Genomic DNA, 71276 nt, shown 5'->3' with positions numbered 1-71276 from the left:
TACAGTTTATTTGCTGTATTCCAGCTGAATATATGAGGAACGTAAGACATTTCAGTTCTTTGAAAATCTTTTTTTTTTTTGCTTTAAAATCTCAGTCACATTACAATCAATCACAAGACATTTTTAGGCAAACTTTTCCTTAAAATTTATTATTTCTTATTTTTAAAGTTATATCTACACTCTTAAAAATAAAGGTGCTTTAAAAGGTTCTTCACAGCGATGCTGTAGAAGAACAATTTTTGGCTCCACAAAGAATCATTCAGTCAAAGATTCTTTAAGGAACCAATTATTTTCTTACATTTTTATAATTTGAAGAACAGAAAGGTTCTACAGATGTTAAAGGGGTCATCGGATGCAAACTTCACTTTTTCATGTTGTTTGAACATTAATGTGTGTTGGCAGTGTATGTACAAATCTACCCTATAATGATACAAATCCATGAAGTGTTTTTTAATTAATCTGTAAAAATAATATCCCCTTTTTTAAATCGAGCCGTTCTCAGATCTGACAGCGCACCCACAGAGGCCGCTCCCACGATAGTTGATTGACATGAGCTCTTACCTCAGATCAGCTGTCATAGTCCAGTAACTTTCCTTGTTTCCATGCCGAAGCAAGGATGTAAGTTAGACAAGAATTTCTCAGATTGAGCGATTGAGGTGTTGAGTTGCTGGATGTGGTCGTCACTTACTCCCAAAATCTGAGCCGCTGAAGATGCAGTGGATTACATTCGTTTGTGAATGTAATACGCCTCCCAATCTACATATATTGTCAATGTTCGCGTGAATCATTCGTGATCCAGCTTCACTTACAGCAGAAGTGAGTTTTTTTATGAATCTTTGCAATCGCCTTTCCTTATAATGTGGTAGTTAGGAAGTTTCCACAGAGAGAAGAGAGGGGCGGGGTGAGCAGAGCTCATTTGCATTTAAAGGAACAATCCCTAAGAATGAGATGATTTTTGCAGAGCTCATTTTGGCAAGGTAAAAAGGGCGTTGTTTTACAAAACCATTGAGAATTTTTAATCAAAGTATATTAGAGACTTTTTATTAAGACCCTAAAGAATCATATCAACTTGTGGAAAATGGGCATCCGATGACCCCTTTAAAGGTTCTTTATTGAACTTCTATGGCATCGTGAAGCACCTTCATTTTTTGTGCTTTATCTAACTGCCTTGATGTTGATAGGACAGAGAGACAGTGAATAAATTAAGAGGAACAAGAACGGGAAAGGACCACAAGCCGGGTCTCGAAATTCCGTCATTAAATATATATATATATGTGTGTGTGTGTGTATATATATATATTATCAAAATTAAACAACATTAGCTGGTTAAGGTAAATCCAAAACATCAATTAAAATTTATGTTTGTTTTGAAAAAACAACAACAACAAAAAATAATATCAACGACAAAACCAATATTTTAAGCAGGCAGAAGTGGTATTACAACATGATTTATTGGAATTTTAGCAATTTTTCTTCTGATTGCTGCTTCCTTGACAAGCCAGACCACCATCTTTCGGCGGTGGGTTGTTGCATTCTCGTTTTCGTGTCTTTCTTCCAGACAGACATGAGGACCAGGAGCTCCAGCAGCTCCAGACTCCATGTGCAGGACCTGTCAGATGGAAAAACCTTAGAAACTGTGCTCTGCAAAGGCCTTGTATAACATACATTATCTAGTACATTTAAAGCTGTTGTAAAATACTCTATAAACACGAACTTGTGAAATCATTACACCATTAGTAGGCAATGCTCACATTGTCAGTGTTTGGGAGGCTTGAATACTCTGTAAACATGCAACTGAAGTCAAGCCTGTATTCTATATGTGACTAGTAACAATCACATTTATCACATTTGACACAACAAAAGGTGTGACTGACAGCCTCTGCTTTATTCTAAATAAACACATAAAGATACTATATGTTTATTTATAATTGAGTGTCGCATCCCTTGTCTCGTCTGGCGTACTGGCAATACTCAAACCACATACATTTCTAAAGTAAAAATTATATTTTATTTAAGTACATTACCTTTTCTTTCAGTCTCCTCACAGGCCTGACCCGTGTAACCATTTTTACATATACAGCTGCAGTCTGTCCTGGAGAGCACTTGAATGCCGTTATTCATACAGGCGGCGCAGCGACACGGATTGAAGTTCTGCATGTACTCTTCCCATGCCATCTTCAGATGAGGCAACTTTGTACGAAACTGCTCGGCTGCTGTGCTTAAACGCACCAGCTCGTATATCGGTAGAACCTACGATAGAACCGCAATGACCATTAAAACACAAAGAAATAACAATAAATAGAATATCAGTAGCTGGGTTTTCATGTAAATGTGAAGCAAAAATTAAGTATGCACAATGCCTTTCAATCCGTGTATCATTCATTCACTCGTTTTTTATTTAATATTGAAAGAAATATTGGTAGAAAAATGAATAAAAAGCTTGAATGTTCGATTTCTACAAGTGGGCAGGGATATAAGTCCCTTTCTGCTGATTGGTCAGCCAAAGATCAAACCACATTAACGCATTTATTGCATAGATTTTATCTGTTAATTAATCCATTAATTACTTTTAAATAAAATATTTTAAACACTACAAAAAGGAAAGAGTAAAGCATTACAATCGAGTCATTTTTAACGGGTTTAAGTATACAATACCTCATATTTTGAATCTCTCATCCAAGTACAACACTGCTTACTGTTAATTATCACTCTATCAAAAGTAAAATGGCTAAAGTATGAAACAACATGAACAATTTATTAAGTTAGAAAGGCAAATGCACCTCAAAATCAATTAGCGCAGGGTTATATTTGAGACTCTTTCCCCAGTCCTGGTAACTTTTGGCATCTCTGATACGAAAACTTCCAGCGCTGGAGCCGGTGTGCCCACCCTTCACAAAGCCAAGTATATCCTCAATAGCACTGTTTGACTGAGTGCCAGCTGTTGAAAATGAAATAACAATAAAATGTTTTGTTTAAAAAGTATAAAACCAAAAGAAGAAATGAAAATGCATGGCGCTCCAAGTTACATACTTTCTCCCTTTATGTCAAGTTTTCCACACGATTTCCATTTGTTTGTCAGTTTAGAAGTTTCTGACAAAAACAGTCCAAAAGACGCACCAACACACGTTCCCACCTGGAACCCGCTAATTTCTAGTAAAAAGAATGTGGTAAAAAAAAAAAATGTATATACAGTTACATACAGTTCAGTTTTATTTTTGATACCCTGTCCATTTTATTTTGCTTGTACATGTTACCATAGCATATTACTTACCATTTCTTTCCATGGCATTCTTGTTCACAACAGCAACATATTCCAGGAATCCACCCATGGTTCCCTCTGTGACATAGTGTGTGCCATATTCATTGAAAAACTGGGAATATGCACCAAAGTCATACTGATCAGGCAGATCACCCAGAGCCCAGAGCATGTCCTCGTCCAGAGTCAAGTCTCTGCTTCTCATCTTAAACTGGGCTGTTTGTACTTTTGACGACAGCCTGACAAAGCCCACGTCCTAAACATACAAAGGGGACATGCAAAAAAATTTACATAAATCCTGGATTCATGCAGTTTCCATGTGGTTATCCAGAATATATAGTTTTACAATTACATGGAATACTATAGATCAAACAAAATAGTCATTTAAAAAAATCTGAATCAGTGTCTAGTTGGTTGGGATGATCAAATAAACTGAGAGCAATGTTTTGGATTGTGCCACAGTGTCACAATGTTTACATTTTTCAGGACAATCAATCAAACATACAAATGGCTTACTTAGTTACAACGGACAATTCCCAGACTTGGCAAAACTGTTCATTGGTGACAATAAAGAGAGTTGAGTTAATATATACTAGCAAAATGTATTACTTTACCTTATTAGCATATTGTGATATGTTGGTTAGAAACTTGAAATTGGAACTCATTTGTAGACCACCTTCCACATAAGCGAATCTTGCTGACACACCAACATTCGTGGATCCTTCTACCTGCCTTGCTTTGAGAAAACTAACAGCATCCTCAAAATAATCCGATGCTTCCTCAGTAGTCGCTTGTGCCTGGCAAAGACAAAAGCACAGTTGGTGGGTGCATCTCAACTGGAAGGCTAGTACAGCGGTTCTCAACTCAAAACACATAGGGTTCACTTTCCTGCAGAGTTTAGCTCCAAACCTAGTAGAACAAGCTAATCAAAGTTCTTCCAGATTACTATAAGGTTACAAACTTGTGAGTTTGGTCAAGGTTGGAGCAAAGGATCTTAAGGGCCAGAGCTGACTTGGTCAAGTAAGTCAGTTTGGCTATGTCATGATAGATTCCTCCTCCAAGGTTATGGTGCAAAAAATACAATTTAAACTGATTTTGGTACAAAAGGAAGAATGCAAAACCAAACCTACCTTCCAAAGAATTCTGTAAATTATGATGGCCTTTGATTAGTGATGTCCAGTCCTGCTCCTGGAGGGCCACTATCTTGCAGAGTTTGGCACCAGTCCTAAATAACCACCAGCTAATCAAGGTGTTGGGTCAGGTTGGAGCTCAACTTTGCAAGACATTGGCCCTCCAGTAGCAATATTGGACACCCCTGCCTATGACATTGCTTGAGCAGCCAATATAAGCAGGTTTACTAGGGTACAGACTTCTGAATGAGAAACAGTCAACATTTGACAACAGAGTCAGTGGTAAGAAGAAGAGAGACATTCAGTCTTTTCACTATTAAGTTGTTTGGCACCAAAAAATTCTACATTGTCATTTTCAGCAAACAATGCGATTTATGTGCTATTAACTTACTACTGATAGAATTATGCTACAAAAAATAGGGCATTTCTAGCATGGGAGGTGGGCATGCCAGCAAGGACGCTACAGACCGCAACCTGTGGCATTAGTTGCTAGTGTGCCTTCTGAGATCAATGGAATGAGGGTTACTCGCACAGCTTTTACCAGCTGGCCTCTTACCGACAAGCTCCGCTGCCAATCTGAGATGCGAAATCGTCTGAGAAACAGCTGACAGTATCTGACTAGAGCCAGTGGTACAGAACACACTGAGAAAACTGAGAAAAGTCAACCGACGCTCAAAAACCACCTGACTTTGGCCGACAGCCAACCGTTGACTTGATGTGTGCTGAACTTAAAACTCACTCCCATCCGGGTCACGGCACCAGTGTAACTTCTCAGGTTCTACTCTCCTCAAACCAGCGTTTCAGGCGAGGTGGGCACACTAACAAGGACGCTAAAGGCTGAGGTTTACCTGCACAGCACCTACCAGCTGGCCTCTGTTACACTCACCCCCCCCAAAGGGTTCGGACAAACCAAACCAATGCCAAAGCACTAGCACTGTGGAAAGCAGACTATGGCATTGTCTCTCATCACCTGCGTCAAGGCAAAACAGGCATTCAAACAGGGAAACTGGAAGAGCTAGAACTGTGGATATACAAAGCCCGCAGCACTAGCTTTTTTCAATTATGTCTGCTAAGTTGCAAACTGGCACTAGCATTGTCAGCCCTTGGTCTTCTTCTTGTGGATAATTCACTGATCTGAAAAGCATTCACTGATCTGAAAAGCCAATCGGAATTCTCTTTCTCACCAACGACCTCCACCACATGCTGATGCTGTTCGACTAGAGCCAACACTGTGGAAACACTAAGAAAATGAAAGCTGATCAATGCTCAAAAACCACCTGACACCTCGGCATTCAAACAGGGAAACCGAAGCTAGAACTGTGGATATACAGCAAGCAGCACTTTTTTAATCATGTCTGCTAAGCTGCAAATGGCATTGGCATTGTCAGCCCTTGGTCTTCTTCTTGTGGAAAAAGAAAGAAAATAAAAGTAACAAGAATGACAACAAGTGTCTGTGCATTCCCTCTTTAGGCTACGTCTACATTAATCTGGATACATTTGAAAATGGAGTTTTCATTTTAAAACGCTCTCTGTCCACACTAGCGTTTTCAAGCGTTTTCCAAACGTTAAATTCACCATACTGCGCACGCATAAAAACTCACAGAGACGATACAGACAGAACAGACATAATACGTTTTCACGCAATTCCTGGCAGGATCATTTTATTTACGGAAATATCTTATCATTCACTGATGCGTTTATGTCGCGCCCTCAGTTTAATTTAAAAAGCAGCTGCCCTCACGTTTAGCTGCAGGAGTCAGGACAGCAACTGTGAGTACATTTTCTGTCATTTTTTTTTAGGACTGTAATATGAAGAGTGTACAAATATATCTTTAGAAGCTTTGTGAAAGTGAATAGCACATAACAGCCACAATTACCGGCATAAACATAGATATCTATTGGTACAATATGCGTCACATGACTAAACATGCGTCATCGTTTTCAAAAGCCTTCGTTTTCACAGTCCACACTGCAATACGAAAACGGTGTTTTCAAATTTATCCACTTTGGAGAGCATTTTCAAAAAGCTCAGTTTTCCTTGACCAAAAACGCAGCCTCAGTGTGGACGGAAGGCCAAAACGGAGAGAAAAAGATGCGTTTTCAAACGAAAACGTGTTAGTGTGGACATGGCCTTAGTCTGCTGTTGGTTTGCGTTTACCAGTTCTGTTTTTCTTGTGTGCTCATTCACTCATTCAGAGTTCTCTTTCTTGCTGACGTGCTCTGCCACTGACTCAACATGCAAGATCTGACAGCACACAATGAGAAAGCTAAAGCCAACAGACACTCAAAAACCACCCAACGGCCAACCGTCAACTTGGTGTGTCCCAGGCTTAAACCTCACTCCTATCCGGGTCACGGCACTAATGTAACCCCTCTGGGTCTCTTCTATTCGAACTGGCGTTTCTGGCATGGGAGGCGGGCACACTAACAGGATGCCAAAGACTGCAGCCTCTAGCATCAGTCACTAGTGCGCCTCTTGAGATCAGGGGAGTAAGGGTTACTTGCACAGCACCTGCCTAAGGGTAGGGACACACCAAATCGACGACTAGGGAACTAGCGCAGAGCAAAAAATAGTTGCATTAGAACACACCGGACAGACTACTGTCAGTGGCCAACTTTCGTGTCCGCTCTGCACTTGCGTGAGAGGAGAGAGTTTTCCTTCTTGCCAACGACCTCCGCCGGCGATTCGACATGCAGAATCAGCTGAAAAACTGCTGACGCTGTCAGACTAGAGCCAATGGTGCAGAACATGAGAAAAGTAAAGCCAACCAACACTCAAAAACCACCTGACATTGCCTGACCGTCAGCTTGGTGTATCCTGGTCTTAAATCTCACTCCCATTCAGGTCATGGCATCAATGTAATCCCTCTGGTTCTACTCCCCTAGAACCTAAGGACCGCAGCCTCTGGCATCAGTAGCTAGTGTGCCTCTTGAGATCAGGGGAGTGAGGTTTGGCCACCGTTACACTCGCACACCAAACATGTTGTTAGGGACACGCCAAAACAATGCCAAAGAGCTAGCACTGAGGAAAGTCAACTGTTTTGTTGGACTAGATCAAACCGGACAGACTACAGCTGACGGCCATCTAGTGTGTACGCTCTGCTCTTGTGTGAGGGAACATATCTCTCCTATATACAAATATGTGGGATACACAAAGCAGTTCCATTTTTTTCTTGTGCGCTCATTTGCTAAGCTGAATAACCAATCGGAGTTCTCTTTCTCGCGCCCAACTCTGCTGCTGATTCAACATGCAGAATCAGCTGAAAAATAGCTAATGGCATCTGACTAGAGCCAATGGTGTGGAACACCTACCAATACTCAAAAACCATCTGACATTGTCCGATATTGGACCGTCAGCTTTGTTGTATCCCTGGCTTAAATCTCACTCCCGGGTCACGGCACCAATGTAATCCCTCTGGTTCTACTCTCCTTGACGGGCATTTCCGGCATGGGAGGTAGGTGTGCTAACAAGAACACTAGTGCGCCTCTTGAGATCACAGGAGTGAGTTGGCCTCCATTACACAGGAAATTACACTGTCCTTAAATTACAAATTGTTCCTAAAGGAACAGTACTGATCACACTTTTCTTTTAAACCCTAGGAACCACCTGGCAAGTAGTCCATACTCTTCATGCCCTGTATTGTAAGCCTTCTGAAGCCATAAAATAGACATGCAATATGAGGAACAGGTCCACTTGTAAGTGATTAATCGCTTAAATTCAAAGTCAGGTGAATGTACTCTAAGAGACTGCATTATGGAAAATATGATTTTCTAATACTTGCACCACAAAAGCACAGCGCCTCATATAACATAACTAGCACCATCTCCTCTGAAAAATCCTTGGGATAATATAAAACAAATAAAACACACATATGTATGGAACGGAAGCAGCAAGTAAGTTCTTTTCTTGTGATATTAAAGTACCAGAGATATGAGAGCATACCACTATTTGATATGAGAGGAAGTTGTGAGGTTTCCGGTAATATTTTTCAGCATCATCATAACTGAGGTGTTCGCAGAAAGGATCATATGTGAGCTTCCGCCACTCTCCATTATAGATGTATTCACAAAAGCCTCCAAAGTATGTTGGGTCCAGAACACGATTCATAAAATCGCCAGATAATGCATTATATCTGAGGGAATAAAACTCAAGATTCAAGATTTGTATATTTATAGTACATGTTGTACTTGTTAAAGTAATTTTTCTGGATATGAAACCAATACATTTGGTCAGTTAGTGATTTCATTCGTTTGTTATTATAAGCACTCAAAAAAGAGAATTAAATATATTTCTGTATCAGTCTGTTACATCTTACCCTTGAGTGGCTTTTTCAGCTCCTGGTATAGTCAACATGCCACTACATTTGGTTTCTCTCCTGTTTAGCACTTCACAGTCAATCTCATCATTCTGATTTAAACAGTCTATTTCGTCATTGCATCGGAGCTGCTGTCCAATACAGCGTCCTGTGAGAACAATACAGTATGCAATCCATTAAAAATACATACAGACAAACATGTAGAAAGAAAGGCAGGCAGGCAGAAATACTAACCTTTGGGCCCACATGCAAACATGTCCCCACAGTGGTTTTCTTGTGGTTGACACTCGCCCTCTTCTGGACATAGTTTTTGATCCCACTGACTGTGCACACATTTCTCACCACCAAACTGAGACGCTCGTTCCAAGTACTGGAAACGAGTCTATGAAACATCATAAACATGAAGAAGGCTATCTTACACATTTTTTTTTCAAGATTTTCTTTCCAGAATTAACAAATGCACCATTACAACAGACAAAAACAGAGACTTTCATTTCTATATCTGTTGGATTCTTTTTTTGATTTTATGTGACTATAACCAAGTTTTAAAGAGTTTTTACCGTCCTGTCTCGACATGAATCACAAGATGACCACGGTGTCCAGCTCTTGAGTTTACAGTCAATGGGAGGAGGGGTATTGACTCCTCTGGTGTGTCTTGAAGATGCATTAGCCCTGGCGAAACAAAATATGGTTACATGGTACAACATGAAAAGCTCCTAAAATTAAGTTTATATTACCTGTTGATTGATGACTGTAGTACGTCATCAGTAAATCTGGCAGAAATATGCTGACTGAAACATGATAAAAGAATTCCAAACGTACAAATAGAAAACACAAATCTGCACATAGCTGAAATAGTTGGTTTGAGATTGATCTAAGACTTAGGTTCAGTCTACAAACTGTTTGTCAGCTTTATCAATGATTGACAGGGTTTTTTGGGGGAAAAAAGTCTTGGTTACTTTTGCCCAGATTGCTCCACCTCCAAACAAATACATGACTTACACGAAAATGAATAGGCTTTTTTTTTTTGTGAAGTAAGGTTGATGACTGGCACCGAATCAAAATAAATGATTGTGTCACTTTTTACACACTGCATAGGGGAAAAAAGTGCATAACGTCTTGGGAGAAAATTAATACAACATTTGCTTCAATCATAAAACACAACACAATTCATTGTGTAGTTCAAAGGAGGACAAGAAATATATTTCTTACAGTATATGCAAAATGGCATGTTAACTTAAAAATCTCTTTCTGATTCTTATGTCCTAAGTGGTTCTGGCACTGGTTTTAATAAATAAATAAATAATGTACAAAATACATATTTACCTGTCAGTGTCTGTCATTTAGCAAATCAGGTAAAAGACTGGTCAAACCAGTGTTGCTGACTAATTTTCAGGGAAAGTTGCTGAAGGCAGGACAATTTGTTGCTAAAAGTTGCTAAATGACATTGTGATGTCATTGTGCGGTGACGTAATCCCAATGCAAAACTGCATAAAATACACATGTATATCACTCAAATCTGACTTAAAAAAAAAAAAAAAAGATTTGAAACGTTACTTTAGATTTGTTAGTAAAACAAAAAATAAATATAATAATGTTAAAGTATAAATATACATTTATATTTAAATACAACATTGAATTTTTTAACATTTACACATTTTTGAAAATTATAAAACTAGTAAAATTCTGAAAAAATAGTAGTAGTAATTCTGAAAAAATATTTTTTTAAGCGGTGTCACTTTAAGAAAAGGCTTTAAATAAGACACAATGTATGCTACTGTGTTAATTTGAAGGAATTTTCTGTACTGATTTTTTTTTTTTTTTTTAATTATGCATTATATTTTGTGTTTTCAGTTTACAACTTAACAGATAATGTCCTGGCAGAAAATAACCAATACTGTTTCCATTTTTCTACATATTGTGGTTTTTTTTTTTTTTTTTAACTGATCAACAAGTGCATGTGCAAACTAATAACAAGGTGTTATCATAAATGAACAATTATTAATGAACAACTGCAACTAGCAACTTAATTCTCGTTATATGTGCACTGCCAGACACCTTTCGTCGAGTGGGAAAATGTGCGCCTTTTTATAATTTAAGTCACGGTTGCTAAAAGTTGCAAAATAAATTTGAAAAATAACTAAATTTTTGAGGAAAAGCACCATAGTTGCTAAGTTCGTAACACTGGGTCAAGGGTCAAACGCACGAACTTGCAAATCCTTGGTTCATGAATATTAATTAGTTGCATAATAAGTTGTCCTGATTGGATAAAACAAAGTGCGGGCGCCAGAGCACACAAATACAAGCCTCATGATATATGTAACGTACTATGTATGTCTCAGATGGTTTCATTTGTCAGCTACTGGCGCCCACTCTTTCAACGTCTTTATTTTATCCAATCAGATCGGTCGACGTACACGCGACGTAATTAATATTCACGAGCCAAACCTTTAGCAGCTTGGAATGGGCAAATTTGTGCCCGGTTTAATCGCTTGATACAATGGTGCGCTGCTTAGACGCGTTTTATGAAGATACTACGTAATATTTATGTAACTCGCGCTTGGCCAAGGAGAATTTAAACGAACATGGAAGAGGTAAACAAATTATTTTGGATAAACAACAAAAGTGCTACTTAAAAAATGCCAAACATTTCTTATTTAGTCAAATAGATGTTGTTGAGCAGATGTTGGCTACGTTTTATACGTGCATTTTGTTTATATGTACTTGTTTTATGTTTTTTTTGCATTTAAATACATGTTTTTTAACGATAATCCTGTATGTAGATGTATACCTGTTTAATATTACACTGTCCTATGAGCTTAAATGTATATTTGTCAATGAACTGATGAAATTGTTTACTTTATATTTTGACTACAGGACGCATGCACCAATTTCAAATCCATAAGGGCAAAGTTTCAGGAAGAGATCCAGGTGAGGTACAGGCCTATGGTTCCTGAGAAACCCAAACGCCTCCCAACATCTGCCATAGGCCGCTCTGGTCTGATAACCATGAGCTCTTGTTCAGTTGTGGAAACCAAGACTACTAGTCAACCCCAGGTCATTTTAAGAGAAGACCTGAAAACAAACTCAGGAAAGCGGCCTGTGTCATTTCCAAGCTTTCCTATTGGAACATATGAAGTCGGTAGGTCGGGAGATGGGCATAACAGGCAGTCACTTAAAGTCCGGCATTTGCCCCTCGTGTTGCCGCTTTCGAACGACCCCAAGTACGAGTCTTCTGCTCCTCCTTCAAAGGGAATCACCTCACCTCTTAAATGCATCATGAAACCAATTCCTACACCTTTCAGCTTGACCAGAGTTTCAGTGTGTGGCAAAGAAATTGGTAAAAATGGTCTGGGGCTTTTGAAAAACAGTGGCACTTTCAATGTTCAGGCAGAAGAGTCCACCCTGAAGACCGAAGGTACAGAAGCTGTGGAGGTTGTGTCAAATCCTGTATTGCCGTGTCCTGGTCAAGATCATTCGGCTTCACCTTCACCAAATGATTCACTGACGGATTCATCTCCAGGAAGTGTTACTCATTTCTTTGACCAGCATGTCCTGAGCACGCTAGAGAAAGCCAAGAGGAAGCTCTGCCACAAGAACCTACTGGTGTGTGGCAGACCAAAGGGCTTCTACTCCAGTAAAGCACAAGTGCTTCCCACCGAAAGTCCTCCATCGCCTACTGAATCTGAAAGTTGTCACCAAGAGACTTCTCCATTTAAGATTAATGGCACATCAAACAGTAAGTTGCGAAATTGTGAAGTATTTTATGTGCATTTTCACATTTTGTTCACAAGTTCACCTTGCAAGACTGTATTTGTCTTGCACTGATTTTCTTAAACCTGTTCTTGTGCCTTAGCCACTATTTCTTTTATGGAGCTCAGTGGAGTCATGCAGACTGAAAAAGCACACAAACCACTTCCTGATCTGGCATCCCTAGGGCCTGCACCTTCAAAGCCACTTAGACCCCCACACGTGGATCTGAGCAAATATAAGACTGGATTTCATATCAGTGACCCAAGTGAAGCACTTACTATTGGTTTGTAGAAGTTCATTTACCTACCTCTCTTCTCTTTTGAGTTACTTTTCCTTAATTTTTACTTGTATATTAATTTACCTCAGATACTGTGTCTGTGAGGTTAATTACCTGTATTCACAGCCATTAAAAGGTTAAAGCATAAGCGATAACAAATAATATTAATAGGCATTAATATTCATCACATGAAATTGTTTGCCTAAGAAAACCTCACATATGGGTTAATTTTTTTTGTTTTATTTTGCTTTTTGAAAACCAAGGCTGCGCTTAAGTAATCAATGCAATAAAGCTGTAATATTGTGTAATATTATTACAATTTAAAATGAATGCTTTCTGTTTTAATATATTTTAAATGTAACTTGTTTATCCAATGGCAAAGTTGAATTTCAGCAGCCATGAGTCACATGAAATCTGTCTCCAAAAATTTTAATATGCTGATTTGCTTCTCAAGAAACATTTTTTCTTATTATCAGTATTAAACACCGCTTTTGTTACTTAATACTGAGATATTCTACTGCTCAAAAGTTTGGGGTAAGCAGTATTTAAAAAAGAAAGAAAGAAATTAATACTCAAAATTTAATAAGAATGCATTAAATTTATCAAAAGTGATAGTAAAGACATTTATGTTACAAAAGATTAAAATTTCAAATGCATTTATTTGTTGTTTGTTTCTATTCATCAAAGATTTCCTAAAAAATCATTATTACATGTTCACAAAAATATTAATATAAAACATTGATAATAAGAACTATTATTAAAAATGGATCACCTGATTTCATTTTTTCTTTCCTTCTTTACTCACTAACTTGGCTTTTTTTTTTTTTTTTTTTTGTTCTTCTCCAGAATCTGTACCTGAGTCTGAGATTTTGGCCACTGGTAATCCATCACTTGAGGACGCGAGTGTACCTCCCCCTGAATTCCCAGATTTTGACCTTTCTGTGCCAGAAGCCACAGACAGTAACGGCATAAATCTGGCGGCCCTGGATTTAGAGGCCACAGAATTTCCAGGGTTCGATTCATTGCCTCCACCACCACTGCCATATGAAGACAATGGTCTGGATTTACAGGCTGTGTTGGCTCAGCATTGTCCAAGTCATTTTGGTCCAAAGAGCATGCAGTCAGAAGATGCTCCCTGTCAGTCTTTAGAGGAGATGAGAAATGTAGGAAACTTGACGTCTACTACAGAATCCGTGGCTTCTGACCTGAGAATTAATGGATCACACACTGCCTTCAACCAAAGCAGTGAACACCAACTTCCAGCAGAAACCATGTAAAAGCAAAACGTTTTAAATATTTCTTAAATGGTTATTTAAAAATTCTAAACCGTTTGACTTTGTTTCGAACTCGCATCCTCAGTATTGTTGTGTACTTGTCATTTTAATGATATCAAGACTAATCTGACTTGCCAACAGATATGTTCTTTTTTTTTTCCTTTCAGTTCTTCTCAGCAAAGGCATTTTCATCAAACCTGTGATAATGTTTATGAGGATGTGGAAACAGTCCCCAGGTTTTCCTTTGCTCAAAGCTCTTACAAGTGTAAAGGAGCTCCTAAAAGTGAGTATTGTTTTAGCAATAATGTTTAATTTACAGAAAATTAATGGTTTGTAGAAAATTTGATTTATGTGTTTTCACTTTCAGATCCATATGCTGATAATGGCCATGTGGTGAGAGATTATCTTCCATTATTTATTAATTTATTGAACTACAGATATAGTTTAGTTTACAGTATTTAATATATAGAGTAGTTTACAGATCAATATTATGTTTTATATATTATGTAAGATGTCTTCATGACACCATGTGTGCTGGGAATTGATTTTAATAGGTGCTTAATATGAAATGGATGGTACTTAAATTTTGTTCAGAAAAGTGCAAAACTGGTTTTGGTAATCACTTTTTGATAATGGTCAAAATGTATTGCTCTAATGTGTCTTAACCAGCAAGGCTAATAGTCTTAACACAGTGTATATTGGTATTCTTTATCTCTTAATTTGTTTGACAGAAAGAAGAAACGTGGAGGAATATATGGCATGTCACTCAATGGTTTGTCAACATTTATTTCACTACAGTCTTGTCTAAAAACTGATTAATTTGTTTTCAGATGCAGTTTATTGTTTAAGAAATGAGTAAATATGTATTTTATTACCTTTTGTGTGTTCTTTTTTTTTTTTTTTTTTTTTTAATTGAAGGTCTAGTGCAGCTGAAGATCAAAATGGCCAGCATGATAGGTATTATGTTTTGTTATGATTATGGCTCTATAATGTCATTGCATATATATGCATATATATTCATATATATATATATATATATATATATATATATATATATATATATATATATATATGAATGAATGAACTATATGAAACTTCCAGCTTGTTGGAAATGCTCTTTTAATAAAAGATAATATGTATGTTAACATTTTTGTAAAAAATAAATAAAAATGAAAAATGTAAGTATTTTAGCAAATCTATATAAAATAAAATTTGCCATTATCCTTATGTAACTCGTAATGTATCTAACTGTTCAAATGCACACAAAAAAAGACAAATCTTATTCGCCAGTATAGATATATAAATTCAGAACAATGAAGATGAGTGAACTGAGTCATTCCCCATCAAAGCTTATCTATGTGTGGGAAATATGTGATTCTTTCAGAAAGAAGCAGCTGAGCCCTGAACATCATGAGGATAAAGAGCAGAAGAAGAAAGAGAAGCAGCGTTTGGAGAAAGAGAAGAAAGAACAGAAAGAGAAGGATAAAAAGAGAAATGAGATGCACAAGAAGTTTAAAGTGAGTATATGAATACTATGAATGTCAGCACAATAGATGCAGTTTCAGACTATCTGGCTTTAATTTAAAAAAGATGAGTTCACTTTTCCAGATGCCACTTGCTCTGATATCTAATGTTGTTACATTAAGTGAATGTCATTCCATTACCTTTTAGGCAGCCTATATGTCCTGACATATTTCCCATGTTTCTCAATAGATCACTGGCCTGGAAGAGCCCATGTATCACGCCAAAGTGCTGGCAGACAGCAAACTCCGAAAGTACGACCTGTCCGTCAAAAGTGGGGATCTCATCAGCATCATCCGAACGGTCAACTGCCCTAAGGGCAAATGGCTAGCCAGAGACAGCAACAACAAATGTGAGAGACTCCTGAAACACCCTTAGTCATGCAGAAACTGTATGTATGTCTTTTTCCCTCTCCACTTATTCTGTGTTCGGTTTATAGATGGCTACATATCCGTGATGAATGTGGAGCTGAACATAAAGGAGATGCTTGAGCTTGGAAAAAAGGTATCGCAGGCCGCCGGACGAGGCCAAACCGATGGAGATACCCTTAGTGTCAGCAGCAGGTAAAGAACAAAATGAACCAACAATGGACAACATGCATTATATGTCCTAACTACCAAGTTAGACCATGGATTGGCTACCTATTGTTATGTAAGTGCTATAGTCAAATTGTTCTCTTTGTTAACTGAAGACCTTACAATTGCTTATAACTTTTGACTAGTGACAAGTCAACTATCCCTGGGATATGCACATCATGTATAGTTTTTATTTCTTAACTTGGTTATGGATAATCACTATAGTGACTAAAAATACTAGCTTCCAGAAGGAATTCACTCTATTAAATAATACTGTAAGTGTTATTAATTACATCTCATGATTAAGTGGAAGACTCAGAGGTTAAAAATCAAGTAACATCCAGTAATGTCCTCTATAGTTACTAGATGTAAACTCAGACAATTTATAAATAATAGACTTCAGTCAGACACTGCACTGCAGTCCATAGCAATAGCATTAATCAGTTAGGCTCCTATATCATATAACAGAATTTGCACAGGACATCATGCCAAAAAAATGCCTGCCACTGAGTGCAAAGATGACCTGTGGGTCTAAATCGTTTAAAATGTTTTGATCTTTGCAGGTCCTCTCATCAGAATCCGGTGCTTACAAGTAGCTGTAAGTTTTTTTCTTATTTTTTTTTCTTTATACAGACAAGGTAAAAAATATTGGCACCCTTGCACTTTATTTAATTACACTATTTTCTCGAAAAATGAATTGAAATTAAAATATTGGATCACCATGATTCTTTATTTCACTGTTAATGTTACAGAGATTAGTGAATTCATGTAAATCGGAAAATAAACTAAAATTGCATTGACAAAATTTAATTAGATTCATTTGAGGGCCAGGTTATCGAACTGAAAATTTGAAGGGGGCCAAGGGGGTAGGGGCCATCCCCGATCACTTTCTGGGGAGGCCTATAAAATTATAAATTAAATTGAAATGCATATTTAGCAGTAAGATAAAGTAATATTACCAACACCAACATCTATGAAAGTTTAACATTAGTGCTACCTATCAATCAATTAAAAAAAATCTGCATCTAATCATGGTTAATCGCATATTTATATGTTGATATTGTCATCATTTCACATTGAACCTCCAAATGACTGTAGAAACAACATAAACATAGTATATTTTAAATATGTGTTTAATGGCATCTTTTTACCAAGTAGCCTATTATTAATGAAGTATTGATTCCAATACTGCTAGCGTCTTAATTATTTAATTATAGCCATTCAACATCACAGTATAATTAAATTATTTGTCATAATTGTGTGTGTTTTTGTCCGTTGAGGCGCTACTGGAGCTCTGTCCACCGAGCACGCAGCCTTTCAACTTAATTTGATAATACTTTTCGTCCAGTGTTTGCGCAGTTTCTTGCCAGAAGTTATGACCGATAACAGCGTCTTTATATTCTATTAAACTAGAGTTGTGGATATCTCATAACTCCCTCATACAAGCACTTGTCAATGCTGCTGGTCTCTGGTAGATTGTTGTTGTTCTTGCATCTCTTTCTTTTCTTTTTCGACTGGCCTGGGCCAGAGTTGCCACCTTGTGGACATTATTTAGTGCATAATTAGTGCAATAGCAATTCAAGCCATTTGTGCGACCTGCGCGTACTACTTCCTCTTGCGGATGAAGATGATTGGCAGGCCACATTGAGCCTGCGGGCCGCCAATTGAATAGCCCTGCTCTAGAGTTAATATTTGGTATAACTATCAATGATCTTCCTGTACTGGCAGTTTGTTTAACTTCTCTTGTGCTCTTAGATGGGTATCTGCTCATAATGTGTGCTTTCAGATCTCTGCAGAAGTTTTGATGGGATTTAAATTTGGAATCATTGCTGGCCACTTCAGAACAGTGCAGTGTTTTGACTTGAAAAAATTGCATTTTATAAGGGAAATCATAGAGTTTTGACACCCTTTTTTTTAACTACTACTACTAGACAGTGCCTGTAAAATTGTCTGGGCCATTTTAGGATTTTATGTCAAATGAATATTTGAAAGATTTTTTTTCTTTGTTCAGCTGCACACTCTAGTCATAAATGTGTGGATATCAAAATATGTATTAATTTTAGTTTCTGGAAGAAATTGTGACTATTTGGAGAAAAGAAAAAAAAAAAAGTACAAGGGTGCCAGTATTTTGGGCCGCAATTATAAATGTCCTGATGCATGTTAGTACTTGATCAAAAATTCAAATTCAAATTCAAATTCAAATTTATTTGTATAGCGCTTTTCACGATACATATCGTTGCAAAGCAGCTTTACACCAAATTGACATTTTTACAATATATGTAGTAGTAGCTTGATGTACATATGGTAGAGATGTGTGGTAAAGATCAATTAATGATGTAATCAAACAGACAAAGAACACTATAAATTAGTAGCAGAATACGGTAGTGCTGTATGTTTTCAGGGTTGGCATCATCTGAAGTCCTCTGTGGGGTTGGCATCATCTTTTCTTAAGTGTTCTGGATCCAGACTGGAGCTTGTGAATTCCTAGTTACCATGGGATGTCAATCAGAGAACAAATAGGAACATAATTAGCGTAGCTGCTGTTCAAACTAAGAAAAGGAAGGTTTGTTAACCAGAGCTAAAAGATTGATAATGAACATTTGATCAGATATAGCTGCAGAAAAAGTTTATGAGATGCATTATTTGAATGCTTGGCTAAAAAGATGAGTCTTTAATCTAGATTTAAACAGAGAGAGTGTGTCTGAACCCCGAACATTATCAGGAAGGCTGTTCCAGAGTTTAGGAGCCAAATGTGAAAAAGCTCTACCTCCTTTAGTGGACTTTGCTATCCTAGGTACTACCAACAGTCCAGAGTTTTGTGACCTTAGGGAGCGTGATGGATTGTAGCGTGGCAGAAGACTAGTTAGGTACGCAGGAGCTAAACCGTTAAGTGCCTTATAGGTAAGAAGTGCTATTTTGTAGCTGATGCGGAACCTAATAGGTAGCCAGTGCAGAGACTTTAAAATTGGGGTAATATGATCATATTTTCTTGACCTGGTAAGGACTCTAGCAGCTGCATTTTGGACTGTAGCTTGTTTATTGAAGATGCAGGACAACCACCTAGTAGTGCATTACAATAGTCCAGTCTAGAGGTCATGAATGTGTGAACTAGCTTTTCTGCATCAGAAACAGGTAACATGTTTCGCAGCTTGGCAATGTTTCTAAGATGGAAGAAAGCTGTTTTTGTAATTTGTAATTTGTTTTTGTAAAAAGCTGTTTTTCTGTTTTAGCTGTTTTTCTGTTTTTATGATTTTCAAAAGACAAGTTGCTGTCTAATATAACACCCAGGCTTTTGACTGTAGTGGAAGTAACAGTACATCCGTCTAGTTGTAAATTGTAAGTCAAAAGATTCTGTGTATTGTTTTTAGGTCCAATAAGTAATATCTCTGTCTTATCTGAATTTAATAGCAGAAAATTGTTGGTCATCCAATCTTTTACATTTTTAACGCACTCTGTTAACTTTGATAATTCAGAAGTTTCATCTGGTCTTGTTGAGATATATAGTTGAGTATCATCAGCATAACAATGGAAACTAATCCCGTGTTTTCTAATAATATTACCAAGGGGCAGCATGTATATTGAAAATAGTAGAGGACCTAGAACAGATCCTTGTGGCACTCCATACTTTACTGGTGATAACTGAGATGACTCCCCATTTAAATAAACAAATTGGTAGCGATCAGACAGGTAGGATCTAAACCATTTTAAAGCCTGCCCTTGGATACCTGCATAATTTTGTAGTCGATCTATTAGTATGTCATGATCTATAGTGTCGAACGCAGCATTAAGATCAAGTAAAACTAGCAGTGAGATGCAGCCTTGGTCTGACGCAAGAAGCAAGTCATTAGTGATTTTAACAAGTGCAGTTTCTGTGCTGTGATGGGGCCTGAAGCCTGACTGAAATTCTTCATAGATATCATTTTTTTGCAAGAATGAGCACAGTTGAACAGATATAACTTTCTCTAAAATTTTAGACATAAATGGAAGATTAGAAATGGGTCTATAATTTGCCAGTTCACTAGGGTCTAGTTGTGGTTTCTTAATAAGAGGCTTAATAACCGCCAGCTTGAATGGTTTAGGGACGTGACCTAAAGATAACGATGAGTTGATAATATTGAGAAGCGGTTCTTCTGCCACAGGTAACAATTCTTTTAGTAATTTAGTGGGTACGGGATCTAATAGGCATGTTGTTGGTTTAGACACAGTGATGAGTTTATTTAACTCTTCCTGTCCTATAGCGGTAAAGTACTGCAGTTTTTCTTTGGGTGCGACGAAAGAAGTTGACATATTAGATGCAGTATAATCTACATTGGTTATTGCATTTCTGATGTTATCTATTTTATCAGTGAAGAAATTCATAAAGTCATTGCTATTAAACTGTAAAGGAATATTTAGATCAGGTGGCGTCTGGTTATTTGTTAATCTAGCCACTGTGCTAAATAAAAACCTAGGATTGTTTTGGTTATTTTCTATGAGTTTGCGGAAATGCTCAGCCCTAGCAGCTTTTAAAGCCTGTCTATATCTGGACATACCGTTTTTTTTCATGCAATTCTAAAAACTTCCAAGTTAGTTTTTCTCCATTTGCGCTCAAGATTGCGAGTTTCTTTTTTGAGGGAATGGGTATTACTGTTGTACCATGGCGCAATACGTTTTTCTCTAACTTTTTTCAATTTGATGGGGGCAACAGCTTCTAACGTATCGGAGAAGATGGTGCCCATATTGCTAGTCATTTTGTCTAGATCCTGTGTATTAAGGGGTACACAGAGCAGTTGAGATAAATCAGGCAGGTTATTTGTAAATCTATCTTTGGTGGCTGGAACAATAGTTCTGCCAAGACGATAACGCGGAGCCATACAGTTAATATCAGTGATACGCAGCATGCACGATACAAGGAAATGGTCAGAAACATCATCACTTTGAGGTACGATATCTATATCAGTAAGATCAATTCCATGCGATATAATTAAATCTAGCGTATGATCAAAATGATGAGTGGGCCCAGTGACATTTTGCTTGACTCCAAAAGAGTTTATTAGGTCAGTAAACGCAAGTCCAAACGCATCATTTGTATTATCAACGTGAATGTTAAAATCTCCGACAATTAGCACTTTATCAAAATTAACCAATAGTTCTGAAAGGAATTCTGCAAATTCTTTTAGGAAATCTGTATACGGCCCTGGCGGTCTATACACAGTAGCTAAAACAAGAGATAGGAGAGATTTCTTTTGCATATCTGGCAGAGTAACATTAAGCAAAAGTATTTCAAATGAAGTAAACCTGTATCCTGTTTTCTGAGTAACACTGAAAATATCACTATATATTGTTGCAACACCACCACCACGACCACTCTGACGGGGCTCATGCTTATAATAGTAGTTTGGTGGAGTAGACCCATTTAGACCAATATAATCATTAGGTTTTAGCCAGGTTTCGGTTAAGCAGAGTACATCAAAACTATTATCTCTGATCATTTCATTCACAATAACTGCTTTGGGTGCAAGTGATCTAATGTTTAGGAGCCCAAGCTTTAAAAATGGTTTCTGTTCGTGTATTTTGCTTTTTTCTGGTTTAATTACGATCAGATTTTTTCTAGATCCTGCATTAAATTTATGTTTTGACCTCACTATTCGAGGAACAGACATAGTCTTTATAGATTGGACAGTGCAACTACTATCATTTAAGCGTTCAGAACAAAAGCCATCGTAGCAATCATTTGAGAATGTACTTATGTGAATATGGTGAATTTATTTATTTATTTTTTCCTCTGTTCTGTTCATCCAGTCTCTGATGACAGTGAAGAATGGACGTATGAAGATGACACGTTGTCGCTATCTGCTGAAAATTTGTGAGCCTGAATTTTGTTTCATAAAATTGCTTTAAACTGTGTATCTGAACTGTACACCGATCTCTAGAGTTGTATTTCTCTTTTTTTCACTTTCTAGGAGTCAGATCAAAGCTGTCTCTATGCCTGAGATGTGTAAGTGTGCGTTTTTACTTTCTCAGTGATGAGTATTGTTTGATAAGCATTTATGTTTAATCTTGGTTGCCTCTCTCTCCTCAGTTGATAGCAACTCTTCTGCTCATCATCCTTTCAATGACTGGAGTATTGAAGACGTTCAGACACAGTGAGTAGTTTGAAACTATTACTTAACTAAAACTACTTAAACACATATTATTGAATATTTGAAGACAATTCAAAGAAATATTCTATAGTAATCAAGACCAGTATATTCCCCTATGCCATATGGAAACAAATTATTATTATTATTATTATTATTATTATTATTATTATTATTTTAGATAAGGCCACTTTTCGTTATGTCTATTCAAGCAAATCCTGCATTGTATGATAATGTCTGGCCTTTAATTATGTCTCTTCATTAACTATCCCTGTGTTTGAGACAGAGAGGCAGAAAACTTCCAGTTTGCAGACATTGATCTTCTTCCTCCTCCAGCACTTTATGCTGACTCTCTGTGAGCCTATGGCATGTTTCACTGTATCGTTTGATGTTTGCAAGATCAGAATGTTTATTTCAATCACTGAAAGAAACTGGAACCAGCAATACTTGAGAGGAAAAAAAATGTGTAAGACTTACTCTTACTTTTTTTTTTTCCCTCCACAGGATGATTGCCTTCCTCTATCATTACCAACGAAATTCACATTTTTTCATGAAATGTCATTTAAACATTTAAACACTGGCCTTTAGTCTTTGAACTCATCAAATCTGATTTATACTCAAATACAAAGAGAAAAAATGCTTGTTAGATGACAACTGTAGCATTTTGGTGAAAGTTTGAAACGTGTTTCCATTGTGAGCAAGCAGTGGTAGATTGAGGATGAATAACAGACGGTGCCAGCTTAGGGGTTTTAATGAGATGGAGGTTTGGCTCTTTTTCATATGAACTATTAAAAAAGCTGAAGTCATCTATAAGGAGTTGAGTGTTTTGTACAGATAACATGCAAAACTGAAATAACCAATTTTGCATGTTGTCGATAGAAAACACCTTTAAGTTGCTTTTGTCTTTGTGTGTCTCATTGTGTGGGAATGTTGGAAGTTGGTGGTTTGATTACATGTTTGTTTATTAGTGAAAACACAACTTGTAAATGTTGGCATGGAATAAACGGATCTGTATACAGCAGTGAGTCTGACCATCTTTTTCTATTAAATGACAGCTGTAATCAACCTCTGATTAAATTTGTGAGTTAGGTCTACATTGCTGACAGTTTTATCATGTATCTGTGCTGCCACATAAAGGATATGAATATGTACATTTAAATAATCCATATATCTATGTAAATATAAAAAAAAAAAATTCTAAATAAACATACTAATTCTAATAAACATAGAAATAAATTTATGGATGAATACTTGTATACAATTTGCTATTTGGAAGTTTATTTACAAATTATAGATAATAGATTTTGTCATTGTTGGAAAAAAAAAAAAACTCGCCAAGTCCCGCCCGTCTAGATTCGCTCACAGGAAGTTGGTCCGCTCTGAATTACTTCCGACCGAAACACGGAACAACAGTGTGAACTGTGAATAAATGAATGTCCTGCAGCTGCAAATGAAACTACATTTTAACGTTTGCTGTTTCAGGGTAAGTAAACCATATACTGAGACGTTTACATACTTTAGTTTATCCGAATGTCATCACGTATTTTGCAGTTATTCTGAAATCTCCTAAAATGTGTTTTGTTCGTCGCAGGTGATGAGGAGCTAGTGTCTGCCTTCACAGGACAGTTCAGCTAAAACGCTGAATAAATCAGACTGATACTTTAGGTAATTCATCTTAATAATGGTACAGTTCTTGTTATTTTAATCGTAGTAATATCTTTTCATTTACTGATTTGCCGTAGAAGATGATTGGTGTGTTACATTTTGTGCAGACATTTCCTTTTCACTAGTAGCTTGCATTCAGTTTGACATTTCATTCAATAGATCTGATAATACGGTATAGTAATTTTCAATGAATTTACCTTTAGTTATTGCAAGCATTTTTAAAAATCTGTGCATTTTATGTCCTGGGCAATAACTATGGAATATAATGCATTTTGTACAATATATTATACAATGATAAAAGGTATGTGCCTATCCAGAAATAGACTTAAAAAAAAAAAACTGATCCTGAAAAATATTTACTGCCTGGTTGTTGAAGACTTCAACACTGATGTTCAAATGTTGAAAGTCCTTATAGAGTGTTTTTCTGTATTTTTAAGATGTAAAATATATATATATATATATATATATAATTTTTTTTTTTTTTTTTTTTCTTTCATTTATTAGGTCTATTGACGCAGAGCAGTAAGTTATCATCATGGGTCTGTTGTCTGACCCGAATCGCAGAAAAGCCCTGACCAACCTCCTGACCCGCCTCAACACACCCATATGGTAGGCGTTTCACCTTTAAAATCGCAACTTCATCAACCTTGTGTTAACCTGGCACACTGCGGCATCTTCTTATGTTCCTTATTTGTTCCTCTGCTTGTTTTTAATTCCTGTCATTCAGTACGGTGTGCTACCTGGCGGCCATCGTGTGGTTCATGGGTCTGGCGTTTGAGCCCTTCACCCTACGCACGTACATGTCAGAGAATGCCATGGGTTCCACCATGGTGGAGGAGCGCTTCTCCGCTGGGGAACGAGCGCTGTCCATCGCAAAGGAGTTTGATGCTCACAAAAGAAAGGCGGGGTGAGCAGAACATAGAAGCCGTTGCAGTCTCTGAGCGCTTGAAGTATAATTAAAGCAGGTTTCTTGATGAAGTCAGAAATGATCCTGATTTGTCTCTCCAGTGGGATGCCGGTGGAGTGGTTAGTTAAGAGCATGCAGGCCAGAGGACTGGAAGTGTTCACTCAGAGTTTCTCCCGTAAGCTGCCCTTCCCTGATGAGAACAAAGAAAGATATGTGAGTTTCTGTGCTGCCTTTCTGTGTTATTGCAATCACTTTTCAACCTTACATAATGCATAACAGCTGTATTGACTGTGAGCTGTTTTTTTGCAGTAGTGTGCATGATCTGATTTTGTTACTTTTTTGGGGGTGGGGGGAAAGAAAGAAATTGATATGTAGACATTTAGCAGAATTCAAGACGGAAGTCGTTTGCATGCTTTAATGTATTAGGAGTGAAATAAAACTAAAGAAAGAACAAGAACAAAGTATATATGTTTTGGCCTGTTTTATTCAGATGGTTCATGGTACGAATGTGTACGGGATCTTGCGAGCTCCTCGCGCTCCTCGGACAGAGGCTCTCGTCATCACGGCTCCCTGCAGTCCTGGAAACAGCAACAACCAAGCGGTCGGTCTGCTGCTGGCTCTCGCACAGTATTTCAGGAGTAAGACACTTTATAAGCACATCCTGTCAACATACTCAACACTTATTTCAATCTGTGTTGCATGGGGACGTTACAAAACTACCTTTTGCATTTAAAGTTTTGATCTGGCAAATTCAGGAATTTTTCCATGTCATATTTTGAAAATTCCTTGTGTTTTGCAAATTCCCAGTCATTGCATTAAGATTTATTTCAATGAATGTCTGATGGCTGAATGTACATGTGTCCGTTATGCAATGAGAAGCTTTCAGTTTTAGACTCAGACTAGTCTAAAAAATAGGTCTGGTAATCCATTTGAAGTCTGCCTAAAATCCTGGATATTACCTAATTATAATAATAATAATACTTATTATTATTATTATTATTATTATTATTGTTATTAAAAAATAATAGTAATACAAATAAAATGTAAAATTTAAATTAAATTATTTTTTAAATTAAATTTAAGTTTTTATATAAAATATTCACATTAGTGTAATGCACTAAAATGTATGTAAATTTCACAACAACTTTTTAAAGTATTAAGAAGTGTTCTGTGTTGGTTTTTTTTGTTTTTGTTTTTTTTATAGCACCACCTGGTGTTTAATTGGCACCAGTTTGTACATGCATGTGTCCTTTCATATTATTAAGTTTTGAGAAAATTGGACTTTTGTTTTTTTTTGTTTTTTTTTCCCAAGAACCTTTTTAAAAATTTAATAATTGTAACTAAATGGAATAATAAATCTATATGCAGAAATTATGTCATTTTCATAACTATTTATTAATTATCTTGGGAACACTTTTTTTTTTCCCCATTTATGCATTTATTTATTTATTTATTTATTTTTGACCAAAAAATACTCCTGCACTAAATCTGGGAGGAAAAAAGTCATGAACAAATGGTTAAAATTAATTAATAAAATAAAATAAATAAATCTAGCTGTTTATGTAAAAGAAGGCACTCTGACTACTTAAATTATAGATGGATTCATTATGGAGTCATTATGATAATTGTAATACATTGATAATAGTACTTGATTAAGATTTTGCTGAATGCTTCAGTTGGATAAACCGCCTATGACTAGTTCACAAATCAAATACTGTGGATTTGTCCTAGATGGAAGTAAATTCAGAGTGATAGATTTTGTTTGCCTCGATGCAAGGACTCCAGTTATGTAAGACATTTGAGTCTGAACCTTACCGTTGAGGAGTTTTGTTTTAGTTATAGGAGTTTTGTCCACTTCTTCCCCACAGATCAGATTTACTGGGCCAAAGACATCATATTCTTAGTGAATGAGCACGATCTGATCGGCATGCAGGCCTGGCTGGAAGGCTACCACCACACTAACATTACAGGTGAAACATACTGCTTTATTGTGGAATCAGAAAATGAAAAATTACCTAATAACCCAATTTCCTAATTTTCACTCATTCTATCCCTTTTCTAGAGTAAATTGCCAGTTCTGTCTGTTGTTATGTTTTCGGTTCTCTCTTTTATTCAGGAATGGATTACTCGCCACTGCAGGGTCGTGCAGGGTCAATTCAAGCTGCCCTCTCATTGGAGCTCAGCAGTGATGTCATTACCAGCCTGGACCTGATTTTAGAAGGACTTAACGGTCAGCTGCCCAACCTGGACCTGGCCAATCTCTTCTATGCTTTCTGTCAGAAGTTAGGAGTCCTGTGCACCATTCAGGGAAAGGTAGGCCTGTCAGATAAAATGATCAATCACACATTACAAAACAGTCAGCCACAAAAGCATGCAACATATACACATATCTGAGAATGCAAATTATCTCAGGAGGGACTTGAGTTAAATGTTAGATGCTTTTCAGTTTTTCAGTTTTGTGATGGCAATTTTCTAGCCCAAAAGCTGTCCAAAACCCATTTATTCTAAGAAAACAACACCCAAAACATTCACTGCCAAAATAATGTGATTTAGAATGTGATTAGAAAAATACAAAAGAAAGGGAAAAAATGATCAGTAGCAAAAACAGTAGAATTAGCAAATATGTTTCTACCCAAATAGGTAGAAAAGTATGTCAAATATTTACAAACGGCAGTCAAGAAATTAACAGACCTTAACCTTAACATGCATAGTTTTCAATGTCAACAGCCAAACAAGCAAATTCAAGTGTAGACAGTAAAACCCAGCATAAGTTATAGAACAAGCAAACATTTTGGTTTGATAGTAGTAAGCTGATGCACACAGCGTAACAGCTGAAAATCAAAAGAATGACAATAGCAATAGCAATCTTACCTTCAGAACAAGCCACAGTTTAAGAGTTTCCCACTCACTTTCCCACTCTCTACTGTAGCTACTGTTCATATTTATGCCACTTACATAGCAATCACTTTAAAATACATCTGCAAATTCAAAATCTGATCCTTTATCGTGATGATAACCTGTCACTCATGAATCATCACGTCTTGCTATTACTCTGAATTGGCTGAAAGTGTCTCTCTTCGTACGTGTGTTTAGTAATGTCATCATGACTGATTGAATAGAGTTCATGCACACTTTGGTTTTGTTTGTTAACCAGTTAGCCTATAAAATGTAAATGTTGAGAACCACTATATTAATCCTAAACAAGCCCAAATTTGGTCCTCAGGCCAAACTGATTCTGACCCGCACAATCAAAATCAAAACGACACACTTGTTAATCGTTTCATCATTGCCGTTGCTTGTGTTTTAGCTCCAGAGGAATGACTGGGACACCGCTGAGGGCTACACTCACGCGGCGCAGACCATGATGCTGATGGTGTTGAAACAAGCTTGCGGACGGTCCTGGGGTGATCACGGCCTCTTCCTCCGGTATCACATCGAAGCCGCTTCTATTCGAGGCATCAACAGTTTTAGACACTACAAGATGGACGCCACCACCATTGGCAGGTTGGTTTTGTGTTACACAAGAAATCAGCTGTGATATTGAAATCAGCACATGGGGGAAAATACACATCCATTTTACTTTAAAGAGCCATGATCAGTGCTTTTATAAGTCAAACAAGTTTTGAACTTTTTATGATCATGCATTCTTTTAATTCAGCCCTTCTTTTATTTCATTGTTTGGCAGGTTGCTGGAGGGAATGGTCCGTAAACTCAACAATCTCCTGGAGCGTCTTCATCAGTCATATTTCTTCTACCTCTTGCCTTCTCTCTCTCGGTTTGTCTCCATTGGCTACTATATGCCGGCGTTTGGCCTCCTAGCTGTCATCTTACTGCTTCGAGTATCCTTTTCACTCATGGGTTGCTTCAAATTGTTTAATGCAATGAAGTAAAAGTCATATTTAAAAACAAATCAAGGCCAGATTTTTTTTTTTTTTTTTTTTTTTTTTTTACAGACTTTAAGTATGAGAAAGACAAAACTCTTATTAATGCATAGTAATATTTACCTACATTGTAAGAAATGTGTTTTTTGGACATGGAGTATTAAATGAATCATTGATTCACTGATGAATCAATCATTGAATCAAATGCTAATGTGTTTGTTAGAATCCTTAATTCGACTGCAGGCGCTGGATCTCTGGGTTCATCTGGGAACATCTGCTCTGACAGCAGTGGATGGAGTTGGTGAAGCAGAGCAAGTAAGTTATATGTTGTGTAATGATGGTATTTGATTAATGTTTTAAACAGGAGAGTAAATTATATTTCAGGATGTTTGAAATAAAGTAAAGCATCTGTATCTTTGTCTGCATTACATCATTTGTATTTATTACATACGCTGCCCTTCTAAAAGGTTACCAAGAATGAAAACAATCAATAAATTTACGGCAAGAAATGATTTTCTTACTTAAAACTTTTGTCTTGTTTTCCTGTATAAATATCTAAACATTCCTGAATCAAGATGCATTTACTTGAGAAGCAAAGAGTTGTTTTCTAAAATATTTATAAAAATTATGAATACAAGACAAAAATACTTACAATAAAATATTTTTTTTTTGCAGTGTTCCCGTTAATGTTCATACAATACAAGTTAGCAAATGATAGAATAACCTGAAAACCCACTGCAAACTCGCACCGAGGTCTTGCTCCGTTCTGCTTAGAAATTCCCACTTTTCATGATCCAATCAGTTGCCCATGAATAAAATCATGCCCTGCCTATTTTTATTATTATTATTCATTTCTTTTTTTATGTTTCACTATAAAATGCCACATGATGAAAGTAAAATTGTTGCTTGCTGACTTTAATGCTTGTGCTGTGTTGAAAATCCTTATACCTAGTTTGGTCAAAAATGACAGCCCTTTAAAAATTGCAATTTTAAATCTCTTATTATGCTATATTATCACCAGATCTTAGATCCAGTCTTTTTGTCAACATGCTTTCTTTTATTTAGCACAGGTTTTGTATTTGTTTTTTAAACTGATTTATCATAGACCTCACTAATCTGAGTTTATGCACCTCAGTTTTTGAGTGAACATTGCCAAAATAATCCACAAATAATGCTTGTTTTACTCAAAAACTGAAGCACATAAGCTCAGATCAGTGAGGCCTATGATCAGTCAGGTACAAAAAGAAATACAAAACTTGTGCTAATTGGGAAAAACTTAAACCCATAAAAGAGTGTCAAAAATCCTTATAAGTGTACAAAAAATGTAATTATACCCTGTGTGAGAAAAGCCAATTAAGTTTTAGTCCAATGTGACAGCATTAACTTGTATTTTTTGGAAGAAGAAAATCCTGGAACACAGCATAAGGGTTAATTATGTTTATTTTTATTAAAACAAATGAAGAAATATAATTAAGATCTGATTCAGTAATAGAAGCCCAGTTTCTCATTGCATATGTTCCTGCATAACATTTGTTTTCTCCATTTCTCTGCAGCCGTCCAGTCCGGGTGTGTTGACGGTGTTGACCCCAGTGGTGATTAGTCACCTGACCGGTGTGGCGCTGTATCTGCTACCTGTTCATCTGCAGGAAATGGCTGTGGAGCACTTCCCTGTGTCTGAAACCGAAGCTGTGGTGCTCACTGCTATTGCCATCTATACTGCCGGCCTAGCCCTGCCGCACAACACACAACGGTACACACACAAACTCGTTCTAATGTGGTTTATATTGTGTCAAATGTTTATTTGCTAACATGAATCATTTGTCTGTGGCAGGTTGTTGTCTGGAGAGGGAACAGAGCAGGGCTGGAAAGTGCTGAAACTGACAGCTTTGCTGTATCTAGCGGTGTTGTTGGGCTGCACAGCCCTCATTAACTTCTCTCTGGGATTCATCCTGGCGGTTACACTGGTGCCGATCACCGCCAGCATCACGCCGCACATGCCCAAGTATGCACATTTAAACCAATAACAATTTGTTTTATCTCAATATTAGCAAATCGGTAACATTTTACAGTAAAATTGTATTTATTAACCTTAATTAACTACATTAGTTACCATGAACAATAAGCATCAAGGCCAATTCAAGGCTCGTTGCAAACAATTTTTTTCCAAAAAAAATCCTCTGTTGTATGGTGTCATTACGATTATTTAACTGCTCCCAATCAAGACGAAGCATCCCCAGACTGTTTGATATTTAGGATTCTTGATCGGGCTGCCTCTAACGTAAAACCTGCGATAACCAGTGAGGGCAAGCAAGCGTCATTTACCCGGACGTTGCGTGGTTTTAGCTGTTTTTTCAGTAGGGGGACTTGTTAGGTTTGCTATAGCAATAGACAGCTTAAAAACACTGCAAGTCTCATTGTATAAAGTTTTCAACCCCCCAATGAAAGTCTATGGGATTTTTAATGGTTTTGATAGTCTGGTTTATGAAAACCATAAGTCGGATCAGTTAGAAAAGAGATGGCAACCTGAGTAAGACGGATCTGAAGGTCTGACCCAAGTTTGGTGGTTATAGCTTTAAAATTCTGATACACTTTAAAAAAAATATTCTAAAGATACACTTTTGTCTCTGAAGAAGTAGTAGTTTAAGTAGGATTTCAGTTGGCTTTCTCAACTCAAAAAACAAAACAAAAAAATGGCTAAAACCAGCCTAGGCTTATCGGCTGGTCTTAGCTGGTTTAAGATGGAAGTAGCTGGTTTTAGCTGGCCTCCCCCATAGATGTGTATAGATGCCTCATTTGACTGCTCGAAACATGTTGGTGCATCTACCATCTTGGAACGGTCAACTTGACATTATTCACCATACTATAGGTTCACAGACCAATGGCTGTGCACGATCGTGGCATTTGGAATATGGGGGATGGCTTATATATAGCAGCCCATACAAACGGTCGCTAATGAGGCATCTACGTGTATATATCTATGGGTCTCCCAGCCTGACCAGCAAAGGAAGTGGGCAAAACCCTCTAAAACCAGCCGGCTGACCTGCTAAGACCAGGCTGGATGACCAGGCTTGGCTTCCCTGCTGAAAAAAAAAAACAGCTAAAACCAGCCTCAGCAGAGAAGCCAAGCTACATATTGTTTAGTACAGTCAATTTTCTTAAGCGTAAACTTCTAAAACTTTTTTTTTTACAGTTTAATTTTTTTAAATGCTTTCACTTCAGCAATAATCTGCTGGGTGTCTTTAATAAAAAAAAAAAAAAGAGATCAAGCATTCGTAAATTCAGAAAGGGGGGGTGACAATTGACAAGTTAAGGATTGATCATTTGTGAGAAACAGTCTCAGTGTCCTTACTGTAGGACAAAGTGCTATTGATTCTATATATAATAAAATACTGAGTACATTGACTCATATGAGCATAGTGTTTGTCACACACATTCTGCCGTACTCATGTTACATCTCGATTTGATTGCGGTCTGTGGTCAGTGATATCACAGTGTGAAACTCTGCCTGTGGTCTCATGTTTATATTATCCTCTAATATCTCTTCCTGTGTGTTCGTTCTCTCTGTTAGATCTCTGTGCGCTCTGGCCATGGTGCTGCTCAGTCCCGCCTTCACCATCCTCTACTGCGTCTTCATCTACCAGGAGCTCATCGAAGTGCCCGTCAGCATCAGCGAAGGCTGGATGCTCTTCCTGTCGGTCATCTCGCAGGGCATTCTCGATCACACTCTCTACGGATCGCTCGTGTATCCGCTCTTAGCCCTGTTCATTTATCCCTGCTGGCTAATGTTCTGGAACATTCTTTTCTGGAACTAACATTTCTCAAGTGTCTCAAGTAGCTTCTGATGGAGCTGTTTCTGAATTGAATCCCACTTTGTGCCAATCATAGAGTTACTGTCCATCCGTGGACGTTGTCTGCTGTTAGGGGTTGGCGTAAGGAAGATCTATGAGGACGTCAGGCCCAAAGAGAAATAAAGAGGATTTAATGGTGTGGCTTCAACGGTAAGAGTACTTTGGTCCAAGTATTGAGTGTTTCAGGGGGTTTGGGAATGGGTTTGCATGAAGACATACATAAGACACAAATAATGAATTATTATAAGAAAGCAGAAATGTTCAAATTCATTAGAAAAGAAATTCAATATCATTTCCAGATGTGTGGGTCATGGTTCATTTTTATGTTATTTAACAAAAAAGGCTTTGCGTAGTTTGGCATTCTGAACACGGGAACTAGAAGCTTATATTTGATATTGTTTAAAACTAAAAATTGCACAAAAGGATTGTTTGTTTAATTCAAAATGAAGCCCTTGCAATTTAATTCTTTGTGGACATTACAAAAGGTGGAAATGAGAACGTTCAACCTTAAAGAGCAAGTTTCCAAGACTTATTTTCATTTTTTTTTTCAGGCAACACTGTATTCATATATTCTGATGAATTGTGCACAAATGTTTTTGATTGTTAAATGTGATTAAAATAACTTAAAATTATAAGCAAAGTGTCAGATTTACTGCCGCTTAATTATTTGTGTGCATTTATATTAAATCAAACCTTCCCACATCTTAAGTGTTAATGAATTAATAATATTAATAAAGCTTTCATAAAATATCAGTTTGAATTCTAATACAAAAATGTATAACATCCACATTTAATATTACATTGCTATATATTATTGACTCAGGTATTAATGAATTAATAATAATAATAATAATAATAATAATAATAATAATAATAATAAAACCTTTATAACATTATAAAAACAAGAGTTTGAACATTAATACAAAATAAATGTAACATCCAAATTTAATATTATATCACTATATGTTATTGTCTAGCATCTATTTTATTTATATATATATATATATATATATATTAGTATATTATCTGTAATTTCAGCTGCAGTTATGAAGAGCTTTGTAAATATGATATGAAAAAAGAAAAAAGTTTTAATGTATGATATTATGGTCTTTTCGTAGGTCATAAACAAGAACTGTCCATGTTATGAGATGTAAGGGAGCAAAATAAGCCCAAAAGGGAAATGTTTATAATTATGATCAATAAAAAATGTTTGGATCAAGTAACTGATTTGGGGAATTCTTTACAGACTTGTTGTCAGAGATCCACCGAATGTTTAGTGAGAACATCTGTAGATCATAGAGGGAGATTATTTTTCTGGCCATACAGTGCATGTTATTAGGCATGTTGATATTCTGGTCATTTTTCTTTTTCAGTCACATTTTACCAATTCCAAACTAAATCAATCTTAATAATTACTATACATTTTTTCATTTAATCATTTACAAGTGATGATATATAATTGTCCATGAAGGCTGGAAGTGAAAAACTCCTTATATTCAGGTGTGCACAATTATTAGGTATGTTTTCTTTTACAGATAAAATGAGCCAAAAGAGAAAATTAACTCAGACTGAAAAGTCAAATATTATTAAATGCCCATGAGAAGGATGCAATACTAGAATTTGCAAAGTTAAAGAAGAAGTCCACTTCCAAAACTAAGATTCCCATGCAATTTACTCACCCCCTTGTCTTCTAAGGTGTTTGTCTTTTTTTTTTTTCTTCAGTTGTAAAGAAATTGTTTTTTGGAAATTGGAAAACATTTCTGCAATTTTCTCCATATAATGGACTGATTTTTGAACTTCCAAAATGCAGTTTAAATGCAGATTCAAACGGTCCCAGCTGAGGAAGGGTCTTATCTAGTGAAATGTTCGGTTATATTCATTAAAAAAATACAATTTATATACTTTTTAATGTCAAACCCTCATCTTGTCTTGCTCTGTGTATTCTGACTCAGGACAGTTAGGGTATGTTGAAAAACTCCAATCGTATTTTTCTCACTCAACTTCAAAAATCATTTCAAAATCACCCTACATCGCTGCAGAAGTACCGACACAGTCTTTGCAAAGTGAACATGCAAAGAATATCAAACACCCTTAACAAAAAAGGTAAAACGGCGAAATAGGACTATTTTGAAGTTGAGGGAGAACATGAGCATGGCATACACTAACTGTCATGAACCGGAACAAAAACAGTCCAGGCAGAGTAAGACAAGACGAGAGTTTGACATTAAAAAGTATATAAATTGTATTATTTTTATGAAAATAAACAATTGTTTCGCTAGATAAGACTCTTCTTCTTTGGCTGGGATCGTTTACAACCACATTTGGGATCGTTTGAAGCCGCATTTAAACTGCATTTTGGAAGTTCAAACTTGGGGCACCATATCAGTCCACTATATGGAGAAAAATCCTGAAATGTTTTCTTCAAAAAACATAATTTCTTTACGACTGAAGAAAGAAAGACATGAATATCTTGGATGACAAGGGGGTGAGTTCATTAAATGTGAATCTTTGTTTTGGAAGTGGACTTCTCCTTTAAGGCATGACCTTAAAAAATGCGAAATGCTCATTGGATCAGCACAGTCAAAAACAAACAAACAAAACAAAACAAAAAAAAACAGGTGGAGAAGAAAAGATACATTAACTGCAAAAGAATTAAGAATTAAGGGAAAGAATTAGGTGTGACACCATCAGGAACCATTTATTATCCAGCGCCACCATTTTCCAGAACTGCAGCTTACCTGGAGTCTTCAGAAGTGCAATGTGTCAGGTTCTCAGAGACTTTGCTTGGGTAAAAAATACTAAAAATGACCCCCACTTAATAAGAATAACATGCTGAAGTGTTGTGAAGTGTGTTTTTTTTTTTTTTTTAAATAGGCTTTATAGACAGATAAGTTGAGCGTGACTCTTGAAGGACCAGCATCACATCCTCTTAAACTACTCTTTCAAGAATTTATCTTCCAGAATATGGCAGTAAGTTTTGGGAGTTCATTTTTAGTCTTATCTCCTATCCTGAAAAGTCTGTCTTGCAGAGACTAAAAATGAACTCCCAAAACAGTTCATGTGTGTCTTTTCTTCTCCAGTTGTTTTTTTCTGACTGTGCTGACCCAATGAGCATTTAGCTGTCCAATGGTCATGCCTTAATTTTGCATGTTCTTGTATTGCATTAGTATTGCATCCCTCTCATGGGCATTTCATAATTTTTGACTTTTCAGTCTGAGTTAAATCTTTTTTTGGCCCATTTATTGGTCAAATGTGCTTGGGGGGGAAAAAGAAAAAAATGACCAGAATATCTGCGTGCCTAATAATTATGCATGAACTGTAGATAATATCTTAATACTGATCCAACAAAGCATTCAAACTATTTTTACGCACACACACATACACACTGTGTAGCATTGGACAAAGTGCACAACGTTATGGCAGTATTTGAAATTCAGCAGACCGGCAGCGTTTAACTAACTTTTAGTTTCTTAATTCTAACATGCTTTAGTGAAAAGTGATGGCTGATACATTATATACCTGTAGTATTCATGTACTTCTCTGTTATTTCATGTTAGGGTGCACATACAGGGAAGAACAGGACAAAAAGGTGTTTTTAAATATTTTTATACTTTCTGGCACTCTTAAAAACAGCCCGTCTGAGCCGTAATGCCACAAACCTAATATTTAGTGCACAAGCACCAAATTAATTGCATGCACCAGTCTATCCACTGCCAAACTCATCAGAATCCAAAGCGGTTCAAATTCATGGCCCCAAAGCATCCATTGGGGCTGACAAGGAGAGACTGTCAAAAGCAACCAATCATGAAAAATGAATGTTTGGTAGCATAAAGCATCAAATCTATTGCATGCACTTGTCTGCATATACAAGCCAAAAGTGGTTTGCATAGGGAGCTTCTGGACTTTAACACGACTCCTCACGTGCCACTCCAACCAGTGAAAGCGCTGCACATGCAGAGAGAACACAAGCCTAAGGCTCACATATTCTGCTTGTTTTCTTAAGTAGAAGCAAGTCTAGAGTGAGATAATTATTCTAAACACGTGTAAATACAGATTAAGCCACAGAAATAGCCTCCCATGGCATAGAATGTTTTAAATGCTCACATGCAAATTTAAGCAATCACTGATGAGATGTAAAATTGTTGTAAGTTTATACACTATAGGGCATTACTTCGAAGCTGATAATAATGATGACGCTGATGAAATGATGACGCTGTTCTTGCTGTTAACTAGTTTCAGGATAAAAACAAGTAACTGCAAGTTTCTTCTGCTTTTCTTGTCTGTTTTCTTTTCCATCCACCTTTTTCTGAACGTGGAAGTTTGGCCCGACTGGAGCCGTGCTTTACATTTCTGGTCTCTGATGTTTCAAGTCAAATGAACATTTTCTGAGCTGATAATATAACGTTAAACCTGCACACATTGTTATATTTAAATGTAATAAAGTTTCAATTCAGACGTTTTTTTTTTTTTTTTAACACCATTTTAACATGGATTTCTATGGAGCACTCAAGTGAAAGTTAGAAGAACTGTTTGGTTACCAACATTCTTCAGAATATCTTCTTTTGTGTTCAACAGAAGAAGCTCGTACAGGTTTGGAACAACTTGAGGATGAGTAAATGATCACAGATTTTTATATATATATTTTTTAATTTTCTACAAGTGGTGACTTTTCCATTAAAAAGGATGCACACTTCTCACATGCTGTTCTTTTTCAATTATTGATCAATTGTAAGCATGCAGAAAACTGGAGATTTAAAAAAAATGACACTGGGTTAACAAGTGTAATTAAAAAAAAAAAAAGTTAAAGTAAAGTGCTTTTTATAAATATGTATTTAATGGACACAATATTGGGTTATATATTATAATGTTTTTGGACAATCTCTGAACATCCCTCTCATTTATGAGAGGTACTTGTTCAGAATAAAACAATATAAATTCACTATTCTTTGGCAATATGTGCCTGTTTAGTTTGGCTGTGCTGCTAAAACAAACGTGTTCTTCAGGGTTAATGCAAATCCGCTCAGGAATGTCATAAAAACAGAAAGCCCTTCATTTGTGCTGCAGCAACAAAACCCTTTATGCTTGTGTGACCTCACAGGTTATAAAACCTACAAAAACAAAATAAGCAGCACTGGCTTAAAATAGGCATAAAAATAGATTTATTTAATACATGAGACCTTTTTTTCTCATTCCGAGAGGGAAGAAAACTTGCCCTTGAAAGACTTAGAATGGGACGTTTGTTAACATTTTTATTGTAGTCATTTGTCAAATCACATGAAGACTGACAGATCTCACACGTGTGATGCAGTCAACATGAGATCTCATGTTTAAAGCATTAGTTTTGGCTGCTAGACTGATTTATTGTGGCTGTGTGAATTTCATTCATTTTTTTTTTCCGACTGGCCAAACAGTGTGCTGGTTGTCCTGCCATAATATGGCTGGATTACACAGCATCTCTTCATCAAAGGGTATTTGGAGACAAAACACAGAGTAGGGTTTAATTTAACATTTTAATTTTCCTACCACCGACAAATTTGGCAGACTTTTGTTAGTGTTAAATACAGAAAGAGAATATACAGACTTTTGTCATGCAATCCATTTTTACTGTGCCTTTTCATTATTATGCATGAAAGTATTTACATTATATATTTATTTTTTTTTTATTTTTTTAACTCTCTTGAATGCTTTAAAAGCCATGTGGAAATATTCAAAACCTCAGCAACACGTGTGTGAATTTCAATGTTACTATTTGCTGAATGAAGTCTTTGTTTGGGGTTTTATCAGCTGACTTCAACCCTGTTTCTTACGTCGTACAATCACATTTTGTACACCTGATTGCATCACAGCTTTCAGCTGCGTGAAAATCTCAAATCCTATTTGAAGGAATGGCCATTGTAATGGCATCTCAGTCTCTTGTACAATGGGCTTGTTGTTTAGTAAATGCTGCCATTGGCTGTAAGGGGTCAGAGTTGGTCAGAGTAAACCTGTGTAAGAGGATAGAGTATAAAAACCCATAAACTCAAGTCTCTGCTGACAAACCAGCAAGAACAAGCCGAGTCACAGACGCGACTGTCCCAGCAGCAATCATGGTTAGCCGGTAAGAGACCTTCGTTTTATTTTTTCCTGTACTGTATATCACAAGTTTTTGGATTTATGCTGTCACTGGAAAACATTTATGTAGTGATGTTGTAAATTGGCAGAATCTGTGCATTTATTCTGAGATTTTCCACGCTTTGTATTTTTTTTTTTATTAAATAAAAGATTTACTTCACTTCACTTTTCAGTTTTGAGCATCCTGCTGGAGGCTATAAGAAAATCTTTGAGACTGTGGAGGAGCTAAATGAACCTCTTCCAGCAACCGTCACTGGTATTTTCCTCTTTTTTTCATTACTTTTTGCCATATTTATTGATTTCAAATATTCTGGAAAAAATTACATTCCTTTGTAAGTGTATTTTAAGATCCATTACTCAAATGCCTCCTATAAACAGGGTTCCCACGGGTCCTTGAAATCCTTGAAAGTTTGTGATTCTGAAAAAAAGTTTTTGAAAATGAGCATACATAGAAACAGGTCCTTGAAAGTGCTTTTAAGTTTTCTGGAAAAAAAAATCCATTATTGTGTTATTAATGTTATTTCGCCAACACTTAATACCATATGCATACTAGCTTGCTTTATTTACGTTAGTAAGGGTGACCATACTTTCACTCTTTACACTCTTTTCCCCGGACATTTCCTCTTTTTGGACCTTAAAAAAAATGCGTCCGGCCAGGATTTCTAAATCACCCGAAGTGTCTGGGATTCGGATTTTGCTTTCTACAGTTGCCATTCGTTGTGTGCGTTTTTGTATTAAACAATCCATTATTTTGGACAGTTTTATTGATCCCGCTCCCACTGAATTTTGGGTCAATACCGCCTGCTCGGAATCATTCTAACATTGAGTATAATTATTGTATGCAAAGTATTTAAATCTCTTTTGAATGAGCAGCTATTCCCTTTCACTTTCAATTTCGCGATCACACGCACTGCTGAGCAGCAAATCCTCCAGCATGATTTGTCAGTCATCTCTTCTTACTCGTCTTGACCCATGATCAGTTAAATCTGATTCCTGCAGCTTGTGTTGAATGCAGGGTTGCCAAATCTGCATTTTTTGCACAGATTTGGTTTGATTTTAAACTGTTGCGAAGGGCTGATTTTCTGCTGTGGGTTAAATGTTTGACATATTGCATAAATTACACTTGACTGAAATGCTTGTATTGAAACATTTTGCATTCTACCTGTGATAAAACTGTGCAAGATATTAAGTTTTGTGATGGCCACTGGTAGGAAGCCTTTTAGCTGTGTTTATGATCAGTCTGCACAAGGGTGACTATATATACATATTAGTTATGGAAATGGAATATTTTGAGTTTTGATATGAGGTACTTTGGGGGCTTTTTAACCTCTCTCAAATACCCCCAACACATCCTCACTTGAAATTTGTCCCAACATTAAGTCCTTGAATTTGAGGGTTTTGGACCTGGAATGTTGAAAGGAATTTGAAGTTGACCACCTTGTGAAGTTGACCAAGGTGTGGGACCAAGGTCCTAAAAAGCTTTAGGAGGAAAAGATGATATGCTTGTTTAACCTGACAAAAAAACATTTCTTGATTGAAATGTTGCAGGCGAATTTAAATTTTAGATTTTTACCCTCAATATTATATTATATTATGTTATAATATACTATATAGTCAAATAGTAATATAATATAAAATGTAGTATGTAGTAACTTTAAGATCAGAGTATGGAAACATATCAACATATGTGTGTTACGTCCTTGCATTGTGCTTTTTTTCTGTTTTTTTTTTTTTTTTTTTTTTTTTTTTGTTGTTGTTTTTTTGTTTGTTTTTTTTGTTTTTTGTTTTTTTCTCAGATTCCCCTGTGTGTGGTTAATCACTTGTGCCTAATGTGCATTTTCTAGGTCGCATTCCCTCATTTATAAAAGGCAGTCTGCTCCGTCTGGGTCCCGGTTTGTTTGAGGTCGGAGCAGAGCCCTTTTACCATCTTTTCGATGGCCAGGCCCTCATGCACAAGTTTGATTTCAGCAATGGACAGGTCACGTATTTCCGCAAGTAAGTCAAATAATCTTTACATTATTGTATTGATTCCTTCTCCAGTTAACACTTGAAAAGAAAATAATACAAAACTTATCAGTTATATTTTAGTATAATTTACATCATTTCATTTTTTTTTTTTTTAGTCAAAGTTTTATTTTGTTGTTTTGTCTTTTTGTTATTTTTAGTAGTTTTGTTGTAAAGTTATTCATATAGTTTCATTTTTTGTAGTTTTTAATGTTTTATAGTTTTTTTAGGGCTGTTATAATTATTCTGATGATTAATCGAGTAGTCTGATCTTTTTCTATTTCTTTTTTTTTTTTGTGGTAAATGAAGATAGACCTATATGTTAAAACATATATAATAGGAATGAGGCAATAATAATTGTTTAATAAAACATCAAAAGCAAGTAATCATATGGTTTTATTGAACAAAACAGTTAACATACATAATGTAATAATCATGTATAATCATAACTTATGTACATTATGTATTGCATAGTCTGCAGAGGGAGCCAATGGCAGCATGATCGTTTTTACACTTTACAGCACGATCTAATCCCTGTTTAATATTGAATAAACAACATTTAATTTTTCATTTCGAAGTGGCGATTAACAGTTAACATATTTAGAGAAATAATGTAAATAATAAATAAAGTGGGTGTAGGTTCATAAATGATTTGCCTTATAAATCTGATAGAATGGTGCACATTGCACAGATTAACATTACACATGTAAATGATAATTGTTTGTGTGGAGCAGCATTTACTGCATTAGAGCCGCTCTTATTAGTAAACATAACCTAAATGCATGTAAATAAAAAAAGCATGTTAAACTCGCAGCGCATATATTTATTTAAATGAACCACATCCTTTGTGATTTCACAATAGCACTATGCTTTATTTAGATTTTCATAATAATATTTAATGGTCTAATAATGTGTTTCATGGATGCTGGATCCATGGATCCAAGAAATGTGCCACTTCCAGCATTTTGCTGGTTAATTGAGATGGGCAAAATGCAGTCGTTTTTTTTTTTTTTTTTTTTTTTTTTCTCGAGTACTCAAATTTAATCAAGGAATTGTGACAGCCCTCTAATTTGCATTAATTTTGTTTCAGTTTTAGCTATTTTATTACATCGTAAAAATTTGTTCCAAAAATAAACTACTACTATATTAATCCTGTTCTTTGTGGCATTTTTCCGACAGGTTTGTCAAAACAGATGCTTACGTTCGTGCTATGACAGAGAAACGTGTTGTAATTACTGAGTTTGGCACCTGTGCTTATCCAGATCCCTGCAAGAACATCTTCTCCAGGTTTGACTGAATTTCTCTAATTCACAGAATTGAAACCTTTAACATGCAGGCCATAATGCATACAGGTTTGGTGTGTCAGCATTTTTACGTTTTGTTCATTTTTGGCAGGTTCTTCTCGTATTTCAAAGGCGTTGAGGTGACAGACAACTGCCTGGTGAACGTTTATCCTATTGGAGAGGATTTTTATGCTGTCACTGAGACTAATTACATCACCAAAGTCAATGTGGAAACTCTGGAAACCTTGAAAAAGGTGAGACAAATTGTGATTTATTGTGCATTGATTTAAATATTCCGTAGTCCTTTTCAGCATTTAAGAAATATTACTTAATCGTTCCAAAAGGTTGACCTGTGTGACTATGTGAATATAAATGGAGTAACGGCCCATCCGCACATCGAGAAAGACGGTACAGTCTACAACATTGGAAACTGCATGGGGAAGGGAGCCTCGCTGGCCTACAATATTGTCCGAATCCCACCAAAACAAAAAGGTAAGTGTTCTTACAGCCAATGATTAAGAGTTAAATAATGTTGGTTAAATGATGCTTTGGTTAGATGCTCACTACACTCATCTGGTTAAATGGAAACAAACTTTTTTCAGACAAATCAGACCCCATTGAGAAATCCAAGGTGGTTGTGCAGTTCCCAAGTGCTGAAAGGTTCAAGCCATCCTATGTGCACAGGTAAGCACAGCTAAACTGAGGGGGAAACAACAACAACAACAACAAAAAAATACTATTTCAGTCTGTCTACTTCAAAATTTCATGGTTAATTCAATGCTTCAATGCAAATTGCTTGATGTTTCTTTTACATTCTTAAAGAAATTAATTAGCAGTGCCTTTTTATAGTGTAATAATCATTATAGAGTCAAATTAATGATCAATGCATTGGTTCACTGATTGTAAACGCTGTAGGTAAAAATGTTTAGAATTAATTATTTTGTTGTATTTCAAATGTATTACAGTTAATAATAATAATGTTAACATAAAATGTAGATACAGTACTTTTGCCAAAAAAAATATTGTGTAGATTATATAAGTAAGAGATTATATTTTCAGCTAATAAACAACGATCACAATACAGAGAAAATTATTTTATTTTATTTTATTTTATTTGGAATATAGCCTATTTCTGATTCTTTTTATAATTCTATTATTATTATTATTATTATATATACAGTTTGTTTAAACTGAACCTAGATTTCTTACAATTCACCAGAAATCACAATATGAAAAAATGGAAAAATAGTACTACTATTATAATAAAGAAGATCAAAACAATATTATAACAAACTTATTACTTCACAAAAACACAAAAAAAATAAAAGGCATATATGTGAAATGAAACTATTTAACAGTTTTTTTTTGTTTTGTTTTTTTTTTCATTTTCTAACTGTATTAAACATTTTCATGTCCACAAACTGTCAGTATACAGCAATCATAACCTTTAAAATGTTATTTTATGTTTTTGCTGTTGGAAATATTAACAATAATAGTGTTTAAATACTTTAGCCAATGAAACATTACTGTGTCAGTCATATAAATATGGGATAATCATCTGGTCATTATTACAAAATAAGCATGCAATTACACACTAATGTATGTTGCTTCATTTGGAACTTTTTCCATTGGCACAGAAAGAATGTTGGAAATATAGTGTTTAAAAACAGAAGTTACTTAATATCTTTATGTTGATTAAACGTCTGTGTTTTATTGCTTGAATGCAGTATATGCAATATTTAGAGCCAGTGACAGAATGATTAATAAATTCATTCTAATCAACAGTTTCCTTAATATGTCTTTCCCTTCCTAGTTTTGGCATGACAGAAAACTACTTTGTCTTCGTTGAGACACCAATAAAAATCGACCTTTTGAAATTCCTGAGCGCCTGGAGTATTCGAGGATCCAACTACATGGACTGCTTTGAATCTGATGAGGAGAAAGGCGTATGTTACTGTTTCTTCATCACTTGACAGTGCATGAGTTGGATGACTCTGATGCCGCTAATGTTTCATGAATAGTACAGTGAATGCTGTCTGCCAGTATGACACAACTTTAAATGGCTTTTGACCCTAAGATGTGTTGTGTTCCTTTATACAGACTTGGATACACATTGCGAGGAAGCATCCAGGAGAATACATTGACTATAAATTCAGGACCGCTGCGATGGGTCTTTTCCATCACATCAACTGCTATGAGGACTCGGGCTTCATTGTTGTTGACCTGTGTGCTTGGAAAGGGTAAGTGCAACAATTTACTTACATTAAAGCAACAGTTTTTCTTTAATTTAATTATTATTATTATTTGTTTTACTTTGAAGCCCCCTACAGTTAAGCGAGTGTAATTAGGGGTTCAAGCATATAGCGCTGAAACCCTTTTGTAATTGTTAGACTGGCCAAGGATCAGCAATTGTCACGTAAAACTGATCGTGCAGACCAAACCGTAAGTCATAGACACTTGAAACTTGGAGGGATGGTAGTACTCACACCACCTACAACATCACCAAGCCTCGCCCCAATCAGCCTCACGGGGGCGCTACAGCGATCAAAAGTACAAAATCAGTCATAACTCCTAAACCGTTTATCGCAGACTCAAGTGTCTTATGTTGTCGGAATCCTTGTTACGCCAGACAGAATGATTACAATTTTCGGGTATTTTGCATTTTTTGAAAAAACTACTTTTGCAAATTAGTCCTAGGTTTTCTGCCCAATCAGAACCAAACAAGTGCAGGAAGTTCCTCTGGAAAGTGAATATTAATAATTATCAAAAAAGTTGAACTTTCGACTCAAAGTTCATCACAAAGGGACACCAAAACGTTAGAAAGGGGCAATGCTGCCTTTACTAAAATGGCTATAACTTTTGAACAGATTAAGGTATCTTTGCCAAACTTACAATGCCTATTAAGAGCTCAATCTGAGGTGACATGGAAAAAAGACAATTGGTGGCGCTATAAGGGGGTAAAAAACATAAAAACTGCCATAACTACGCAACCGTTTGTTCTATCAACATGAAAATCGGTACACACGGTCTTGGTCCAAAAAGCCACAAGTGTCTATAAGGACATTTGCATATCTCAAAAAAACATGGCCACCATAGGCCAATGAATTTTAAGCACCTATTAGACAAAGTTAACAGAGGCCAACTGGAACGAAACTTAGTGGACCTGTTTGACTCACGACCCTAAAGGTCTGTGAAAAATTTGAAAGAAATTGGCCATTTGTTAAATGATTGAGAAGATGTAAAAAACCTACTTTTGTGAACTAGTCCTTTTACTTTTGTGAACTAATCCAATTTTGCTCAAACTGGGAAAAAAATCACTGCAGTACAATTCTCTGGACTCTTTAGGTCAATAATTATCAAAACAAATGTTGAAATGTATAATGTGTGATGTCTTTTTTCACATGTGTGCTTAAATGCCTCAAAGCGCTAAATTTCATTGTTGTTATTACAGTAGATAGCATAAGGTGACGAGAATTCTGAAATGGAAACCAGGAATATTTTCTAGTTCAGTGGTCAATATATAATTAAAATCTCATTGTGATTACCTTATTGTGAAACCGAGGACCGTATATTTTTGTTTTGTTTTTCATTCTTGTGGGTTCCATTTACTAATATTATAAGTAATAATTATAATGCTGTTTGCGGTCAAGCTGAACATAGTTTTAATACAATTCTCCAAAAATCACAATATGAAAAATAGTAAATAGTAACTTAAGCAAATAGCAAACAGATCAAAACAGTATTACAGTATAACAAAATGATGACTTCACAAAAATGCATACAAAATCAATATGAAGACATCTGCAAAATAAAAATATATATTTAACAAATATGTTTTCCAAATTTCTGACTCAACTCTATTTATCAGTGTTATTTTCAAAAACTGTGAGAATACAGTAATTACAACTTCTCAAATGTATTTTATGTTTATGCTTCTGGAAATGGATCTCCACTAGTCCTATTTAGGCTTATTACTTGACATTTTAAGCTTGTTATGAGCACAAAATATGCTTTCTGCAAATGTAATTGTTTTGTTGTAAAAGTTCTTATATTCATTCTGGTGGAAAAGAAAAAAAGCCATACAGCTTATTAGAAGTCAGTGTACCATCAAAATGATTTTGGAACTGATATTTTAGGTTAAAGGTTAAAAACTTGCATTCAATTGCTTTAAGGTTCAAGTTTCAAAGCCAGTTAGCCACTGTAATTTCTGATTATTTGTATTACAAACATTTAATAAGCATGTGTTTGCACATTTATTTTTATTTATCAGCACTATTTTCATTCACATGTAACAAGTGGTTTCAGTTAAGCTTCATTTTTTTTTTAGTAAGGAATTATTTTTCCTCTTCAGCTTTGAATTTGTCTACAACTATCTGTGGCTGGCAAACCTCCGTGCCAACTGGGAAGAGGTGAAAAGAAATGCCATGATTGCCCCTCAGCCAGAAGTCAGGCGATACGTCCTTCCTCTGGATCCCTACAGGGTAAATTAAAAAATGCTTAATGTTTATATTTTTATCTGAGGAGAATTCTGATGCTTCAAAGTTGATCATTAACACTAATTTCTTCTAGGAGGAGCAGGGCAAAAATCTGGTCTCTCTGCCGTACACCACCGCCACAGCTACAATGCGGACTGATGGGACCATTTGGCTTGAACCTGAGGTGCTTTTCTCTGGTCCACGTCAAGGTATGACAACTTTATATATATACTTTTCTGTGTAATGACAACTTTTGGTCATTGAAACATAAAAGGTCTCAACGGTGACGTTTATCATATGTTTCAAATCCCAAAGCTTTCGAGTTTCCTCAGATCAACTACAAAATGAACAATGGAAAGAATTACACATACGCCTATGCACTGGGCCTCAACCACTTTATCCCTGACAGGGTATGAATAATCAGCTGGTCAGTATTTCATAAGTGTTGAAGAATGCTTTTTTAAGTCTGTTTTTGATGATTCATAGATTTGCAAGCTGAATGTGAAGACTAAGGAGACCTGGGTTTGGCAGGAGCCGGACTCGTACCCTTCAGAACCGCTGTTTGTGCAGAACCCTGATGGAGTGGATGAGGATGATGGTGGGTGATCCTAGCCATATTCAGAAATATTATGTGTTGTTTAGCTTGTATTTCAGGTAACATGTCACCTTATTCTACTAACCCTAACCTGACAGTCTATTAATACTCTAATGAGAGTTAGTTGACATGTAGTTGCAAAGTTACATATAGCTTAATGTCTTTAATGGACTATCTAAATAAAGTGTAATGGTATTTGGTAATGCTTCACTTAACAGGCATCATAATGACAATTGTGGTGTCACCTGGAGCCCAGAGACCTACGTTCTGCCTGATCCTGAATGCCAAGGACCTGTCTGAGGTTGCAAGAGCAGAAGTTGACATCATATCTCCAGTCACCTTCCATGGAATGTATAAGCCGTAGAGCGGCTGGAACTACTGAACATAGAGTCCTGAAACACTGATAAACACTGTTACTGTATACACCATGACACTGTAAAGTAATAATAATAAAACTATGGTATTGCACAATTCTAATTTAGTTTGTTCCAAATGCATAAATTATTTTGCCACTGTATTAGCTTAAAAAAAAAAAAATAGAGCACCCAAAAATGAAAGTTTGCTGTTAATTTACTCACCCTTATGCCACCCAAGATGCAGGTGAATTGTTTTCTTCAGTAGAACAGTAAAGACGTTTTACTGAAACCTTGGTCCTTGGTGATTTATAAAATGCAAGTCAACACTTTGAGAGTCAAAAACATTCATTTACAGGCAAGACAAAAATAATACTCATGGCCGAGGCTCCTGATGTTATATTGAGGTCTTGTGAAGTAGAGCCCTACATTTCAGCCAGAGCCCGACGGGCCCCAACTTTTTACGCCAGTTTTCACATCATAGTTCTGACGCGGGACGGGCTTCGGGTCTGTTTTAGGCTTCTCCATTTTTTTTTTATTTTATTTTAGGCATCCACCAATTATGATGACAGAAAAAAAAATCCACCCTGGTGGAAACAACACAAGGCTTTACTTTCACTTTCACTTACATAATGAAAGAGCTTTGTTTTTGATTTATTTCTTTAAGTAATCATTTAAAACTTTCTATAGATATATTTATCATGTCTGTCATTCGCTGAGTTTCGGTTCATTTTTGTAAAGCACTCCTGTTGAGATGACAGAAAGCGCATCATGTTTGTTTTCTTTATTTTATAAAAGCACCGTCTGCAACGTTTTGATTGTTATTGTGAGTGCACACACATAAAAGTAGACCCTTTACAGTTCTGAATTATGTATTACTCTTACCTTTATGGGCAAAAATAACGGAATATTTTAAAGTGTTTCCAATTAAATAATGATAGTGATGGCGCTGGCGCCTCCATGTCCTGCAAATGATTGGAGATGCGCCTAATAGCGCACATTTATCTAACGTTTGAACTAACATTGTTTTAGACCTGAACTGTTGTAGTCGTGATGATTTAAGAAGGCAAAATTGATCTAACAGATTATTATCAGTCTTCCACTGGCCGTTTGGTCGTTACTTTAAAAAACAAAAACTTACATTTAACGAACAAAAAATGCTTCAAGTGTTTTTCTAAATTAACTTAACAAAAAAACCAAACAAAATATAGACACTTTGCCATTACATACAAAACTGAACTATTTTAACAGCTGAAACAGTAGTATAAGCTGTTTTGGGAGAAGGGGGGGGGATTCTGATAAACTGTTGGACAAGGGCCGGGCTAGGGCTTATATTTAAGGCCCATGCAGGGCTCTGTTATAAAGCAAAATGATCAGTCCTGCAAGAGCTTGAACATTATTTACAGCATTATTACCTAAAATCTAAATCCAACTATTTTACAACACATTTAGATTTGAGAAAATAATCGACTAGTTACAAATTTACATTTTCAGATTTTATTAAGAGGAATTTTCATACATTTTGGTCTCTCCATTTAACAGAAACAATTAAGTGAGTAATAGTAAATTAAGTGAGTACTTTGTTCCATTTTCTTAGCATGCAATGACTGCTTGAACCCATGGACTTCAACCAGAGTTTTATGCTCTGCCAGGCCTGTACTGCAGACATCTTTAGCTCTGGCTTCTTCTAAGGGTATATATTTTCACCTGTGCTGTTGTATTCATTTACCTGTTACCTTTCATTATCTGAAGCATGCAAGCCTTTACATCCCTCTTGAATTATGTAATTTATTTATTCTGTTTTGTAAACTCAACCTAGGTGTCAACCACATTCTTTCATGTCCAATGTGTGCAAGCTGCGTATATAACTGGAGATGAAAATGAGGCCACAATTTGTTTTTATTACCTTGGTACCATTTCGTATGCAAGGTATACATTTTTCAGACTCCAAACACTTGTAACATGATCACATTTGTAACAGACAGTCACATTATTATTATGATGACATGTAAACATACTTTTGGTTTAACCACCATAACATTAAATTGATTTTTCTTTTAGTTTAGTGTTTTTAACTATCATTTAAGTCAGTAGCAAACACTGCAACATGTTTCAATATCATGTCATATACAGCCACTGATTCATCTTCTACAGTATATCTGCTTTGTTTTCTGCAATAATGACTACCAATCCTGAAACTGAAGTACCCATTTTGTATGTCACCTAATCAAAACACCTAAATCAACTTTTCAGTTTGATAGTAGAAACTTAAAGACCTGAAAAGGTTTTCTCAGATGACAGACATTTAAATGCAGACAATGGGGTAAATCAAGGATAAACACTGACAGTTTTCACCAGTTTGAAATTAAAAACTTTCAGCAGCTGCCTTAAAATTTTTAAGATAAATCAACTTAAAAATGCAAGTCATTTCAACTCATAAGCTAAATCAACTTAAAATTATGAGTAATTTTAACTCATTTTATTGTAATGAGTTCTTAAGTTGATTTATCTTAAAATATTAAGGCTGAACTTAGGTTTTTAAGTTGAAACTGGTGAGAACTTTTTTACAGTGAACATGGAGAAATTTGATAGAATGTTGTGGTTTTAATCGATACGACAAATTTTTCTTCTCGACAGGTAAGCTAAAGTTCAGTTTGTGCGCTCCTTCTTTAGTTGTTTTGATAAAATATTGTTACTGTATGACTAAACTGATAGATGACCTTTTCAGATTAGCATTAACTAATTTAGCCATGGTAATGTCTCTGTTTATCACACCGTAAATGGTAAATGTATGGCCTGGACTTCATTTGACAGAACAGTTCCCTGACCTCTGTGTTCTACCTGACATGATGAAACTGCTTTGAGGTAGTATTACTGTAATAATTTTGAAGTAATAAGTGATTTTTAATGTCAGTCATGCAGCAATGTTTCTTCATGTGTTTTGGGGAAAATCATCTTAAGGTGCAGTTGCTTGAGCACAACATACAAATAAAATCTCAGTGAAATTTGCACATAAAGTAACTAAAATACACAAGACTAATAATAAATAAAATATAAATAAATAACTTGGAAGTCTTGTTTTGTTCCACATCTGTCCATTTACTAAAATAATTATTTTGTTGATAAATGTTACTTATCTGTACACACACATAAGATACATGCACTGCATTGTAATCACATTTCTTCCAAATGCATTTACTGAAAATAATCTCAGCATTCATGTTGAATGGACATAACTCCAAAGTCCAGCAGAGGAAGTTTAAAATGTTACATATTTATTATGCTACATATCAGCAGTTAGTATTTGGTTATAACTGACATTTGAAAATAAATAAATAAAATAAAGGAAACGCTACATAACTAACTGTTAGAAATGCAGCTACAAAAGTGAGTCACATGTAGTTTAGACACTTTGACATTTACAAACGTTTACACTTAGACAGTTAATGCTCTCTTTTTTTCTTATTTTTTCCCCCATAAAGTCAGATGAAAATGCAACTGTGATTTAATGAGATTAAAGCACATGGGGTGTGAACACTAACAACTGTGTTGCGGCTTTTCGAAATCCCAGGGGTAAAAGCTTGTGGTGTTGGGTTCAGAGCCGAATAACATCTCAGCGACACTCTGTTGAACAGAATCAGATGAACTTGAGGATACCATCTTACTGAGCTCAGAGCAGAAATAGTCAATTTCAGCAAGGTCAGCATTTTTCACTACTTTTCCAGCACAATGTGTATCCTCTTCAGCTTCCTGGCTTACGTTGGGTTCAAATAAGCCAAAATCTGTTGTGTCAAAATCAAAAACGTTGTTTTTCATTGGGTCGAGCACTTCGGGGTTGGGAAAGCTCATCTCAGAGTTTCCCCACACAGAGTGGAATACTTGAGAAGAATCACTAGCATCTGACACTATAGAGCTCGGTTTGGATTCTCCAAAAGCATCAGATACTTCCCGGATTGGTTCAATAAGTTTTTCTCCACTACTATAAGCGTAGCTCTCTTCATTAGATGGGCAAGAACCAAAGGGGTAGGAATCATCATGTTCGGACCCACTGAGATGATCACTTAGCACGTCGCAGGATATCTGCTTCTCCTCCAGATTGTTTAAATCTGTGCAAACTGGTTGAGGACTTAAGAGCTGGCAAGTAGTTATCATATAACCAGACTCACAGTTTTCTGTTTCCGAGTCAAATATCCCTGTATCGACTGATTCGGGACTAAATGGATCAGGGACGTGGATTTCAGAGTTGCTCTGCTTCCTGGTTTCTAGACCTGGGCCTTGAAGATCAATGCTGCACTTGGTTCTGTCAGCAGGTTCTGGACTAAAAGGGGTTGGAGTACCAACTTCATGATAACCAGAATCTAGTCTTGGAGCTTCATGACAAAATGTGTTAACAGTATTCAATTCTTCTAATTCAGATACACCTTTGACCGGCTCAGTAGGTATGGGACAAAATGGGTCAAAATACTGGAGTTCAAGTTTACTCATGGCTGAGCCTTCAGAGCAAGAAGGTTTGTGTTGGGAACTGCCAGATTCAGGGCTGAGCTGCTCATTAGGATAAAACTGGTCAGTAGTTGATGTTTCTGTGTCACTGAAAAGACAAAAGAGGTCTTGAGTTGTAGAATTTGGTGGGTTGCTTTCTGTGTCATGGATGAATGGATCAGGAACAGGTTCGGCTACATCTTGAATTGCCATCCATTGGTCTTTCCATTCTGAATCAAGCACACTTTGGCAAGCATTTGAATCCTCAAATGTGACACTTGGAATTTGCAAAACCACCTTTTCAGAATCAGGTACTAATATTTCATCATGTTTGGGAGAGTCAATGTTTGTCGCAATCTCGTTCAGGTCGTTGGTGATGTGGCTGTGTTGTTCTGTGTCTTCAGGCTTTGGACTGGCACATTCAAGTTCATCTACGTTATTGAATTCAGGGCTCAAAGAGGCATCACTGGACTCATCTTTCTTTGCATCATTTGGCTCAGGACAAACTGGACTTTGATTGTGTAGTTCAGGGCTACCGGGATCTAATCTCACAGTGAAGAAGAACATATCTCCATATTTATAGTCGTACACGTCTAAAGCAGAAGGTTGAGAAGGAGAAACGCAAGGAGAGCTGGAGGGATTACTATTTTTATCATGCAACTGTTCACCCAGAGGACCTGGACTATTATCTGGCGACGAACTCTCAGTTTTTTCGAGTTCTTTGTCATTGGCGGCATTTTGTTCAGAAGCGATAATATGTTGTTCAAAGGTTTTCTGGAACTCGCCTGGAAGTGGATCACATGGACTCAGAGGAAACCCAGTGTAGGAGCCTGCAATGATGCTCTGTAGACCACACAGTGAGTTCACTCTTAAACCAGATCCAGCCTGAATGTCAACCCTGTCCTCCTCCTCTTCAGCGAATACATTGGAATCAGCATCGATGGAATTAAACACTGTAGAACTGTGACTCGAGTCTGAATCGTGGACACACTCTTCATTGAACTGAGGGCTGGCAGCTTCGTTTGATTGATCTGGTAGCATGTCATCACAATTTTGGTCTTGTGTGTCATTCGCATCAAACTCATAATCTACATCGCTGCCTGATTTGAGACTCCTACTTTCATTGGACATGGACACACCACTATCACGCTTTCCAGTGGACTGTGTGCAATCAGCATCTGGCGGCATGTTGACGGGAGTGTTAAAGGTACCGTAGTCTTTAACGACGGATTGACGAGGGTAGTGTATAGCTTCTGGAAGACTGTCCTCCGCAGGGATGAGTTCATCCTGATAGTGCTCTTCTTCTGGCATGTTGACCAAGAGAGCATCAGAGGCAAATGGGTCTGTGCCTTTAAATGGGTCCCTGGGTAATTGCTCTGAGAGAAAACAGCAACACATTAGTAACTGTTTTACAATAGATTGACTCACTCTTTTCCACTGTATCGAATGCATGTGTTGGGTATGGCTAACCAAAGGTAGCAGTGCTACAAACTTATATGCATTTATCAGCAGCTACACTGTAAAAAATAAAAAACACAATTTGTTGAAATAATTTGTTACCCTGCTGCCTAAGTTCAGTCAACTAAAATAAGTTTAGTTAACTTGCAGTCTTATACCATGCAGAACTGACACGCTACATGTAAACAATATTCTTTGTTGTATTTTCTTCTCAAAATAAGTTCCTTTGGAGTTCTTCAGCTTTCCAGAACTGGCGGTTTCTCCGGTAGTAGGCAGAACTAATGTGCAAATGGCAGTCTCACTGGCTGGCGCTCACCTTTTATCGTCCCTGTTCTGATTTCAGCAAATCAGTTCAATGACAGACAACATGATTAATATTCATGAACCCTGCATCTCATTAATCCTTAGGGCATTTTATATTGTTATTAAGAATTCATAGAATTCATAGTAGTTTTGTTATCTTATCAGTATAATTTTTAGTGTTTTCCCCCCTTTTTTTATAGAAACACTAAATTACAAACAATATCTTAAGCACCACCACCAGTCCTAAATTCAGCCAACATGACAAATATGCATTCATACACGGTTATTCTAATTACCTAAGTTCTAATTGCAAAATTTTAATTTTAATGATAAATTGTTATAATGTAATATTATAATGCTTGACTAACTAATGCTAAATGTACTTTCAGAAATATATAGTATATCAGATATTTAATATTAGTCTGGTGAGTAAACTAAAAATGCAATTCGTTTAATTTAAATTTGATTCATTTAACATATTTAATAGTTTGATATATTTAAACATTTTTTAAAAAAGGCAACACAATAGTTACTTTCCCTGGTAATTAGTTACTTTTATAATGATGTAACTCAGTTACTACTTGTGAGAAGTAACTAGCATCTGTAACTAATTCCCAACACTGGTGTCTACCTACATTGTCATTCACTCCTGACAACCACTGTAGAGCAACAAATATATTTAATCATGGAAGTATATGCAGTCTTCCTAGGACAGACACATGCAGAGATTTTTAGAGAGAGTATATGAAAGGTTTGGTTGGCATGGTCTGTAGCAGACTTTTTTTCATGTTAGGGCAACAGTTCAATGAACAAAAAATAAATATTGAGTGATATAAACTGTAGAGACAATATTGTCTTTTTTTGCTCTATTTCGCTAAAGAAAATGGTTCTAAACAAAGCCATGTCGTACGTCTCTGCAGCAACACACAGCTGTTTCCATAACCAAATGATTTGGCTTTTTGAACAAATCCGGTGAGTCAATGATTCCCTGATACATTCATAAAAACTGTTTCTTAATTTGTTCCTGAATGAATCATTCGTTTTGAAAGAATCGACTAAATAAATGACTCAATGACTCGCTTATTAACTTGTTTACTGTTAGGCCTAATTTTAGTTTCATATTTACAAGCATGTAAAAGTATTCTATTTGTCTCTATCATTTCATATTTCTATATGCCAGTTTTTATATTTAAACCATTAATCTCATAACATCTATTCAATTTGTAGGTGTGTAAATGCCCATGGCCTTTTTTGTTGTTGTTTTTGTTTTTTGTTATGTATTATTAAGTTATGAATGGCCGGTAGCTTAAACATTTTGTAGCCAAATTGGCTGGTGAGAGAAAAGGTTAATTTCAAACCCTGACTGTAGTGTAACTATATTAGTAACTGGGAGCACCGAAAGCTAGTAAGATTCACCAACACTGATGTTTTTTGGTTATAGTGCACTTTGGAAAAAAAAAGAAAATGTAAGTTTCAAGAATGTTTTTTACACTATTACAGGCAAAATAGGTTAAGGTTTTAAACAGAAAGTTACCAACCTGTCACATCAACTTTTGGAAAATGGTCATCTCCAAATACATCACCTGAAAATTAGTGAAAAAAATAAGATGAGTCACATGTAAATGTATAATCCAAACACAATCATGCCATAACAGTCACTCACCATCAGTGAAGGGGTTTGGATGGAAGAAGTCGAACTGTCTGTTTGTCACCTGACAAGGTTGAATAATCTCAAAGTCTTCCTTCTCTATGTCAGAAGAGTCAGACTGTTTGAAGAAAGAAAACATAAGCTATTAAGCTATTACAATTGATTTAATTATGAAAGTATTCAAAGTTTGTTTTTAGTGTGGATTTATAGCTACTACAGTTTTTTTGACTTAATCTTGTTTTCCTTTAATTTGTGCATATTCATACTGCAGTTTGATTAAACAAGCAATAAACTAAATTAAGCAAGCAATGCACTCCCTAGGCAGTCAAATGCATAACAACAGATACATTCTCAGTCACATAGTAACACTGTGTATGTGTGTCCTACCTGTGGAGTGGTTGATCTGAACATAACATCCTCTTCTTTGACCTCTGTCAGTGTGATCTCAGTGAAAGACGATGAGCCACTGCTCTTCTGTAATCAATAACACATCATGAGCTCAACAAACTAGCAACTAGCAGCCAATGACACATTCATATGAATGCTAATGGACATACCAAGTTCTCCATTGAATACTGCATTTTATGAAGCTCTTCTACAGTGTTCTCCTGCTCAACATCGTTCACTTCCTCTCCTTCTGGTTTGGATGTATTCTTCTCAATGTAGACATGATTACACTCGCTTTCTACAACATCCATGCTTGCTTCCAACTCCTGCTCCAAAACTGCACAAGGATCTTCTGTCATCTCATTCATTGAACTTTCACCGGCTATGAGTCCAGCAACCAGCTCAGCCAGCTTCTTTTTAACCTAGTCAAAAAAGGGGAAAAAAAAAAAATAATAAAAATAAATCACATTACATTTAAACAGTTTAAACAAGAAACTGCACATGGAGAATCATGAGCGATATCAATGATGAGTTAATCAATTACAAGTGATCAAACAGAAGTTGACCATTTTTAATTTCTTATTTCTCTGAGCGATTACTTTGATGTATTTATAATTGATGTATTTATAATGTATTTTTGGAACAAAAACTGATCTCTAGAGCACATTATGAGCTACACATAGGGTTCATTCAGGATAATTAATTACTCTTACATTCTCACAGGACCACAAATATTACAAAACATTTTGGGAGAACTGCTACCAAAAATATGCAAGGAGAAAAAGACGAAGGTGACTGAACTGTGACCTGTATAATCTCCTCGAATAAGTCCTGCAGCGGAGTGATCCGTAGATGCAGGCTTTCTGCATGTGCTTTGGCGTAAGCCACTTCCCGCTGGAGCTGCAGGAGATCTTCAGCCGCGGCACACAGCTCCATATCATATTGCTGCACCGTCTGCTCCAGCTCCTGCTGCTCCTCCTGCAGTGACTGCAACTGCACAGGAACATGTACTTCAGATACACACACAGATGGCATCACACAAACATTATGCTATATGCTTTTTGCACACTGATGCACATAGTGATATATATATACAATTTATACCTCAAACATTATGTAATTAGTGGCAGATGGTATTTGTATCCCAATTTAAATACTAACATACAGTACAAGGCTATTACTGTTTGCATGTACATATTATGTTGAGGGTCCAATAGAAAACACTACATCAAACCCTAAACCTAACCAGTGTTGTGGAAAGTTACTTTTAAGAGTAATGCATTACAATATTGCATTACTCCCTAAAAAAGTCACATTACTTGCAATGCATTAACGCAACACTGAGCCTAACCTACAAAAAATAACAATATTAACTGTGTGCTTCTTCCCAGCAGTCCATTATCTAATATAGGATCGAAAGTGTAGACAATATTATGCTTTTGACTCCACAACTTTGAATGCAACTATTAGTTTCCTCTCTGAGCTGCTGATTGAAAGAAATCATGGCAATCTGAGCCACAGACTGATCCTCTACAGTCCAGTATCCAGGGAAGCTTTAAACTCCTTTAGTTTTGCATCTGCAGTAGATACAACAATATTGTTAATCTGTTCAAAAGACAGTATCTCCTTTCTTTTACGACTCTGTCAATACTTTCTTCAGCTTCAAAGACCAAGCAACTGCAGCTCTCATCTACTTCCAACCTGAGAAGTAATTTAAATGCTGACTAATAGCAATCTGGGGAATATGTGTCAGCTTCCACACATACTACTCAAGACATAAAGCTCTTTCACCTGGCAATTATCTTACAGTGCATACAGTTGCTTTATGATGAACATGATGCAGGACAACTGGCAAATAGATAATGAAGCCTATAGAATGCAGTTTTATACTCCTAAAATTCAAGATATAAAGGCAAAAAAGCCCCTTTATGTGTTTTTGTTTTATATTTAATATCAAATTATATACTTTAGCAACATTATACGAGCGCAAGTTCTCTCTCCTGAATATCTGCACGATTGCAAATGTGATACTCATTCATCTAAGTTAATATTGTGTAACATTTTGGACTCAATATTGTCAGTATTGTCTGTTTTTGCTCGATTTTGCCAAAGAAAATAGTTCCAATCAAAGCCACAGCAGAACCGTCGTGCATCTCCGTGCAACACACAGTGGTATTTCATTAATAAATGAATCCATGGTTTTAAGTGAATCAATTGAGTCAGCGATTCAGTGACTCACTCATTAAGACAGTGACTTGTTGCCACCTACTGGCAGATTCAGTTTCATATTTAAACCCATTAAACCGCATTTAAAACCCATTATTACGCAGCTCTGTGGAATACTCAGTTCTGATTGAGATATATTATTTCCTGATAACAACTGGCAAAAACTAAAAACACAGGCTCATCCTGGTAACTGTCTGCAGTCAGCGCAGTTCACTTGCTGGGAATATTTTTCCTTTGTGGAAGTTTTGGGTTTGGTTGGAGAATAACATATTAAAACTCAATTCAATATTACGAGTACAGTTATTTAATTACGTCATCCTGGTATCACGGACTTGCTCTCTTACTTCATACAAACGCAGCTGCAGCCATTTTGCAACGACTGTTTTGTACACGGCAATGGATTATAAGATAACTAACAAACTGGTAAGATTTTGAAACATTTTTATCTCAAATCAATATCTTTTATCGGCATAATTATTTATGTGGTAAAATGTTGTGTAATAAGTGGCATGACTGTACCGTATTCCTTACATGTCTGTCTAGTTTGAACTCGCCACATGCTAGCAACAGCTTTCTTCACGGAAGCTTTGCATTGAAATATCTCAACTCAGATAAATGTTTTATGTCTAATTATTAACGTAAGCAGCTGTGCAATAAACAGGATAATGTACATCCAGCTGGTTGTTATCGCAAAATAAATCCTTTCAGTCTTATAGAACAGCCCTACGCTTGGCTTTGGGCTGCTGATAAGCCTGTTGGGCTTTATTGATAACAACTGGCTAGATGTGCATTATCCCTTACTTAATGTCATGGCATTATTCACGCAATCTAATGTCAGTGTAAATGCCACCTAAGCACAGTCTGTGTAAATAAGCGGCACGTTAAATACAGCTTTGGAAAACAGTGTTATAGCCACATTTTATATTAAAAAAATGTATGTGTAACAAGTTTTTTTGCCACAAAATATTTCTTTCTTTAAACTTGTTTTAACCTACGTTTAATGTCTATTCAGTGTGTGTGTGTGTGTGTGTTTTCATTTTACATAATAATGACTTCAAATTATCTTTCGCAGGATCATTTCTCAGCCCAAATTGATGTATGACTAATTTGTGATTAATCTGATTAATCAATTGGCATATTAGGTAATTGTTTAGATAAAACATTTTAATCATTTGACATCTCTACTTTTAAAGCATAAAAATCACAGATGTGCTCTCCAAATATTAACAAAGAAAAGGAGGGAATACCATTGATTCAGTTTTTCTCCTGCTGAGCATGAGACTGACTATTGATCACTGTTTGTTGCTGCCAATGCATCCAGCCAATGAATTAGACACTTAAGTAATATCTAATTACCCGACTTGCTACTTATCCCTTATACTCATCCCTATAGTGCCACCCAATAGTCAATAACAACACTGCAACAAAGAAATATGGTTCACCAAAAAAGTCACACAATATACAGTCACATATACTATGATGTATTACTATAGTAAAAATATGGTTAATTTCTTTTAGGGTTTTTAATGAGTGATGCAGTATAGAAAAGGCTGATGCTGATTCACAGCATAAAGAACTTCTGTGTTTCCAACAATAACTGAGTCCAAATAGTTTGAGCCTGGTTCTCCCAAGGTTTTTTTTTCTCCATTTCTGTCACAGATGTCGCCTTTGGCTTGCTTAGTTCATTTCTGGCACAGTTAATTTCTGGCATCATTGTCTACTTCATTGCACAGACGCTATTAGTAGAGAACTGAACTGAGCTGGACAATGACATGACTGAATCAGTGATGAAATGACTTTGAAATGCAGACTCTTTAACTATTGTCCTCTTTTTAGAGCTGTTTTACAGCAGAATGTAATTTAGTTTGCATTACTGACACTATTTTTCTGTTTAACACTGTAAAGCCGCTTTGACACAATCTGTACTGTTATAAAGCACAGTGCTATAATGCTGTTTGTAAGCAATTAGAGACCCACCACATTTAGAAAAGTGTATCAACTGTATAATCAATTATCGGTCAGTCTCTAATTGTTTAAATTCATTATCTCTGGATCTCTGTAATAGAGGACACATTAACATAAAAGGCACAGACTGAGCGGCTCTTTCAACTAATTTCTTGGCATTTCAAGTCTAGACTGCTGCAGTGCTCTTTTGGCTGGTCGTTCCGCCAGCATGACTTTGCCGATGATTGAGAACGCAGCAGCACGCCTTGTTTTCAATCAACCAAAGAGAGCTGGCAACCTGTAGCAACCCGCATTAAATTCAAGGCTTTGCCACTGGCAATGTACCACCATTTAATTAACCTGCAATAACAGCAAAAGTCCTGTTGCAGAAATCTTTGGCATCTTAAGCATTTGCTTACCACTTCTTTCTCCTGTTTCTGGAGGTTATAGATCATCTTCAATTCTTCTTTCAGCTGCGTCTTCCTCTCTTCCAGCATCTCCACAGTCTCCTGTGTGTTACGGCACAAAGCCTTGACTGTCTGAAGAGTCTCCTGTTCCATGTGCACCTCATCCTGCAGACCCTGAGGATACGTTCATAAGTATGTTAACCTGATGTCCTTGCAAACTCACATGTTCCTAAAACTTGGATGCACCCAGAGTCTTGTGCAAAACAAGCTGATATTTTGCATCAGTCCTGGCTGAAAAGTGCTGTGCAAACCAGTTTGAGTTGGCGTGCAACCCATTTGAATTTGTATTACAATTGGAGTATTTTTAAACAGAGATGCAATTCTTAAATTGGCAAATGCACAAATGCAAAACAGTTTTTGATGCTTAACATGTTTGGGAACCTGTGATTTTTTTTCTTTCTTTTTTTTTCAGAATTCTTTGATAATTAAAAAGTTAAAAAAGAACAGCAACTGTTCAAAAATGTGGGGTTAATAATTTTATTCTTTCTTTTTTTTTTGTTTTTGAAATAAATGAATACGTTTATTTAAAAAGGATGTGTTAAATTGATAAAAAGTGATAGTAAGCACTTATGTTGTTGAAGAAGATTACTATTTTTTAATAAATGCTGTTCTATTTATTCATCAAAGAATACTGAAAAAAGGATCACAGGTTCCAAAAAAAAAAAAAAAACTGTTATGCGGCACAACTGATAATAAAGAAGCATATTAGAATGATTTCTGAAGGATCATGTGACACTGAAGACTGGAGTAATGATGCTGAAAATTCATCTTTACATCACAGGAATAAATGACATTTTTAAGCATATTACAATAGAAAACCTTTTTTTTTAAATTGTATTAATATTTCACAATATTACTATTTTTTTCTGTATTTTGGATCAAATAAACTCAAGCCTTGATGAGCATAAAAGACTGATCCCAAAATTTTGAACGGTGTATTTAAACAGAATTTTAGAAAAATACTTTATATGCATTATTAGCATATATGCAAAATTAGTGTAAACACATACACACAGGTTTAACCTCTATCAAATTCTATGATATAATGTTGTATTTCTTTATTGAAAAGCTCATTTTGGAGCAGTGACGTGTATGGCATAAAAACATTTTAAGGTTCAGGGCTTCAGACAGTGACGGGGAGAAAAATGGGCTTTTACTGCCAACAATCAAACAAAACAAACCACACCATTAGGGAGTGATGGGTGCATTTGAAGCACTTTCATGAAGCTCCAAAACAATTGCAAATTCAGTTATGTTTCACATTTATAAGAGATGTTATTATTCATGTAAGTTTAACCATTTATTGTAGTCATAAGAGGATTGGATCATTTTACCGACTCTCACTTTATCTTGTTTATTAAAATAAATGAATCTTTATTCAAGTCATTTTAAAGTTAAAAAGTTACTCTTTCAAAAGCCAAATTCACCATACACAATTACAGTCACAATATTCAGTCACTCCAGATTAGAAAATCATTATAATGCAGCTGAAGAAGCACGAATAATTAGTTCACATTCTGGAGTCTTTCCTTCATCTGTCTTGTGATAGACTGAATGAATGACCCATCATTAGTTTACACAAAAGCATGACAGGGCGCCCAAATTCCTATCACTAATGACTAGAAATAAACAGCAGAGCACCCACTGGATTTTCATCATTTGTATGCAGAAGAAAATCATTTGTAATCATAAGTCTCGGGTCACAGGAGATGTTTGTTTACATTTAGGCGTCCTGATTAACTCTGTCAAAATGTAAACTTTGCACAGTTAAGTATAGAGCGCTGCAGGCCTGACGTTAAAACCTGGAAGACTAATTCACCCCTTAATTGGAAAATCCCAATTAATGGGTGGGTTTGGTCTTCCAGGTTCTGACGTTAAAACAAGGTCTGTGGTAAATATAAACTGCCAATAGATTAATGTTTTGCTCTTCAATGCAAACTAATGTAAGGTAAAGTCTTGTAGCTTTGTCTTTTTGTCTGATTTTCATTTACTTTTTTGCTTCAAATCAAAGTTTGTAACATTGTAATTCTCCTTGTATCTGGCTGGGTTGGTTCATTGCTTATAATGCTTTAGCAAAGACCTTCAAAAAAAAAAAAAACCCTTCCAGAACCAGCGTAACTGAGAAATGTTATAGATTTATATAGATAATTATATGAAATCAATAAAATTATAATTTTTTTTAAACTTCTTGTTAATGATTTTCTGTTTTGTTCAAAGAAATTAAATCTACAATTCTTAACTATAAGATTATGGTATTTGGGGCAAAAAGCACCCTTGATGTTAAGGCTGAATGTCCCCGTCTGAACTCAGTAGCTTGTTAGAATAATTGACAAGACAATAAATATATATCTGGCTGACAGCAAGGTTCTGTTCAAATGGTCAAAAGACCATCGTCAGTGCGACTGCATATTTAATTTTTGACAGAAGTGTGAAGGTTAGAAATACAGTGCATTCAGTGGATTAATACCATGTTCAGCTGACGAGGCATCTTTCTGAAAGACTTTCAGTAGACAAAAACTCCAAGAAATAGTTTTGAAAGTGGTGACTGTACGTAAGATCTATACCTTTTAAACGGTGGGTGTCATTGTCCCTCACAGCCTTGTTTTGATCCGTGTTAAATTCAATATGGCATCTAACCTTATTAAGGACTGTGCCATGTTGAGATAATGGGTGTACGCCTTAGAGATATTCATCATATTTATAATAAAACCATAGTTTTGTTTTGTATTTAGTGTTAGCACTGTAATGTCATATTAAAATAAGGAATGTCTGTTAGGCATTGTAAAAAAGCTTTCAGAATCTTTGTTTTGTTTATTTTGTATTTTTTGGAAATGTATTTATATTATAATGACAGTTGTGGCAACAAAACATTTAATGTAACATCTGTGTTTTTGAAAGAATGCTACATAAACTATTTATTTATCAAAATTTTATTTGACAACCTTTGCAAAATGTGTATTTTGAACAAATATTAACTGACATTAAGAAATATTATTTTAGGTAAATTATTTAAATCACTGCAGGCTGTTGTTGTGATTTTACCTGGAAGTCAAAATGCAATCTTACATAAACAAGCTTTTCATTGATGTGTGGTTTGTTAGGATATGACAATGTTTGGCTGAGAAACAACTATTTGAAAATCTGGAATGTGAGGGTGCAACAACAAAAAAACTAAATATTGAGAAAATTAACCTTAAGGTTGTCCAAATGAAGTTCTTAGCAATGAATATTACTAATAAAAAAAATATTTTTTATATATTTATGGTAGGAAATGTAAAAAATATATATATATTCATTGGACATAATCTTTACTTAATATCCTAATGATTTTTGGTATAAAAGAAAAATACATTGTATGTATTTTTCTTTTATACCAAAAATCATTAGGATATTAAGTAAAGATTATGTCCAATGAATCTATATATATATTTTTTACATTTCCTACCATAAATATATAAAAAATATTTTACGATACAGTTAGACGCACGATTTTCAAGAGAACACGCCGTTCTGGCTTGACTGCAATAAATAATATCGGTGCGGCTTTAGGCTGCCAGTCCCTGTGCATATGAACAACAACAAGCGTAGAAAATAACAGTACCTTGATTTCATGATCATGTGAAGTGTTGACCTGAGCCTCAAGCTCCGTGTCCCTGAAACAGTATAAAACGTAAAGAAAATATATCACATAGACTCTACTACATCAGTATCTCAAATAATGAAGCAACCCGAAATGCCAATACTTCTGCAAGATTTCAGCATGATTCTCTCATTTACGCGCATGCAAACAGAAGATTACCGCAGAAATGTGTACACTTTAATTATGCAACCCATGTGTCAGATGATGTAAGGATGATGAATCACACCTCTACAGTACATGCAAACATCATGGCATTATTTCAGTGCAAAAATAACCTCGACGTGAAAGGTGATAATGGTTTTTGAGGGATGTCGGTGAAATCGCATTTGAAGGCATGCTGCTACTTTTTATGCATAAAGATTAAGATGCGCGCATTTGCGTACCTTGTAGCGGCTGCAGCGCGCGTTCGTGCCGGCCGCAGGCAGTCCAGAATAAAGCGCAGCATATTCATGCGTGACACATCATCCGCAGCACAACACACGTCACACGAGCGCGTTAACACTCAGCGTTCAAAATCATTTTTTCCACTTTTTATGAATTGCATGCTGTCAAATAAAGATGCGCGAATGAGGCGTTCTCCTTGAAGCGCTCTCCGCTCTCCTTCGGCTGCGGCGGCAGTCACGTGATCACGGACACTGCACGACACGCGACCAAACCAGAACCGGCCCCACGGTACGTGAGGAAGAAACCAGCTCAACACACCGCCAGTGGTCTGTCCCTGTACACTCAGCAACATCATACTGTAGGCATACGCGGAAAGATGCAAACTTTATTCCCAGCTGCCCAAAAACACGTTTAGTGTAAGTTTAATACACCGAGTTAATGAGACACAGCCTGACTAATTGTGTGAACTGCACTGTACGAGCGCCTGGAGGGGATTTACTGTATAACGTTTCTTCAGCACAGTTTATTTGCTCACCACTGGAAGTCGCTCTTTGGATATGTGAGAGCACTGAGGTGTGTCTTTCTGAACCTGAAGGCATCATTAATCTCTTCATTGTTGGTGTCATGTCACAACTTGTTTTGTAGAACTGAAACTACATCCATGTAAACACTTTTAAAACAAACCAGTAAAGTATAAGCTCAAAAGGGTGTACAGGTTGCATGTGTTTATGAGGTCCTGGTATCGCCTACGTTATGGGGACCAAATGTCCACCCGAGGATGGTAGTATATTTTGACATTGTGAAGACATTTTTTAGTCCCCAAGCTTATAAATAATACAGAATAAAGTTTTTTGAAAATGTAAAAATGCAGTAAGTTTTGTCTAAAATACCCAAAACACTAGCAGTCTTCTATTAGCAGTCTTCAATCTGACAAAAAGTTGGAAAAAGCCAGTGAAAGTGAAGAGCAGAAGCAGGAGATCAAGTTGTGATGGCAAAAAGGAGCAGAGTTTATTGAATAGTCTTAGTCGCTTATGTCTTAATACACAAATCCAGTGTGAACCAAACTGATTCACAACATCCCATAAACCTTTTCATAAACATTCCCTCGTATCTCTTATTCATGAAGACAAACAGCCCTTGAAACCACAAAGTCATAAGACTAAACAACAATGGAACAAATATATTAAAAAACAATATAATATAATATAATATAATATAATATAAATGACCAATCAATTAATGAATCAATGAAATGGGTATATAAATGACTGTACTGATTATTATAAATTATTTTATGATTCAATAATAAAATGCATAAATTATAAATGATATGAATAAATGAATAAAATATAAATTAAGAATATAAAAAAATACACAGTTTGCATTTGAGGATCCTCAGATCTTCATTATATATTAACATATTTACTCGCATTTCACTTAATATGCGAGTACATAAAAAAGTACAATTAAATCTTATTTGGAGTACTACTTTTAAACCCAGAATGTGTTTTAATGCCACTATAGATGAAGATATATGATCTTTGAATTGGTCTTTAAATGCAAGATATTTAAAGTGTACCTGAAATATACTTGCAATAGTTCCACTAGTGCAATATACTGAACTATATCTTTAGTTAGACCTATACTTTCACACAATTAAAGTGCATTAAACACAAAAGTAGTTCAAAAACATTTAAGTACATTTATTTATCACTATAGGGAGTAACCTATATGGGGACAAAATATCCCTGTTTTGGATGGCGATATCCAAAACCGTTGTCCTTGTTGGGACGGTTTTGTTTGAAGGCTAGGTTTAGGTGTAGAGTTATGGTCAGAGGATAGAAAATACAGTTTGTATAGGAACCATTAAGCCTATTGAATGAATCCATAAAACATGGAAACCCAACATGTGAGTTTGAAACACACTTTCTGATCAACAGAAACAAGCAGATGTTGATTGGTACACTATATGCCTACATAAAGATATAAACACTAGACTCACTATATAAAGAAAAACGTCTTTAAAATGCATATTGCAGGTTAAAAATGTTTTCCAAATAAACATATATCCTTGTATGAAAATACCATATGAATCGTTAATGCAGGATTTGAAAATGTTTTACAAGACGCAAGGGCACAAATTTAGAAGAAAAAGTGACGATTTCCTTGACAGTTCTCAAAAAGCGCTTTTTTTTAACATCGCGTCATATGACGTCACGAGAGGGAGTCGTTTGCCGCGGTCTATTGGTTTTCACTAGGAGCAGTCTCGAGTCAGTGTGTTTTCTATAGTTATTTCTTTATTTCAATTGATTATCGTCATGGTAAATTATTGTGTTTTTGGAGGTTGTCCAAACTCCAACCTGTCAGGACATTGAGTCCACAGGTTTGCTCACAAGAAAAAGGACGGCGCTATCGTCCGTGCCTGAGTGCGTTTAGAGACGGGCCTTTACTAATGCATTTGCTTAGAAAAACGCGGTGGTGTGTAGCGTTCAATTTACACCGGAGGATTATTGTCCCGGCGATATGATGGAGTTCAACATGGGATGCCGAAGCAGGCTCAGTGCTTCGGTGCACACAGCGCCTTCATCGGGTCCGCCGTCAGCCTGTGGTTCGTCCGGATCCATCAGAGATGCAGCTCGACAAAAATGTGAACTGTGCACCGTAAGTCTTGTTTTTATTATTATTATTAGTAGTAGTATTCTTATAACATGTATTAACTACCAAATCAGTGAACATAATTATTTAATGATGAGATGCAACGAGTTAAGTTGTTGTAAAGCACCGCGGCTAGCTTGTAAGCATTAGCAATATAATAAAACCGTGTAAAAACGTTACCATTTGAGAAGGCATAACTGGTAAGTTAACCTCAGTTTGTTAATATTGTAACCATCAGGTGTAGTTACAGCTTAGTGACATTGTTTGCACAACTAATTGGTAATTTATTCTCATGTGGTGTGTTTATAAGGCTTTGGGAGACATTGCAAGACATGAGGGTGTGTGAAGATCTGAAGCAGTGGAGGCCTGCTGTTATTAACCACCTCTACTGGACTGCAGCTTCCACTCCTATTGGAGATGCAGATGTGATGGAGGCCAAGTGGAAAAGCATGGTCAGCAATGAATGATAGTGGAATACTGCAGGTCACCAAAGACTCTATGAGAACGCAGCACTTTCTTATCTCCCACTACACCTGCTCCCCTTTCCAGATCCCTCCAGAGGATCAACAAGATGAAGCTGTTGGCGTGTATCTAGCACAGCATTCACGATTTAACATGTTAACAACACATTAGTGTGATACCCACACTGAAAGATTGTTAAATGTTTTTAAATGATGGTATATGGTCAGATGGTATATTTTTGTTTCAGTAATATATATGTTTGGTACATCTACATTTGTTATATATATATATATGTATATATATGTATATATATATATGTGTATATGTGTGTGTGTGTGTGTATATATATATATATATATATATATATATATATATATGTATGTATGTATATGTATGTATATATATATGTATGTATATGTATATATATATATATATATATATCTCCCTCTCTCTTTCCTGCTTTGACGAGAAACCGCTATACCATGTAACGTTAGTGTCGGATATTAACGAGTTAGACGCGCTTGATTAACGATTATTAGTTTCTGTTACGGGTAAGTAGTATCAATACTCGTAGATAACCAATATTAGCCTTGCTTTAGCCTGATTACATATTGTTTGCTAACGGGTGTAACGTTATATCTAAGCTAACACTGGTCTCTCACCAAAACATCTTCCCTGTTCTCCTCACACCACAACTCAATTCGTCTCATCTGACCGTTGTTCTGTCTAATCTTGGGCTGTCCCTGCTCTCTTGGCCACATAGCAGACTCATAATTGTATGTGTGGTCCGTCATACGAGTGTAAATAAGCATTCAAAATTTCCTCCGCGTCCGAACGATCATTGCGATCCATTGTTTTTCTACTGTTTACATTGACCGCTCACCCTCTCGTTACGTCACTTCCGGTTTGGGCGGTTTTCAGATGCGGAACTAAAATTCTCTCACAAAAACGACTCCAGAAACCTTAATATCGTATTTTAAAGTATAATTTCAAGAAAATCTAGTTCCTACATTATTTTTCTACACATCAACTCACTGGGGTCGCTAACCTGCAATATGCACTTTAATCACACATTTGAACAAAATGTAATATAAAAATGCAACACATTATAACAGTATCACAACATAGAACAAACTGTCTTATTACAGAATACAAAAAGTAAATAAATTAAATAATTATTGGGCTGCAGGTGCTTCTAAACTGATGTCAGGTTATATGAGAATATGCAGTCTGTCTCTCAGTATGATTACTTAAAATTTAGCGTATAAGGGTTTGCTTTGCTATTCACACCACAACATTAAATAAGTGTGTCTGTAGAAATGTTATACTATATATTATCTAAAAGGTGACATTGCAAAATGTTAGGACAGCAGTATGTAAGCACATCTGGAAATTTTACAAATATGTTTTTAGTATTATTGGGATTATTTAGTTCTATGTGATTTAGCATGATTCAGATCTGTAATCATGCTGTTCATGGTGCAGTTAGCATTTGCCCAAAAATAAATGCACATCAAATTATTATTATTTTTTTTTTTGTTACAGAGTTATGACAGTTTTCTATCTTTTGACACAAGAAAAACACCTGAAGGCCTACAGTACAACAAAGCCTTGAATCTGATGTGGGAAGGTGCAGGCAGCCAGTGGAGAGAGAAATGTGACATAGACCACTTTTGGCTGACTAAAGATCAGATGAGTGGCTGTGTTCAGGATCATCTTCCAGAGGTGTAATTGTCCTGGATTGAAGGCCAGTCAACGGATCATTTCTGGCTGTTCCAGTTGGTGTTTGTGTTGTAGAACCCAGTTGTACAGTGATTTTATGGTCGACTGATGGGTGAAGTATAGTTTCTGTGATGACCAGGTCAGAAAGCATGGACTGGAGGTTCTAGTGCTTCATCACATCATTAAGACAGTCTGAGAATTTGAAGCTTGTTCTGGCTAACAGGGTTTCAGTGGAAAGTGTGACTTTTTGTAGCAGTGAGTTTCTCCAGTCACTCCAGATCCTCCAGCTTGCAGTTACAAAAGCAAAAATGTACTTTCACAATTTTTACCACTAGAATGTATATTATTTGCCTTGTGTGTACAAGACTGAGGTCAGTCAAATAATACATGTGATTTAGGTTTTGGATTAATAAAATGTTGGGTTACCTGTTAATGTTGTTACATGGCCCTTCTTGACACATTTTCCTTTACGGCAGCTCAAACGGTGACATAGATGGAATAAGTCATGCAGGAGAAATAAACAGAACAGCAGCATCAGTGATTTAATGACAAAAGTTTCATACTGCACATTAACAACACACATTAATACAGTTTCTCTTGTATTTTTTTTGTTTGTTTGTTTGTTTTTTGTTAATGCAACATCAATAAAAATCCAGAATAGTGAACTCACCGTGTTCATTTATTGCTGTTCTTGCCACATTGTGAGACTCAAGCAGTATGTAGATGGAAAGAGTAATGCATAAGTATTAGAAATGTTTCATCAATGTTTTTGTCATATTAATTTCAGCATAAGTTAATGACTATTTTAAGTTTTTCTTTAGAGATTTACCTTAATGCGAAGACAGACCATCGTCCCAGTCGGTTGTCACTTACAATATGTACATGACTTTTGCCTCTGAGGAAATTTACTCTTTGTCTACTTGAATAGCTTATCTTTTAGTAGCAGTGATTTTTAGTAGAAGTAGTATACAGTGATTTTTAGTGCCATTGTTGGTGTGGTGGTGTGGGTAATTTTTCAATACTCTCTAAATACTTAAAATACTTTTTTTTTTATATCTACCTATTATATCTCACTAGATTGTCTATCATCAGAAACATAAAATCTTGCACTGTCTGTGGTCAACATTCTTAATTTGAGCTGCACCTTACTGTTTCACATTGTCCTGTGAAAATTTGTCCATGAGAAAGTAGGTGTTATCACCATATTTTCTCTCGTATTTTGATTTGGAGTGCTTCAGCCTTGAGGGAATGTTAGTGTGTGTGTGTGCGGCTTTGGAGGAGGAGAAGATGTCTTCTGTTAGGTGTACAGCTGGCAGATGTTTGTGAAAGATGTTTTCTCTGTTTTGGAGGAATTAGCATTATTAAATTATGTAATATTGCAGCGTTACTATAGGTTGGAGGTAAATAATTTTATCAGTTGTGTATTATTCATAAAACAATACATATTACTGTTGTAGTTGTCATAAATAAATCCAGTGATCTTATGAATGTTGTTAGCATGACTGAAAATACTCAGTACTCAATAAAATAGCATAGACTTCTTTATGGCGTTTGCATTTTTTTTTTTTCAGTCTGCAACCTGCTTGTTTTACAGATCTCTGCACTAGTATTATGTTACTGTTTTGATAGCATTGACAACGTTTCTGACAGATGATATGTTTTTTGTTGTTGTTGTTTTTTTTGCCTTTGCCTTTGCCTTTGCCTTTGCCTTTGTCTTTGCGTTACCAAATGTAGTATCCTGTCAGCAATAACCTATCAGTGGGCTTTTTTGATTACTGTCAGATTAAGTGCCAGTGATGCAGTAAGACGGAAAAAAAAAAAATAAAAACAGAAAAATAAATAAAAATGAAACTGAAATGAGTTAAAATATTTGGTAAATAAGATAAGATAAAAGAAACAACAACAACAATAACAACAAAAAAAAGATAAGATAAAGAAACTGAATTATACATGCAGACACTGAGGAGTTTTGAAATACATAAACATTATTTTTGAACATGAAACTTATAGCTGGCTATAGAGGTGTGGGTGTACTAACCACTAACCATACTAACAAGAAGCACATACAGTTGAGATCAAAAGTTTACATACACCTTGCAGAATCTGCAAAATGCTAATTATTTGACCAAAATAAGAGGGATCATACAAAATGCATGTT

At 36.0% G+C, this 71276-nt stretch overlaps 5 protein-coding genes across 8 annotated transcripts; 3 read left to right on the top strand and 2 right to left on the bottom strand.

Moving 5' to 3' along the window:
• Positions 1-1432: 1432 nt before the first annotated feature.
• Positions 1433-9622, bottom strand: c8a (complement component 8, alpha polypeptide). Its single transcript, XM_051127500.1, has 11 exons — positions 9440-9622; positions 9263-9374; positions 8937-9084; positions 8703-8850; positions 8330-8519; positions 3871-4053; positions 3272-3512; positions 3031-3150; positions 2781-2938; positions 2025-2250; positions 1433-1609 (listed from the first exon to the last, which is right to left on the bottom strand). Exons 1-11 carry the CDS (start codon positions 9547-9549, stop codon positions 1461-1463), a joined length of 1785 nt encoding a protein of 594 aa, XP_050983457.1. The 5' UTR covers positions 9550-9622; the 3' UTR covers positions 1433-1460.
• Positions 9623-11142: 1520 nt separating this feature from the next.
• Positions 11143-23227, top strand: si:ch211-188c16.1 (uncharacterized protein LOC562677 homolog). 3 transcript variants are annotated; one of them, XM_051096759.1, is made up of 17 exons: positions 11143-11296; positions 11580-12441; positions 12559-12738; positions 13579-14005; positions 14174-14289; positions 14374-14399; positions 14738-14778; positions 14925-14963; positions 15391-15523; positions 15720-15879; positions 15967-16090; positions 16666-16700; positions 21884-21947; positions 22045-22079; positions 22164-22227; positions 22508-22576; positions 22726-23227. In XM_051096759.1, the coding sequence occupies exons 1-17, from the start codon at positions 11288-11290 to the stop codon at positions 22793-22795; spliced, it is 2454 nt and encodes an 817-aa protein (XP_050952716.1). In that variant the 5' UTR covers positions 11143-11287; the 3' UTR covers positions 22796-23227. The 3 variants fall into 3 exon arrangements, with proteins under 3 accessions (XP_050952716.1, XP_050952733.1, XP_050952723.1); XM_051096776.1 differs by having other exon boundaries at positions 22508-22587; XM_051096766.1 differs by having other exon boundaries at positions 22508-23227.
• A 377-nt stretch (positions 23228-23604) lies between these two features.
• On the top strand, positions 23605-33070 carry gpaa1 (glycosylphosphatidylinositol anchor attachment 1). Its single transcript, XM_051096748.1, has 14 exons — positions 23605-23704; positions 23813-23886; positions 24391-24495; positions 24614-24793; positions 24895-25006; positions 25284-25431; positions 26662-26763; positions 26910-27106; positions 28101-28297; positions 28479-28632; positions 28918-28989; positions 30228-30424; positions 30506-30676; positions 32243-33070. Exons 3-14 carry the CDS (start codon positions 24422-24424, stop codon positions 32484-32486), a joined length of 1848 nt encoding a protein of 615 aa, XP_050952705.1. The 5' UTR covers positions 23605-23704; positions 23813-23886; positions 24391-24421; the 3' UTR covers positions 32487-33070.
• A 5500-nt stretch (positions 33071-38570) lies between these two features.
• Positions 38571-47513, top strand: rpe65a (retinoid isomerohydrolase RPE65 a). The gene is made up of 14 exons (XM_051138821.1): positions 38571-38619; positions 38807-38889; positions 40478-40628; positions 41817-41924; positions 42033-42174; positions 42265-42412; positions 42523-42604; positions 43734-43866; positions 44021-44160; positions 46272-46401; positions 46490-46604; positions 46711-46805; positions 46882-46993; positions 47209-47513. Exons 1-14 carry the CDS (start codon positions 38609-38611, stop codon positions 47352-47354), a joined length of 1596 nt encoding a protein of 531 aa, XP_050994778.1. The 5' UTR covers positions 38571-38608; the 3' UTR covers positions 47355-47513.
• si:ch73-140j24.4 (microtubule-associated protein 1B) lies at positions 47513-64702 on the bottom strand. 2 transcript variants are annotated; one of them, XM_051138799.1, is made up of 9 exons: positions 64279-64702; positions 63857-63908; positions 60208-60369; positions 56420-56611; positions 55789-56040; positions 55619-55705; positions 55247-55349; positions 55122-55166; positions 47513-53198 (listed from the first exon to the last, which is right to left on the bottom strand). In XM_051138799.1, exons 1-9 carry the CDS (start codon positions 64344-64346, stop codon positions 50881-50883), a joined length of 3279 nt encoding a protein of 1092 aa, XP_050994756.1. In that variant the 5' UTR covers positions 64347-64702; the 3' UTR covers positions 47513-50880. The 2 variants fall into 2 exon arrangements, with proteins under 2 accessions (XP_050994756.1, XP_050994766.1); XM_051138809.1 differs by having other exon boundaries at positions 56426-56611; positions 64279-64699.
• Positions 64703-71276: the final 6574 nt, after the last annotated feature.

The sequence above is a fragment of the Labeo rohita genome, chromosome 2 (genome assembly GCF_022985175.1).
Source record: "Labeo rohita strain BAU-BD-2019 chromosome 2, IGBB_LRoh.1.0, whole genome shotgun sequence".
Classification (NCBI taxonomy): Eukaryota; Metazoa; Chordata; class Actinopteri; order Cypriniformes; family Cyprinidae; genus Labeo; species Labeo rohita.
This window is presented reverse-complemented; position numbering and strand designations above follow the sequence as displayed.

What these genes read in the sequence shown, in the direction of transcription:
- rpe65a (XM_051138821.1), top strand. An exon ending in TGCAAGAACATCTTCTCCAG is followed by an intron (nt 41,925 to 42,032) that starts GTTTGACTGAAT and finishes CATTTTTGGCAG; the next exon opens with GTTCTTCTCGTATTTCAAAG. An exon ending in ACCACTTTATCCCTGACAGG is followed by an intron (nt 46,806 to 46,881) that starts GTATGAATAATC and finishes GATGATTCATAG; the next exon opens with ATTTGCAAGCTGAATGTGAA.
- si:ch211-188c16.1 (XM_051096759.1), top strand. An exon ending in CAACTTCCAGCAGAAACCAT is followed by an intron (nt 14,006 to 14,173) that starts GTAAAAGCAAAA and finishes TTTTCCTTTCAG; the next exon opens with TTCTTCTCAGCAAAGGCATT. An exon ending in GTGTAAAGGAGCTCCTAAAA is followed by an intron (nt 14,290 to 14,373) that starts GTGAGTATTGTT and finishes TTTCACTTTCAG; the next exon opens with ATCCATATGCTGATAATGGC.
- gpaa1 (XM_051096748.1), top strand. Translation starts at nt 24,422, where the DNA reads ATGGGTCTGTTGTCTGACCCGAATCGCAGAAAAGCCCTGACCAACCTC. An exon ending in GCTCACAAAAGAAAGGCGGG is followed by an intron (nt 24,794 to 24,894) that starts GTGAGCAGAACA and finishes TTGTCTCTCCAG; the next exon opens with TGGGATGCCGGTGGAGTGGT. An exon ending in GACGCCACCACCATTGGCAG is followed by an intron (nt 28,298 to 28,478) that starts GTTGGTTTTGTG and finishes ATTGTTTGGCAG; the next exon opens with GTTGCTGGAGGGAATGGTCC.
- si:ch73-140j24.4 (XM_051138799.1), bottom strand. Translation starts at nt 64,346, where the DNA reads ATGAATATGCTGCGCTTTATTCTGGACTGCCTGCGGCCGGCACGAACG. An exon ending in AGGAGATTATACAGGTCACA is followed by an intron (nt 56,041 to 56,419) that starts GTTCAGTCACCT and finishes TTTTTTGACTAG; the next exon opens with GTTAAAAAGAAGCTGGCTGA. An exon ending in TCCAAACCCCTTCACTGATG is followed by an intron (nt 55,167 to 55,246) that starts GTGAGTGACTGT and finishes ACTAATTTTCAG; the next exon opens with GTGATGTATTTGGAGATGAC.
- c8a (XM_051127500.1), bottom strand. Translation starts at nt 9,549, where the DNA reads ATGTGCAGATTTGTGTTTTCTATTTGTACGTTTGGAATTCTTTTATCA. An exon ending in ACTTGACATAAAGGGAGAAA is followed by an intron (nt 2,939 to 3,030) that starts GTATGTAACTTG and finishes CATTTTCAACAG; the next exon opens with CTGGCACTCAGTCAAACAGT. An exon ending in TGAGGAGACTGAAAGAAAAG is followed by an intron (nt 1,610 to 2,024) that starts GTAATGTACTTA and finishes TCCATCTGACAG; the next exon opens with GTCCTGCACATGGAGTCTGG.